The sequence below is a fragment of the Clarias gariepinus genome, chromosome 9 (genome assembly GCF_024256425.1).
Source record: "Clarias gariepinus isolate MV-2021 ecotype Netherlands chromosome 9, CGAR_prim_01v2, whole genome shotgun sequence".
NCBI lineage: Eukaryota > Metazoa > Chordata > Actinopteri > Siluriformes > Clariidae > Clarias > Clarias gariepinus.
Genome location: NC_071108.1, coordinates 3673932 through 3746020, shown reverse-complemented (window position 1 = coordinate 3746020; position 72089 = coordinate 3673932). Strand labels below are relative to the sequence as shown.

Here is a 72089-nt window from a genome sequence, read left to right as displayed (position 1 = left end):
ATCCCATCCATCACCACTGGAGCACGTATATATATACATACACTCGCCTAAAGGATTATTAGGAACACCTGTTCAATTTCTTATTAATGCAATTATCTAATCAACCAATGCATTTAGGGGTGTGGTCCTGGTCAAGACAATCTCCTGAACTCCAAACTGAATGTCAGAATGGGAAAGAAAGGTGATTTAAGCAATTTTGAGCGTGGCATGGTTGTTGGTGCCAGATGGGCCGCTCTGAGTATTTCACAATCTGCTCAGTTACTGGGATTTTCACGCACAACCATTTCTAGGGTTTACAAAGAATGGTGTGAAAAGGGAAAAACATCCAGTATGCGGCAGTCCTGTGGGCGAAAATGCCTTGTTGATGCTAGAGGTCAGAGGAGAATGGGACGACTGATTCAAGCTGATAGAAGAGCAACTTTGACTGAAATAACCACTCGTTACAACCGAGGTACAGTATGCAGCAAAGTAGTGAAGCCACAACACGCACAACCTTGAGGCGGATGGGCTAAAACAGCAGAAGACCCCATCGGGTACCACTCATCGCCACTACAAATAGGAAAAAGAGGCTACAATTTGTATAAGCTCACCAAAATTAGACAGTTGAAGACTGAAAAAATGTTGCCTGGTCTGATAAGTCTCGATTTCTGTTGAGACATTCAAATGGTAGAGTCAGAATTTGGCGTAAACAGAATGAGAACATGGATCCATCATGCCTTGATACCACTGTGCAGGCTGGTGTTGGTGGTGTAATGGTGTGGGGGATGTTTTCTTGGCACACTTTATGCCCCTTAGTGCCAATTGGGCATGGTTTAAATGCCACAGGCTACCTGAGCATTGTTTCTGATCATGTCCATCCCGTTATGACCACCATGTACCCATCCTCTGATGGCTACTTCCAGCAGGATAATGCACCATGTCACAAAGCTCGAATCATTTCAAATTGGTTTCTTGAACATGACAATGAGGTCACTGTACTAAAATGGCCCCCACAGTCACCAGATCTCAACCCTATAGAGCATCTTTGGGATGTGGTGGAACGGGAGCTTCGTGCCCTGGATGTGCATCCCACAAATCCCCATCAACTGCAAGATGCTATACTTTTTAGGGCTTTTATGCTAGTGTGAAAGGGCACATTTTATCTGGCAAACTTACAAAAAGCTTAATCTGATTAAGAAAACAACACACAAACACATATACAGTACACACAAATACTTTCATCCTCTCGCTTTTCACACTGGGCTTTAGAAATCAAGTGACAAAAAATGAAGATGGCAGACAGGTTCAAGTTTCATTAAGCACATTCCTGAAAGAATAATGTGGACTTGAGGTCTGGCTACAATACATATTTGAAAAAATGTGCGGCATTTTATGAGGAACATGAGGAACACTGGTTATTTGCCTTATACTACGGCATTTATCATGAATACTGGGAGGGAAAGATTAGGGGGTGTAACTAATTGATGCCATGCCTCTCGGGAAATGTTGTTTTCAAGTTTTTCATCTTATTTTCTAGATGATTCTGTCTAAGACAAGGGTCATCTAAAAGGGAACTTTCGATTGTGCAGTATCACAGATTACAGTTCTGAAAGTCAAAACTCGCTTTATTTTTCTATATAATCCCCTGCTACTCTCCAATGAGGACGCAGCCAATTATGAGCTGCTTAAGACCGAAACTTGCTCTTAGTACTCAAGCTGCGTTGGAGTTTCACAAGTGGGCCCACATGTTGCACTTAGACACCTACCTTGTCTCTGCAAGCCACGCATCCTGAAAGGGGAGGAATTTTTCCTGTCCTGCCCACCCTGCCACCCTGCAGAAGGGACATACCCAGCAGGCTCTCTGTCAGGAAAACAAGACACAGGACCTTGGGGAGGGTGCCCTGGACCTCTGGTGGCGCTCCAGAGTAGCGCCTTTTGAGGGGGGGTTCTGTCAGGGTTAACCCCAAGAGGGCGCCTTGCGCCCTGAGACTCTTTTTGTTTTGGACTTAATTTTCCAGAATGCACCTCGGTCAGGTGAAGCTCATTAGTTTTTTTTTTAATAAATAGCTATAGTTTCATAGTTCATCTGTTGTTGTTAATGATGTTTTGTTCTGAGGGCTTTCCTTAGTTTTTTGCCATAGTTCCTGTTTTTTGCTGTTTTGGTTTTGAGCTTGAATTTGTTTATGTTTGTGTTTCCTTTATTAAAACATCTAAATCTTAACCTCTGCGCTTATGCCTCACCTGCAACCCCACCACTTTCATGACAGGGACAACTGACACAGGTTTTCACTGATAACTGATGCATAAGAACTCAAATACATAGTGCTTTAACAATTTCCACCCAGGTGCACTAACCGCCATCATAATGAAGTACTTTAAGAAACTGGTCTTGATTTACCTTAAAGTGGCCAACGATGGCCTCCCACTAATTTTCCTATCATTTGAACAAGTCGACAGACTATGCATTTACATTTTACATTTAGGCATTTGGGTAATTTGGCAACTTTTAAAAAGAGCGACTTGCAATAAGTGCTTTGACTCAACAAAGACTCAGCTGTACGGACATCTAGAGAAAGCTCATTCCACCACCTAGGTGTCAGAACAGAAAAGAGTCTGGATAAATGGTCTCCTTCCTATCCGTCATAGAATATATACTTACACTGTGTTAATAGGTTACTAACTAAGCGCTATGAGTACACTTTTGGCTATCTGATGTATTGTGCAACAACAGTGCATGGCGTGATTAGAGCTGAGAGGTAAAGTGGGTGCTGGGCCATTTTTAGCTTTGTAAGCATGGATCAGGGTGCCATTTCTACCGCACATTATTTAGCCTTCTCCCATTTAAAAAAACAACACATAGGAAGAATGTTATTTGACATTTGACATGTTATCTGGAAATGAAAAAACAGTGGACACTCTCCCTTCTACATCAATGAAACTGAAGTAAAATGTGTCCCTGACATCAAGTTCATAAGTGTCCACATCTCTGAGGATCTCTCCTGGCACCATAACACTTTGCTTCTAATTATAAAAGTGCAACTGCATCCTAACATCCTGAGGAGACAGGAGAAAGTTTATCTATCTCCTCAGATACTAGAAATTGTCACACCATTCTGAGCATCCTGACCAACTCTATTACCATCTGGTATGGCAGCTCCAATCTGTCAGAAAGGAAACCCATGAAAATCATTCAGCACAACACTGGCACCCAACTATAAGCCATTGAACACCTTCAACATAGTAGATGTCTGCACAGGGTACATGGATTTACCTGAGACTCCTCCCAACCATGTAACAAGCTTTTTGATCTCCTGCCATCCAAGAGAATTTACAGGAACATCGCACCAGTACCAGCAGATTTAGGTCCAGCTTGTTTCCCACAACCATCACTCTGGAAGATTCTTGCCCTGCTCATTGGCTATCTGATGTATTAAGCAACAACACAAGAGAATTAAGAACTGTAGAAAGAAAATGAAAGAAATCACTTGATGTAGATCTTGTCTCTTACTGTGCTCTTCTCTCTAAATTTTCATGTGAAGTGACATCTGCCCCATGCAGACTCTGGTTCCACAGAAACTTCTGGTGGCCCACAGGGCTCAGTACTTGGTCCCCTCCTGTTCTTCCTCTATACTCAGTCTCTTGGTAACGTCATATCATCACATGGCTTTTCATACCATTGTTATGCAGATGACAAACAACTCATTCTCTCCTTTCAGACACTCAGGTTTCCACCTGGATCTCAGCATGTATGGACATCTCATGCTGGAACCCAGCTCATCATCTGGAGCTCAATCTCAGTAAAAACCAAACTGCTGTTCATCCCTGGTAATTTATCCTCCTGCACATTAATCTGATCAGTCCTTCAGTCACTGCCCACAATCTTTAGGTTACTCTGGACAACTGTCACTCTAGATGCCCATACAGCTGAGTCTCTGGAAATCTTTAAAAAAAAAAAAGACATCTGTTTCTTTAATACTCGGGTTTGTCTCTTGGAGATGCCAAAATGTAAATGTACTCTATACTAAATGACTAAACCGCTTAAACCACTTATATTTTATTACCTGTAATACATCTCACAACTGTATGACTCTGCTTTTTTTGTTATTATCCACATATAAATGTGCATCTTTCAATGATATCTTTATGTTTTATACATTGGAGGATCCAAAACTAGTCTAAAAAAAATTGTGTATGTATGTACAGTATATCTGACAGAATTTTTTTTGTCAGAATTTTTCTGCCTGATTTTTAACCTGCACCATAATGTTGAGTAAAAGCAAACACCTGCACTAACAGATATTAATTAGAAAAGCTAAACTGAATATTTGATTGGAATTAGTTTATATTTTCAGCACTAAAATAACAGCGCTTAATCTTAATTTTTAATGTAATCTTTGTCCGATATACTTTTACGATTTCTCATCTGTGATTCACGCTTTAATTTCCAAACAAGGACTGTATTTGGCGGAGGACGAAAGAAGTCTAACTTGGAGTAAACAGAGCTAAGATATTCAACCTTACAAATTTTTATTTCTTTGTATTAATAAGTTAGACAGGGCGTTCTGCCTTACAGAAAGGAAAGGCAAACATGTATCTGGGCTTTAACCTGAAATAAGAATATTGCTGATTACATATTTACCGCTGAGTAAGTACATATCTGCACATTTCTTTAATTTCAGCTATTCCTGCTTATATTACCTTTTCTACTTCATAGCGCTTCATAGCATTATCTGTTCAGTAATTACTGCATACACTCCCTGCTTAAATAATATTTACTGCATATATACACAGTAAGTACGACTTATGAATGAGTTTCGGTCCAAGAGCATGTTTGTAAGTCAGATTTGTTCTTAAGTCCGACAAATTGAGTCTTATGCACCTGTGACATGAATATACAATGTAAAGTTTACCAATTCACTTGACTAAATCTGAGTGTGGCATTTGCCCCCTTTCCCCACACTACCATCATGTGGCCAGAAACCGTAACGCCTATAAGTCTATAAACATGCCTAAATTCATCCCAGGTTAGAAGGACAACACACATGGTGTTTACTATGTGCAGAGACCGAATGGCATTTTGTCTTAGAGCTGTTTTCCACTGTAAACTTGGTTATGTTAAGGATTTTCTATCATCGTGCTCCCGGACTAATTCATAAAACCGGTTAGGCCAACTCATTTCTCCCGCACCCCCACACGCACAACATCCCGGACATTTTATGAAAATTTATATATTAAAACTACAAATGATCGTTGATCCATGGTCCTTTCGTATATCTGGAAATTCGTAACTCAAATATATTATTTATAAACATTATATATTAATAATATTTTCAGCAAACATTGATGCATGGTACTTCTTATGCCATAAATTGAACAAAAATAAAACATAAAAATTTTATTATGGCACTGTGCAAAAGTTAGGGCACCCTAAGAGTTCCAGAATCTCAGATTCTTTTTACAAGGTTTCAGACCTTAATCAGCTCGTCAAATGCAAATTTCAAAACTTTACAAATACTTTGACTCTTCAAACCTTGTGCACTCACTTGCGGACACTCAATAACCATGGATTTCTCTAAGCAGCTGTGTAAGCCTCCGAAAATTAAAGTTATTGATGGCCACGATGCAGGAAAAGGCTACAAGAAGATAGTAAAGCGTTCTAAGCTTGCAGTTTCCACAGTAAGCAATGTAAGTAAGAGATGGCAGTTCAAGGGAACTGTGGAGGTCAAGACGAGATCTGGGAGACCAAGAAAACTCTCGGAGGAACTGCTCATATGCTGGTCAGAAAGACAATTCAAAACTTCCATTTGACTGCAAAAAATCTGCAGGAAGATTAACAGTAGAAAACTCAGGAAGGCTTGGTGGTCCACGAGACCTTTATGAAAGAGTCAGCAGAAGAAAACTTTACCTGCATCCCCATCATAAAATCCAACGTCAGAAGTATGAAACAGAACATCTCCAGAAGTCTGATGCGTTTTGAAAACAAGTGCTGTGGATTGTTACTAAGTACTGATTATGTAGGGTGCACAAACATTTGCACAGCGCCACAATAATGTTTTTATTTTTTATCTTTGTCCAATTTATGACATAAAAAGTAGCTATCCATCAATGTTTGCTGAAAATATTGTGCATTTTTTCCATTTCCATAAGAGACTGTGTTAACATCTTTTCAATTAAGGGGTGTCTAGTACAGATACACCCCAAACAATCTCCATATAAAGTAGGTCTTACAGAGTGCCTTTTCTTTATTAAACAGAGTGGAATACTGCCGCCTGGTGCTCAAGTTCTGCAACCGTCCATATTTCAAACAGATGTGCTGTAAGACCTGCCAAGGACAGTGACCTCCTTGCTCTCTCTCTCTCTCTCGCTCTGTCTATTTCTTGCTATCTTTCTTTATCTCTTTATACATCTGTTCTCTCTATTTATTTGTCCTTTTCTTCTGAATCTCAGTTGCATGGTGAAGACTGCTGCTGTCTGCCACGCTTCCAAACCAGCTGCTCTGATGCAGTTTCTGTGAATGTCAGATGGTCAGAGAGAGAGACATTTTTCTTTTATTAGTTGTTCTGAACATGGTGCTAGTCCATATTTCATCCATATTTCAAACAGGTTCTACTCAATTACAGCCAAAACAGAGTATAGAACGGCACAGATTACTGTCTTTCTTTTAAATTATTATTATAAGCTCATGCCTTTCGTGATTCATAAAAGCCTAACCTGGTTAATGCACATAATGAAAATGCATGAATGAGCAAAATATATACAATATCTAAAACAATATGGTTATTGTTTTAATTGTTTTGTCTAAATTAACTTTTAGTGGAACAACAATATTCAAAATTCAGTTCATCACGTTCAGGTTGCTTTTACACTAAGGTTCAGACCAACCCCAAGGTATTGTACGTTTGCGTAATGTAAAAACTTTGTTCTGTGCCTGGGTACAGATCAGCGTATTGTGCTAGAATCAATGTCAAAAGATGCCTGCAAAGATAGTATGTTGTACTCAGGCATGGTTCAAATTAAATATGAAGGACAATTCTACCTAAACATTGCAATTGGATCACGTTTAGATTGCAATATCACCATAGCCACCTGCCTCTTCTGATATTTCAGTGCATGCCAATCTCACCATGGCACAATATTTATATACTGTAATTAAACCTTATATACTATAAATGATAAAGCTTGAATCCGTTATGAAGGCCTTTTTCCTGTTCAGAAATACCAAGCATTTGGAGATTATCAAAGAAATACTGCATCAAACATTAACAGAATACAAGTGCAATTTATTCTTACTTTTCTACTTTATTTCTTACTTTTACAGAACTGATAACTAACTGGTTGTTGTCCAAATGTAGAACCAGTTCTCAGTCCCAGAATCTCTAAATTCCGGGGTCAGGGGTAGCTCAGTGGTTAAGGCATTGGGCCACCATTCGGAAGATCCCAGGTTCAAACCCCACAACCACCAAGTTGCCACTGTTGGGCCCTTGAGCAAGGCCCTTAACCCTCAACTGCTCAGATGTGTAATGAGATAAAAATGTAAGTCGCTCTGGATAAGAGCATCTGCCTAAATATAAATAAAATACATTCAGGTTTCTTTTTTGTTATTTCCTCTTTTCTGTTTCTCCTAAGATGGAACACTGACCAAAATTGTCACAATCCTAGCAGACGAGGTGGATCCAAGCGCAGAGCGCGTATGGAAAAACGCTTGCTATCCTGTGATGAACAACATGCTGATAGTTTTGTGAATAAAAGGAGGCGTGGCGCGAGCATTGAGAAGAGAGTGCGGGAGTGAAGAGCCGGCGTGCACCGAATGCAAGTCTGGTCAGTGTGGAATAATCGAGATTGTGAGCGTGCGTGGTTCAAAGCGGAGAATTCAGATACAGTCCGTGATCCTGAATCGTGGTCATGAAACGTGAGCGAGGGTCAAGAAAAGCCAGAATGCCAAAAAAGCAGTAATCCAAAACGTAAAACATGAGCAAGGTCCGTGAAACAGAGCGTAGGTCGAGATCCAAAGTCAAGGCAGAGAGAATGCTGGAAAATTGGGCATGAGGGCACACAATAATCTGGCGAGAGGTGGTGGTTTTCGAAAGTTATATGAGCAGAGTAATGAATGAAATGAAGAACAGGTGTGCTGAGTTGGTGAATGAGGCGGCAAAATAAAAGCAGTGGTTTGGAGTATGGAAGGGAGTCGCGGGGGTATCATGGCTTGGCTTGAGGCGTGGGCGTGACCTGGCATACCGTGACAGTAAACCTGCTGGTGAAAACCTGAAGAAAGGCTGTGTGTGGCGCCGATGAGGCTGCAAAAGGCCTTCCAGAATTACGAATTACACAATGAATTATAAGTTCAGCTGTTTCTTTGGCCGATGGGAGTTTGGGTAACGGAATGAAGTGAGCTGATTTGGAGGAGCGGCCGACAAGGACTTGATGTGCTCTGTGTTCCTTTAGTGAATGGGAGAAAATCAAGATGTCATCCAGGTAGGCGAAAACAAAGATGTTTAAGAAGTCTCGAAGGACATCGTTGATTAGAGTTTAAAAAACTGCTGGTGCATTGAAACTACCAGATACTCGTAATGGCCAGTGAGGATGTTGAAGGCCATCTTCCACTCGTCACTTTCCCTGATTCGGACTAAATGGTAACCTCAGGTCCAGTTTCATAAAGAGGCGGTCATCTTGCAGTACTGTAGCTCGAAGGCTGTAGACATCAAGGGGAGCGGGTATCAATTCTTGATTGTGATTTCATTGAGTCCTCTGTAATCTATGCAGGGGCGAAGGGACTTGTCTTTTTTCTCTACGAAAAAAATCCAGCGCCGGCTGGGAAAGAAAAGAGGGACGAATGATGCCCGCGGCTAGGGATTCAGAGATGTACAGTTCCATTGCCTCTCTTTCGGAGTGTAATAGGCCATAGAGGCATCCCTTTGGGAGCGAGGTGCCAGGGAGGAGGTCAAATTGTAGGGGCGGTGGAGAGGGAGCGAGACGGCGCGTGATTTACTAAAGACCTGTTTCAGATCATGATATTCAGCAGGGACCTTGGACAAGCTGGGGATATCTTCTGGAGACGTGGTTAATTTACATTTAGGAGAGGCAGAACGAAGACAGGAAGACAAGCAGGCAGGGCTTAAGTCAAGGACATTTCTCCTTGTCCTGTCAATGTGAGTGTTATGTTGCTTTAACCATGGGAGGCCAAGGACGATTTGGTGCATCTTGATCTTGGCTCTTGATAATTAAGAGGGAGATATTTTCGGCGTGGTTCTCTAAGAATTGAAGTGTGAGTGGGGCTGAGCGGTGCATGATCGCGGAAGTCTGCTGGCATCTAGTGCCTGGACGTGAAAGGGTCGACTAAGTGGAACGGAAGGAATCTTGAGCTTAGTGATCGTGGAAGCAGCTATCAGGTTTTATTCTGCCTCGGAGTCTACATGGGCGTTCAGTACGTGGGACTGGTAATTGTAGGTTAGGGTTACGAAAAACAATAGTCACGGATCTGGGAATGAGCTAAGTGTGGAGGCCCTGTGTACTCCCAGAATTACTGGAGGCCCTGGACTTTTAATGGGCAGGTTCATACTAGATAGCCTGCTTGACCACAGTGGAAGCAGGAGCTCTCATTGCGACGTCGCTGATGTTCCTTTAACGAGATACAGTACGAGTATAACCAATCTGCATGGGTTCATGTGGGGTTTCGAGGATAGGCATGGTGACATTTGAGACTGGTGGTTAAATAAGAGCTGGGGTTCAACCACTGATGGTCCGCCTGATAGTGGGCACGTTTGCAAACGTCGATAGATGTTGCAAGGTCCATAAGCCCTTTGATCGTGGAGGGAGGCTTTCGAGCTGCCAATTTAACCCTTAGGCCTTGTTCACACGGGCGTTAAGTTTTTGGATAAACGAACGCGCTCTGAACGTCCTAGACGTTTATGTTGCATTTTGTAGTGGCGCTTGATTGACTTCCACACCGGCGTTCGTTTGTCTCTGTCTAACGTCAGCCTGCAGCCCCAACTGTAGTTTGTGTGTTAACCTGTGGGGGCAGTGTGTCGGGAATTGGATATGAAAGCCCGCCGCTACCGGGTTCACTCTCTGACTGCACAATGTCGGATTAAAGGAAGTTTTTTTTGTGGTTTATGAAGAAATGAAAATCTCCGCGTACCACCAGCCACCACAGAGCAGGATCCTTGGCCTAACTTGAATAATTGGCCTGCCGCCTGGCATCCTGAAAACAAGCGGTCAAATCCCCTTATAATTTTAGACATGAATGCCCTGTAAGTGGCGCAGCAGGGGACCTGGGCGTTCCATAGCGATGTTCCCCACTCTCTTGCTTTTCCAGTAGGATTGGGTTATAAGGTGCGATACCTTAAACCCTTCCGTGGGGAAGGACAAAGCTTGCAACTCCAGTACAAGAGAGCATTGAGACAGGAATAAACGGCAGGTGAGTGGATCACCGTCATATGTGGGCGGTGCAGGGATGCGTGGCTCGTAGTGTGGGGTGGGTGCTGGTGGTGGAACCTGAGAAGCAGGAGATGGAATAAGGTGCAGTTGTTTAATCTGATAAGTCAGAGATGTCAGCGTTGACGTGACCGTGCTAAGCGTAGTCATGATGTGTTAAATATCCTGCTGATGAGAGCCTAAAAGCGCACCATGGTTTTGCAGCGCCGCCTCCAGCCGCGCGATATGTGCTGGATCTATAAGTTGCCAGATTAGACTGTCATGATCCGAGCAGGCGAGGTGGATTCAAGTGCAGAGCCCATATTGAAAACAACGCCAGTTATCTTGTGATGAACACTGTGCTGATAGTTTTGTGAATAAAAGGAGGGATGGCACATGCCTTGAGCAGAGAGTGCGGGAGTGAAGAGCCGGCGTGAGCTGAATGCAAGTCTGGTCAGTGTGGAATAATCGAGATCGTAAGCGAGCATGGGTTAAAGCCGAGAATTCAAATACAGTCCATGATCCTGAATCGTGGTCATGAAACGTGAGAGAGGGTCAATAGCCAAAAATCCGAAAAGGCAGTAATCCAAAACGTGCAAGGTCCGTGAAACAGAGCATGGGTCAAGATCCAAAAGTCAAGGCAGAGAAGAATGCTGGAAAATTGGGCATGAGGGCACACAATAATCTCGCGTAGTTTTCGCAAAAGTTATGTAGAGTTAAGTAATGAATGAAATGAAGGACAGGTGTGCTAAGTCGGTGAATGAGGCTGCAAAATGAAAGCAGTGGGCTGAAGTGTGGAACGGAATCGCGGGTAATCAGGGCTTGGCTTAAGGCGTGGGCGTGACCTGGCATACCATGACAAAAATATCAGTGTTAAAGCTGTAATGTAAAGAAAGTGCTTAAACTGTGACAGGCTCAGTTTTAAAAACATAAATGAATGAATGAATAAATACATAAAAAAGATAATAATTACAACATTCTGTGAACGATATTCACTGTTTGCATTATCTTGGTTTATCCCTTAGGTTGTGTTCTTGTGTTTTTATTGGAAAAATTAATTTATTTGTTTTTATTAGGAGCTTTAGTGGTCTGTGCTAAGATCAGATGACCTCACACAAGTGGCAAATGTACAGTTCAGCCAATAATTAAGCAGTATTGGCACCGTATTCCTTTCTCAAATGCATTTGATCAATGAAGAAACGATGCCTGCTTAACTGTTTTGCGCTGATGATGTGAGACCTCGTGTTGCTAAGTAGTGAATAAAACAGATCAGTTCTGTATGAAAAATACATACACCTGCCTATGTGGTTTCATTACATTAACACAATTCAAACTCCACAGTGTATTATACACCAATAGTCACTGGTGCCGGAACAGGGAAGGTTGGTGGAGTGAAGTGGTTTAAAGATATACTGTATGTTAATGATTCTAGTATTATTTTCTGATATTTATATTCTTCTGTCGGAGTGTAATGATAAAGGAGAGATGAAAATGATATTTTCATGGGTATAACATGATGTATTGTTCAATGCAACATTGTAGCCTTATCTCCAGAATCTTAGCGATCAAGAATGATGTTGAATGAATTATATCTCACTTTAAAGAGAACAAGAATAAAGACGATATTTAAAAGAATAAAAGAGTAAAAATAAAAGTTAAGGAAATATGACCAATCAATGGTATTATACAGAATCAACCATTTAGTATAATAAGCTTTATATATTCTGTACTGTATATGTATAACCTGTCTGTGACTGTATTATGATTGCCCTGATGATTACAGGAGCATTATTCGTACTATGATCTCAACACATCTATTTATATTGCTAGACAAATATAGCAAAAGGCTGTGAGTCATCGTCAACTTATACTTTGACATTTAGCTGTATTTTCACACATCCAGCATTTCACATAAAAGGTAGTGTTTAGAGCTACATAAGAGCTTCATAAGCCCATTGTGACACAGTGTACTGTACCCCATTTATACCGTACAATAAGCCTTATTGTAACTTCAGTTGTTAGGTGTCATTTTTTTCCACATTAAATTTCGGAGTGACATAAGAGATGCGTTGATTTAGAGATTGTGCTATGTCACTTCCCAGGCTATCTTACAGTACAGTACGTTAGAGTGTTATGACACCATTATTGCTCATGTGATAGCACTTCTGGTATGTTGGAGCTACAAACAGTAACACTGACGATGTCAAACGGGAAAACCAAGATAGACTGAATGTTAATTAATGTGTCATAAGATTGTCATATGTGTTCCTAAAAATTGTATAAAAATGTGTTCCGTTTTAATGAAACTCCGGGGAGAACTTCCATTCTGTTGTTATCTGTAGAATGTGTAGTTATAGTGGCATGACATGGTTATTTATAACTCTAAAAACTATAAAAACAAAAAAAAATTGTATAAATAAGAAAAATGATCTGCACTTAATAAAGGACCTGGAAAAATGTGCAGAATCTGTAACTTTCTATCATGTCATTATTGAGAGCCTTTATAAAACTATAAAATAGATTCGTTAAAGAAAATACATATCAATTTATTTAGGGTGTCATGAAATAGTCAGAACTCTTCATTAACCCTGAGATTATACCATATTTATCTCTTATTTTGATGTCATGTCATGGTCATACAGTAAGTGTTCAGAAAATATTAGATAATCAAGTAGTAAGTAATCAAATAATGAACCCAGTTTCCCTAAATGCCTGATAACATATATGCAAACTGTTGTTATGGTGACATGACAAGGACTTCCTTGGACTCTTAGGAGAAGAAAATAACAATATTCAAACCTTTGATATAACCATGTAATGCAATTTATGCCATGCTAACATGCTAGGTTTATTAAGCCCACATGGTCAGTTATGACACATTTTATACGGTTATGTGGCTCTGACACAGCAGAAGTGCACGAGTTGACATACAGTGACAACCATCCTTGTAACTTGATTTAGGTTGATTCTTTAATGTGTTTATGGATGTTTATTAAGGTTTATGTTTATCGTCATTAGGGCTTTCCGTTGTTAGTATGTCAACCTTAAAAATAAAAAAAAAGTTATGTTTATGTCAGGACGTATGTTAGTTTTATCTCAGTTGCGATAAAAAGTTTATGTAGTTGTTAGCAACAACAACAAATACTAATATGATTATTTCTGAATGATCTCAATGAACTTGCAAATAAACATATATTCACCAATTTAGCATTGACTGCATTTAAGGAGAAAACTTAGAGCATTTGTTTTAGCTTTAATACACTAAGCACTGGAACAAGTTAGTTAAAGTTAGCATTAGAAGAGCTAAGCAACCTTAAGTGTTATGGAGTGCTTTATAAATATTTTTATTATTATTTGTATTTTTTAGGTTATAATATTATAGATACATGAAGTATGGTAGCTTATTTCACATTAGCCTGTTTGATATTGTTTGACATGAAGTTTATGGGAAGATACAGTTTCAGTACCGCGGTACTGGTGGTGTTAACACTTAAACCATTTAAAAATCCCAAAGCTGGGAAAGACCTGGACCAAGTTCTCTAAGCAATGTTTCCAGCACCTTGTTGAATCTGTGCCTTGAAGGCAAGACAGGGTCCAACGCAGTACTAGCAAAAGTGTTTCTAATGAAGTGGCCGGTATTGTGGACAAGGAGAAGCTTACTGCTGAACTTCAGTAAGCTTCTCCTTGTCCACAATACCGGCCACTTCATTAGAAACACTTTTGCTGTGGGTGGAGCTCATTTCAGGGTCAGAAATCAAAAGCGAATGGCGATATAACAAAATGATTGACGGTTTTTTTAAAAGGATATTATTATGAATCAAATCTAAAAAAAGAATTCCTTTTTTTTTTTTTAACTAAAGAATGCATCTTTAATTCAAAGAACTGAAATGGCCACTAAATCACTTAGCTCATAAATGGCTGAAAGTGAGAACGGATGTTAGCTCAAAGTCAGCTTTGCCAGAAAAGGAAGTTCAGTCTGAGACACATTATAAAGGGAAGTGATATGCTAATGGTTGCTAACCCCACAAAAAAATACTCATCATGTTAAGAAAGGAAATTTGAGGGGGGAAAAAACACAATAACAATTCAACATTTTCAACAGACATTCTGTTCCCGCTGGCTGGTAATTAATACACAGTTTGTGAGATAATCAAAGATCTTATTACTAATTATGTACATTTGTTTGGTTTGAACTGTACATTACTCCGATTTTATTGCGTCTACAGACTGCATAAGCTTCATGATTCATAAATGAATCATTCATTTTACACGACTCTTTAAACGAATCACCCAGTAATGTTAAATACTGTGTAGTCGAATAGTACTTCACAGCCTCTTGTATCCAGTATATTTGTTAGATGCTAACATAAGTTATAATCTACCTGCCTGCATTTTCCTTTGATGGCTGAACAAGTTTAATTCACAACAATCTCAAAGAAAGCAAAAAAGTTTAATGGGTTCATTAGAATACGGCTTTGCACATCCAAATATGGCATTTAAATCTCGAATTCATGCCTGTACGAGCTGCTACGTTTCACTCCCACTTTACGATCATGAGTGTGGTGTGAGACCGAGGGCGTTGGGTGGAGTCACGGTGGTTTTAAACTGCCACTGAGTGTTTCGCTAGCGCTCGTCCCTGACTCCTACGGTTTCACACATACACACCAATCCGATCTGAGTTCTTTATGTTTTTTTTCTTTTTGTTGCCTTCTTCCTTCTCTATTTTAGACTTCTGAAATTTTCAAGGTTGTGAAAGCTGTGTGTTTCTCTGTTGGAGGCGTAACTGACGCCTGTGTGTGTGTGTGTGTATGAGAGAAAGAGAGAAGATTATTGGTTATGTTAGATATGGAGGATGAAATATAGGAGTTATCAGTGGCATCAGACCCAGACCAAGTGATAGAGCAAGGCATGTCATCATGAAGATGGAATTGCGCTGTCATTTCACACCTCCAGGGTTGGGGGTATGAATCTCACCCCTAGTCTGTGTAGGTGGAGATTGCATACAGTGCTATGTACTCTTGATTTGTCACACTTAAATGATTGCGATAACCAAACAAATATTTAATGTATGGTAACTTCCACAGCACTGTGCCATTCTCCCTGTGCTTAAGTTGGCACCCTAATCCAGAGTGTACCCTGCCTTGTGCACCAAAGCTCCAAGCCCCGCACAGGATAAGCGGTATGGAAAATGGATGGAGAGATCTATAAACACACTTCTTTTTTTTTCCATTTTATCTATGTATTGTGTATTTTTCTTGGACGGTGTGTTGCATGTTAGGGGGCGAAACAATATAACTTTTTTTTACTTTAGGCAAAAATTTTCAGGTTATGCAATAAACTCTGCCCCCTTGTCGATACATAGCTGCTCGGCTCTGCCTCTTTTCTTTATAAGGCATCTTACCGTTTTGGTCAGAGGTGACAAGGGGGTGGCATGATTTGAAGAAATTCAAAATCCAAAATTTAAAACACAGCTTTAAGACTTACAGCAACATTAAGCACGCCTGACTGTGGGTTTTTGATATTTAAAACAGCGAGGGTGTGTTCAGCACTGCAGCTTGTATGTCACTGTTATTCTCACGCATCTGTAAACATCAAGATGATTTCTCGCACATTTGTGTGCGTGCTTTGGGGGGGGAAGAGGGAAGCGCAGCTATTCGGCAGCCAGAGTGCTGCTCTGATGTATGACCTGTGGGAGGATGAGGAAGTGTTGGTGTGTTGATCGCTCGGCGGAGTTTGAAGTGCTCCAACGAAGCAGCCAGAGTTTGGTTTAAAGGGTAAAGAGTCTGATAGTGATGGAGAGGTGCTGACAGGGCACGCTGGTGGATTTGTTCACGGGCCTGACGCGCACACACACACATACACACACACACAAGGATCTGGATACGGATACATAGAGATAAAGGTGTGTGCAGGTGCAGAGGAAGAAGAGGACTTGCACAATGGTAAATATAGCTTTGGGTTATTTTGTTAGCCGCTCAATGTGAAGGTTTAAGCTGAGATATAAAGTAATAATTGATGCTCTGATTAATGAGATGAACATTTCAATGTATGCCGCTTCCCATTCTGATATCAGCTGCGATCTGACACGACACTGCTCCTAAAGCAATAGTGATGTCAGGTTGATGTCACTGGTTAGACACGGTGCTCCTTCCATTCATTCATTCATTCATTCATTCATCATCAAGGTACGTACAAAATGCGGCAATGTTTAAAATGTAACTTTCAAATAGCATCAGGATGCAATCATTAAGGGAGAGATGACGAAAACTGTGGTTGTCAACTCCTTAAATGGAAGAGATACAGTATTAGTTTTCTGTTTCTTGTTTCAAACAGGAAGTGATAAACACAGGGACTCTCCACAGCAGAGAGACCACAGTCTAACGATTCATATGTCATGCTCTAATTACTGTTATTTCTACAGTCCCTTACCTGCCTGTATGCAACAGCTAGCTTGGTTTTCATCACACGCCACTCTTGCCGCAAAATATTGAATGTGCTGCAAATTCTTCATAAATGTAAAGGTTGTGGGGGAAAGGAGCACACGCACACACGCGCACACACACACACGCACACACATCATCCTTTTGCCTGCTATCGTTATAGGTGTGTTTGGGCTTGGCCCAGCCACAGAAGTTTAGAGATAGAGATGAGGCGTTGTCTAAAGAGGATGTGTGCATCGAGAGGGATTTACGCAACAGCACCCTGTTCGCAGAGGGAAGTTGAAATGTGTGTTACAGGGGGCCTCAGCACTTCCTCACACACGTTGTGTCTGTTTATGGAGTTTTTTGCATGGGGTTAGCAGACAACGACCATCAAAAACGACCTTCAGCTTACACATTTTTTTAAATCTTTTATTAGGGGACGTCTAACTATGAAATCTCTGTTTATCCTTATATTTTAATTCCAGTATTATAAAAATTGACACACCTTTACTTAGTTTTTATTACACACTTACTGTAACAGCTATGTACTAGCCAATAAATTATCATTTTAGCTGTTTATGGCAACACAACACAGAGTGATGTTTCATAGCTAGTGACATACACAACAAGGCTAGTTAGTCAATCTTTTTTATTATTATTATTTTATACATTTTATCACTTAACAACTTTTCTTAGTATTTTACTAAGACATCTAATCATATAAAAAATATATTTCTGCTGTCACAATCCTGTCTTTTATAATCTCTTTACCTGGCAATTTGCTAGCACAACAAAGAGAGCTGTTCCCTAGCTAGCTGTGTATAGTATGTGCAGGCTAGTTATTATTTTATAAATCAATTTTTGCAGTTCAGAGCTTTATCTTAGCACTTTATCAAGACATCTGACGCAAATCTTAATGGTTGATCATTTTGATTTGACGATTTCACTGAGCAATACACAGAGAGATGTTTGCTAGCTAGCTGTGCTACTGTGTAATCATGCTAGCTAATAAATCATTTAAAGTTTCCTAGCTTATTGCCAGTGCATCTGAGGAAAAAATGTCAATGTTCTGACAGTTTTTCCCTCACATGTTTACAGTCCCTTTGACTTTACATTGTGTATAAACCCGTTTGAACACTGGTTTAAATATAATATAGCTAATTGCTAGTTTGCTAATATGGGAGATGTAGGGAGTTCCAGTGTTGGGGGACGTTACTTTTTAAAGTAACTAATTACATTTAAAAATTACTGTCATTAAAAAGTGATCAGTTACATTACAGCGTTACTTTCTGATAAAAGTAACTAGTTTGAGTACTTTTCCATTGCAGAAAATGAAAACTCTTTTGTGATTCCTAATGCATGTTGTTTAAGTCAAGACCTTTATAATTATTCCACCATAATCACTCAGCCAAGTTTGGCCCATAATCTGTTAACTATTAATACCCCTATCTCACCTACGCGGTTTCGCGCGGTGGCCATAAGTCCGGTTCATCATGATTCACCACCAGATTTGGCGCTGTGATTAGGTCTCCATCTTTTCGCGTGTCGGTCCTCGTATAGTCAAACCGCATAGGTGAGATAGGGGTATAACAGAGGGGGGCGGGTTATCGGGGGCGGGGCTTGTAGGAGAACTTTCACACACACACTAAAGGAATTGGGACTGACTACTGTCTAGCTCACGGATTACACAAATTGACTAAATAAGGAATTACATTTTTAAAAAAGTAACTAAATAGCTGAGTACTTAAATGGCGGACCTAACGTGTTGGATTACTCGTTACATCAAAAAAGTAATCCAAGTACTTACACCCAACACTGGAAATAAAGGCTTCAGTTTGACAAAGATTGGAATTTGAAGCAAAGGTCATTCGACCCGATGAGTCCAGATTAAGACCTATTCCAGAGCGATGGGCGCGTCAGGGTAAGATGAGAAGTGCATGAAGCGATGTACATCATGCATAGTGTCGACAAGCCTCTGGAGGCAGTGTTATGATCTGGAGTTGCTTCAGTTACTCAGGAGCATGAAAAAAAGTTCACACATGAATCGAACACTACTGTAATCACAGCTAAATGTGGTCCAACAAAATATTGTGTGTGTATGACCTTTTATGGCAAGACAGTGAATAATAAGTTGAAGTAAACATTTCAAACCATGTCTTTGCGGTCCTAATTGCCCTGGTCCTGTTGTCACCATGGTTTTACACTTCCTGTTTGGGTGACAGCAGGACTGTGAGACTAATATAAACATGGTACTAGTGAACTTCAGTGAAAAGTACTTTACTTTAAAGTGGAAAAAGAATGAGTGGGGGTTGATGAGATGAGAAGATTTGCCAACCTAATTACAAACTTTTCTGATCACGTTGTTTTATTGTTTTTTCCATGCTGGTCATGTTTGAGTCATTCAATTTAAATTGAATTAAAGTGTTAGATGCAGGGGGTTTATAGAGATATGCATGTGAGATATGTTCCATGAAACAGTTTCACTACCGACCAGCTAGGGTGACATTATGGACAAAGGAAGTCATGGTAAAGCAGGTCAAATTCATATTGTGTAATAAGTAATGAATAAAAGACGTTAAGTTTGGTAGACAACTAAAAGGTACGACTTTAACCCTGACTGTTGCAAAGCCCTGACACTGAAAACTCCTTCTACATTTAATAAACACAAAAACGTTAGGACCATAGAAACAATATCATATAAGAACAAGTTTATTAATATAAAATGAACACATTTAATTGTGTGAATTAAAACTCTGAGATGCTGCATGTTTTTTTTGTTTTTTGTTTTTTTAATTTCCCCTGTTCACACATATGAGGTCATATTTTCTCTATCTTCCTGTTTAGACGCCAGTTTGGCGATGCGGTATTCAAAATAGGTTCTTACCAAGTTTCTCACATACACAGGCTATTTTCTGTGTGCACACAAAATGTACATACATAGAAGATGAACCGTTTTTTTTTATAAACCTTCATGCAGTAAGTTTAATATCAGCAAATGTTCAGTTCCAGTGTTAAGGACTGTTCCGACTCATGTACTGTATGTGAATGAGCTGTGTTTCAGCTGTGTTGTGGGAACACCTTACCTCTGTTATATCACGTTACAGGGATATAACCCGCAAAGAGCCTGATGTGGTTCAGAAAGAATAGATTTCCATGCTATGAAACCAAACGAAAATGCCTTGAGGCTTTGCCTCAGTAAGCTGCGGTACAGAGATGACTTATAAGAACTACTCACTGAATTTAAACACACTTGGATGATTGTTACACAATGGGTTTATTATGTGTTTTAAATTTAAAATAGAGAAACAATATAGAATAAGGATTCAAAAATAAATGTGATTGTACTGCAAAAATATATTGATTACATATATTATTAATATTATTATATTATTTATCAATTGATGTGCAATATATGTTAAAAATTTTGTTGTTTATATTTATTTACAAATGAGTATAAAATATTATTTTAAATAACTATTTTAACTCATTAAATAATGATATAAAGCAATATGAATATAATCTAATGTATGTGATTGTATAATATAATATAATATAATATAATATAATATAATATAATATAATATAATATAATATAATATCCTTACGAATTTTTGTCTTGTTTTATTTCATACTTCTGTCTGAAGCATATCCTGGACCTTGAAAAAATCTATTTAAATCATTTAAAAGTTTTTAGGTTTATCTGGAGTAAAAATTATATTTAGATCCTGTAATTATCTAGTGGGCACCAGAAACCTTTAACAAAAAAACAGACTGTAGTTCTCTTGTACTTTTACCTTACTTTTTAACTTACTTTTACATTACTTCTACCTTTTATCTCTTGTCCTCTTATTCTTTTACCTTACCTTATTTCACTCCATCCATTTTGTGCTCAATTTTAATAAGGTGCGCTAAGGTTCTGAGGATGAAACTAATCTCCTGAGAATGATGCTGCCACCACCATGTTTCACTTATGTTTAACATGTTTTACATCTTTTCACTTATGGTCTGCATTAGGTTTGAGCCACAGCACATTAAAACCAGTCTCCAACAAATATCTCCACCTTGGTCTCATCAAAAAGCAACTAGTTTAGTCTCATGCCTTCATATGATCCATATTGATGGGTTCTTTCTAGCAATGATTCCAATGCAGTTCATTATCAGAAATCTTTAAGCAGTTTTCTGATGCACCTTAAAGATAGGGCACCTTCAATTCTTTCTGTTTTTATTTTTCTTTATAATACTTGTTGACTAATCATTAATTTTGATGGAAGGAATATGTTTATGTAATGCAATGGTTGTGGAGAAAGTAATCAAAAATGAGCAAAACTGTTTTATTAATTGAAGGAATAGGTTGATCAAATTGTACAGGTTGGTAGAGTAACTCTTCCTCTATACAAAGGTACTAATCAATATAGTCATCATCAAAAGTCACACATTTGTGCCATCATTAAACCCTACTCTCGAATCGTCTTTGAACATTTCCTTTGAGGCAGTTGATTGAATACGTTAACTAACACTATGTTTTGAGAAAAAAAAACACCACAAAGTTTGATATTTTTCTGGGTTGTTTTAGTCTTTCTTTAATTTATTAGTCCATCAATTTAATAATAATTACAATAAATCTCTGCCATTGTTGGATATATTATAATACATTATACGAACCTAATGTCATTTTACGTATCAAGACTGTGAACAGTCTGTTCTGTTTCCTGTTCTCATTACCACAGTAGAGCTAAGTGTATTTATAGAGAGGCCTCAATGTCTTCTTTCTGTTTTATTTCTGCAGTCGATATTACAGGTCTCAAACTAATGCATGCCACTATGCACTATAATAATTCTTGTGCATTATTGTATTCAGGGTGATTCCCAGATGTAAAGTATTTAGTTTCGAGGGTTTATCAACAATAGAGTTGAAAGCAAGAAGTATTCAAAAGTATTAGAAAAGATCTTATTTCTTTGAGTCATACGATGCCTGTTACTGCTTAAATTCTTCATTACAATTGTTTTATTAGTATAATTTCTATTTCTAAATGATTTAGCAAAATGCCCTAATAAGTCCCATAAGTTATAACAGAGATCAGAAATCCTGATTGGAAAAAGAGGATGTAGCAGACATAACCAGGAATAACAAACACAACATGCATATTTCATGTTTCTGTGGATCTCCTAAGCATTGTGGCCATATCTCCCTTCTCAGGTTTCTTTCATAAATATACCCGGCATATTGAAGTGCATCATGCTCACAAATGCAGCAGAACTAATCGAGGAAAATGTTGCACAAGAAATTGTTACAGACAATAATTTGCCATAATGAAAGTTCAAAAAAGTTTATCCCTTTTTGCTCTCAAACCAGCGAAAGTGAACTCTATTTGCTTATACAGCATATAAAAAACTGCTACAACAATCATAAAGAGACAACATACGGGGACAGATGCTCATTAAATTTGAGAATGTTTTTGCTCAAGGTTGAAATTGCACCTAGTATGAATAGTGCAATGCGCAATAAAACGTGATTTTATACATGACCAAATAGTGCAAAAAGATGTATCACTAAGCTTCAGAGTTTAGATTCTGATGGTGCCACAGCCACACATGGCACTGAGACAATAGAGCAAAACTGGGTGTGCTTTCGGTAGGAGGGTCTTACACTCTCTGTGCTGCCAGTCAAAGTACACTGTGTTCTGATCATTTAAACCACATTCAGTGGTCACATTGCATCTGTTCTTTAATGTAGGATTGATTAAAATCATGCTGAACTTGCTGAAATTCTCTGCTGCTAGGCAAAGCAATAAAGACTAAGATAAAACAGAAGCAGGGCAGCTGCTCTGTTACCTGATATCTAATTTAGTTTCAATGTTAGTTTTTTTTCTCACACCACAAAATTAGAATGTCTACAGGTTCATGAGATAGTATTTGCAGGACATTTCCACCTGAAATAACTGCAGCGGAGACAGAGAGAGGTGGTGTGTGTGACAGACTTTCTCCAGCGGAAACATGACATTAAATCTCAAGTTGTCACTGGAGACGGGTTCATAACATGAGGTGTAAAGGTCTCAGGTCTCAGATGTGATCACCAAGGATGCATGTTAGTGCCTTGACTCCTGGCTTTGACCATGAAAACGGTTCATGGTGTGATACTTGGGTGTTGGGTTTAAGTATAAGCTGTGAAAGATAAAATAAGGAAAAAAGGAATTTTTTTCATCAGGGTCATCATTTTTTATAAAAATTTGTAAAGTTACGTTTAGGGGCATGAAATGAACCTCTTATTTTTTTCAAAAAATTTTTATATTGCAAAGATATTACAAGAACATTTTCACCAATAAATGATATATTTACAGTATAGACCTACAGTCCGCAATTATTGATTGCTTATGTTATCGATTTGACATACAGATTTGTCAGTAAAGAGACTGAATTGATTTTTGAAATATAAATGTGATTGGCAGGTGAACATTTGCATAATAAAAGTGTTGTCTATTTTTAATTATACTCAGGTATTGTGTGGATCGTATAAAACGCTACTGAAGTGCTTTCCACCTCAACCATTTTGTTTCCGTGACACTTGGAGGCATAATGTCGTCTCAGTTCAGTATTTTGTCTAACATGTGGTTGGAAGTCCAGCGGCTTCTAAAAAGAGGAATTAGAAACAAAAGCTCTTAGTCCATTTCCATGTTGCACGTTTCTTCAGACGCCTGTCTCAGCGTTCTCAATCACAAAGGGTTTTGTAACGTCCTCCTCCACTGTAGCAACACAGGAGCTCCTTCTCCTTCTTTATATCAACTGGACCAACTGGCTTTGTGTTAATACGTAGTAAAAGCATCATCTGTAATATCTATTTGTACCCTTAACCAAATACAGCTATGCCATTTATTTTGTTTTTATTTTGTTAAGATTTTTCATTTATTTAAAATGACATATAATGCAATATTTTCTTTTTTTTGACATGTTTAGACATTCAGATGGGTCTCCATTGTACCTGTACAAACAATTTCTTTCCCTACATTTAGTTCTTTTTACATTTTTGTGTGAGCTAGGATCTCAGCTCTTCCCCCTTATAATGTGACCTCATATAAGAAGATACCCTCCCCGACCTTGCCGCTTAGCTCTCTTGTTTTCTGGATGGGCGTGGCTCAGCAGTAGCTTATTTTCATAGACAATGACACTGAGTGTTAGGAAGAGATGTAAAATAAACGGAGTCTAAGGTATGAAAATCAGGATTATCTGAAGGGTATTTCAGCTCAAGCATTAACACACATTTTGAGGGAGATCCGAGAGCTGTATAAGGTGAAAAAGAAACGGGGGCTTTAATGTTAATAGAATAGCATTGTAAGAGCTTTTATTCGGGTTTTATATCAGTTTTGTAAATTCAATCAGAGTGTTTAAGGCTCAGTTTCATTTTATGTTAGCAGAACGGTATTTTTCTAAGAACGTTTGAAAATCATTTATCGCAATAATCTATAAGTTCTAATTAATTCCTAATTGGTCCTGATTCTTCTTGAAACAGCAGGTCTTAACACTGGATCTACAAATGCAGGGGGTCACTTGACGTAGTTTGTAAAATTAGCTGGAAAATCCTTTCATGCATGCCTTTAAGATTATTATAAGCAGAAAAAATTGTGAAAAGTTTACAGGATGTGTTTGGAATTATCATCATAAACAGGAGATTTGGAATTTGGAATTGCCCCAAACATGCATAAGGTGATATTAAGGTCAAATGTTTGAAATAGTTATTCCATCAACATATCCTCCCTGAAATTCTCATTAGAATTATAGCTCCTGGACCAGTTGTTTGTAGGATTTAAATATGGAATTATCATAGGATCTGAGTGATTTTGCAATATCTTGATCAAAAAATAATTTTACTTCTTTGAAGAAATAAATGCTTAAAAAAACAGTAAAACTTAACTAGAAATAGGGTTAATAATCTCCTGTTCTTTTTAGTTTAAGTTTAAAGTTTATTTTTCGATAAAGTTGATTAGATTCGGGATAGTTTTTACTTATTTAGATATCACTTTTTGCAGTGAAGTTCACATTATACAGTATGAAATATATATATATATATATATATATATATATATATATATATTCAGGTTCTGGAACCATGGCCTGGCTGATCCTCAGACCTAAACCCAATTGCAAAATGTTGGACAATAGACTGCAGATGTCTATTTGACTCTATGCTCATCCAGATCCAGCAGGTTTCATAGAAAAAAGGACCTCACACTAAATAATGATCATTTTATAGCAATCTAATTGCAGAAAATAACAAAATATTTGTACTATCTTGCCATTATTTAAGAAATTAAAGCATGTCACTAAAACATTGAATTTCACTTTTGTCTCAATGCTTCAGCCCAACATATATAACGTAGCAAAGGGGGTGAATAGTTATGCAAAAGCGCTGTATCTCCTCGCTGTAAGTAAACTTTGTCATTAAGTATAAAGCTTAGACATCAGTGTCATTGTGATTTTCTCCTTCAGGCCAGCAAATATCACTGGCAGAGTCAGAATGTCAAACAGAGCGGTGTGGACGACATGGTGCTCCTCTCCAAGATCACTGAGGACGCCATTGTGGAGAACCTGAAGAAGAGATACCTGGACGACTACATCTTTGTATCCTTTCACTTGAAGGCCAGCTGTAGTGGCTTTACACTCACAGTTTGCACTCACTTTACTGATTAACTGATTGGTATTACTTTTTAATCAAGCTATCATTTCTTACTAATTTCACAATGCAAATTTTCAGTTCCTCTACAAAGATGACTGAGGGAAGCGATTGAAATAGATGTCAGGCATGAACCATAGAGAACTTATTTAAATCTTGCGTTTAGAAATGCAATGAGCAATATCTGTTTAAAAATTTAGCCAGAAGGTTACAAACAGATACTACAGGGGGTCTAAATTAAGATGGATGGATGGATGGATGGATGGATGGATGGATTTATCTATTTCCACTTTATCCTGTGTCCAGGGTCGTGGGGGCCTGAAGCCTAACCCAGGAGACATAAAGCACAAGGCAGGGTACACCCTAGTCAGGGTGCCAATCAATCTCTGGGCACACACATACACACACTCACACACTTATTTACACACTATGGGCAATTTAGGGACGCCAGTCTGCCTAATCTGCATGTCTTTAGACTGTGGGAGAAAACCGGTGTAACTAGAGGAAACCCACCAAGCACAGGGAGAACATGCAAACTCCATGCACACAGACCCGAGGTGGAAATTAAACCCGGAACCTGGAGGTGCAAGGCAACGGTGCTAAACCACTAAACCACCGTGCCACCATTGTGTTTAATAATCCATTTATTATTACCATTAAATTATGTGAACAATTCCCCATACAACTCCCTGTGCAAGTTCCTACTATGAAAACCGTTGGTAGGTAGGTAGGTTGGTACAACTTTATCATAGTACTGTACTGTGCAGTAATTAAATAATAGATATGGCAGTGAAGTAGAAAAGGGGATATAAAGGGATATAAGCAGGAATATATACAAGTGTATATTGCTTTAATATTTGGGTTACTTAACAACAACAACAACAACAAAAAAAAAAAAACTTCTCAACAGAAGTAACCCAGTGTAAGGATCTATCCAATAATGGAAACTTCAAAGCATTTTTGTAAGTCGCTCTGGATAAGAGTGTCGAAAATGTAAATATCAGGTGATTAGAATGATCGAGATTATATAAGCTCTATATAAGCTAAAACTCTAAAAGTAATCACCACCCTTTGACCAATCAGAATCCAGACTGTAACAGTGCTGTGGTAACAACAACAAAAAACGCACTTGCTACACATTAAATGAATGCTAATCAGTGGTTGCTGGTTCTTCTTCGTCCTCTTAGCATGTCTAAAAAACTAACCCTCCGGCTCAATTTTTCACTTCCTCTAATAGGAGCTGAACATTAACTAGAGGAAGTGATCAAAGTGAATCAATCATATCAGAAGAAGAGACTTTTAATCTTCATACTAATACATTCAGTTATAGTGACACCCACACACATGTAAATATAAAATTTAAACATTGTTACAACTTATCTCATGACTTTATATGATTTTTCATATTAACAGGTTCTAACTGATGAATGGCTGATTATGAAATTGCAGAGGCTTTTGCTTTGGGTTAAAGTGTGTTAACTCACTCCTTACATAACACACAGCATGTGGATCAGCAGTACCGAGCCGTTCCTCTTTTCACATGGCAACACACTTCTTTGTTCTTTCTCACACACACAAAAACCGACACATAGAGACACACACACACAAACACACACACATTATTGAGTTTATTGATTAAATAATGACTTAATAAATTATTTAATTTATTTAATTAAAATAATTATATATATATATATATATATATATATATATATATATATATATATATATATATATATAAATTATGGAGGGTCTACAATTTTCAGCATAGGTGCATTTCCACTGTGAGAGACAGAATCTAAAAAGAAAAGTCAGGAAATCACATTGTATGATTTTTTTACAATTTATTTGTGAATTTCTGTTTAAAATAAGTATTTGATCACTTGCTTATCAGCCAGATTTCTGACCCTCAAAGACCTGTTATTTTGCTTTTAAATAGTCCATATGCTTCTTACGGAGCCACTCCTTGGTTTTCCTGGCTGTGTGCTTTGGGTCATTGTCATGTTGGAAGACCCAGCCCCATCTTTGATGCTCTGACTGATGGAAGGAGGTTTTTGCCCAATAAGTCACAATACATGTCCCCGTTCATCCTCTCCTTAATACAGTGCAGTCGTCCTGTCCCCTGTGCAGAAAAACACCCCCAGAGCATGATGCTTCCAGCCCCATGCTTCACTGTAGGTATGGTGTTATTGGGATGATACTCATCATTCTTCTTCCTCCAAACACGGCGAATGGAGTTAAGACCAAAAAGTTCTACTTTGGTCTCATCTGACCACAGGACTTTCTCCCATGGCTCCTCTGGATCATCCAGATGGTCCCTGGCAAACTTCAGACGGGCCTGGACATGGGCTGACTTAAGCAGAGGAACCTTCTGTGCAATGCAAGATTTTAAACCATGACGTCTTAGTGTATTACTGATAGTAGCCTTGGAAACGATGGTACCAGCTCTCTTCACGGCATTAAACAGCTCCTCACGTGTAGTTCTGGGCTGATTCTTCACCATTCTTAGCATTATTGATACCCCATGTATCTACTTAGACTTTGGCTGATTGTGGGGTGCACAGGTGTCTCAAACAGGTGATACTAATTTAGAATCATAAGCAGAATGTAGCTGGACTATTTACAAGCAAAATAACAGGTCTTTGAAGGTCAGAAATCTGGCAGATAAGCAAGTGATCAAATCCTTATTTGACACAGTAATTCACAAATAAATTGTTCAAAAATCAAACAATGTGATTTCCGTGTTTTTCTTTTTAGATTCTGTCTCTCACAGTGGAAATGCACCTATGCTAAAATTGTAGATCCCTCCATGATTTCTAAGTAAGAGAACTTGCAAAATCACAGGGTGATCAATACTTATTGACCTCACTGTATATATATTTAAAATATTTATTACTGAGTTGAGTATTAAAGGGAACTGTACTGTACCTTTAAAATCAAAGGGATAATGTCCTTAACTCTAACCCCTAGACCTACATCGGATCTGTCTTGATTTCAGTGAATCCTTTTAAACAGATGCCGTATTTCACGGATCGAGAGATTGAGCTTTACCAAGGAGCTGTAAGTTGATTCCAATGATCATGTGACTTCTTTATACGTTTATCTGTTTTTGTTACACAGATTGGTGGAAAAATCCTTCATTTCTTAGCCCACTGCAGAAGGGAATCCTTGTTGTATTGCCAGGTCCAATGTTCATTTAGCTGATATTTGATTAGCCTAAATATGGTAGCTAATGTAATTTAATATAGTATGGCTAGTTAGTTAGCTAGCAAGCTAACTACTGATGTTATTAGTAGTTTTGTGCCTCTGAGTTGTTGTTGTTGGTGTATTGAGGGGCAACTTGGCATAGATTTTGCGCCGAATGCCCTTTCTGATGCAATCGTGCCATTTTATCCAGGCTTGGGAATGGCAATAAGGCTAATGCATGTAACCCTTGAATTGATTGACTTGCATGACGCACTGCGTTTTTATAACTAGAAAACTGAATGGTGCTTAAATTACTTATTTTGATTATGATTTTAAAAGAGTCTTGATTCCCTCCGAGTGGTGCAGTGGTAAAGCGCTCGCCCTATCATTCGGAGATCGTGAGTTTGATTCCCGGGTGATGCTGTAACCTCTTGCAGCCGGAGGTCTAGAGAGAGCTGATTGGCTCTCTCAAAGGGGAGGGATGAGAGGTACTTCATGCTCCCACATTAATCGTGGCTCTACAGCCAACCAGGGGCGTCTGTGAGCTGACGCAAGAGGAAGGAGCGGAAAGCGCTTTATAGCTTCTGACCATCAGCCAAATGATCTGATTTTCACTTCATCTTTATGATCCTCCATACTGTACTTTCTGTCTCACTTACTCTTATTTCCTTTCTACCCATATCTTCCTTTCTCTCTCTCTGTTTTTTTTAGTTTCTTCCTGTCTCTATCTTTCTATCTTCCTGTCCCTCCCTTCTTTGCTGTTTCTCTGGTTTCACATTCTGTGTCTGTTTTTTTCTCCCTCTCTGTCTCTCTGTCTCTCTCACCTGCTCTATCTTTCTCTCTCCCTTGGTGTCTCTCTCTTTTTTGTCTCTCTTTCTGTCTATTGCTCTCTCTCTCTCTTCCATTCTCTCCCGACTTATTTCCCTCTCTTTTCGTTTCCCTCTCTCTTTTACTTTCTCTTTCACTCTCTTTCTATTTCTCTTTCACTTTTGGAATTTTCTTTTCGCTCTGTCCTCCATTTTTCCTACCTGCAAACCCTCTTTTCAATTCAGTCACTCTTACCTTGTTTTTCTCTTATTTGTCCCCTCCTTTCCTTTCTCTCTCTCTCTCTTTTTTCATTGTCTCTTCCTGAATTTCTCTCTCTTTCAAACACCTATTCAAAACGTTACATGTACAACTTTGTTACTGTATATCTGGCACTGTTTGCACTTTTACACTTTTTTGCACTTCTGTCATTCTGCCGCTCTCTGTCTTGCACCTTACAAATGTCTTCATACTCAACTACTGAACGTTGACATACATTAGAATGTATATTTGCACCCTACAAATCAAGAACCTTTGGACACATAATTGTATATTAACAGAATTCACTGTTTACATTTGCTCAGATGTATATTCATTCAGATACTTATGAGCCACAGTATTTCTTACAAGTACTTTGCTCTTACCTTCATACAAAATTAGTTTCTATATTGCACTGACTGCTGATATTTTTCTTTCCGTATTGCATTGACAATGTAAACATGGATTTGAGAGAAGAAAAAGAATATTTTGATTCCTCTATATTTCTGCACATATGGTGGCATCGACAAATAAAACCTTTCTCTGTCAATCTTTTTGTCTCTCTCTCTCTCTTCCTGTTGTTCTTTGTCTCTCAGTCAAATGTCTCTTTCACACCTCTTCTTTCTCTTTCTTTCTAACCCCCTTCTCTCTCTCTCTCTCTCTCTCTCTCACCAGGCCCAGTATGAAAACCCACCTCACATCTACGCATTAACAGACAACATGTACAGGAACATGATGATCGACAGTGAGAATCAGTGTGTAATCATCAGGTGATGAGAATAAAGCCACACCCCCTAATCACATCATTTCGCAACACCTTAGAGACAAAAGTGTTTTGAATATTGTGTGCCGGTTGATTGTTTCATTTGGATGGCAAAATTTTTGATGGCCAAAGACTTTGTTGATTTAACACAGAGCTATTTGAACTAAAAACTGTGCCGGATGGAAATTTGACTAGTCAGGATGAGGCTTGCAAATTTCAGAAATCTACTTCACCTATTGTTCTTAATAGATGACAATCAGTAATCAATTGATCATTAATAATTAATGCTAATAGGATGCATATTTCTTTTGTAGTTTAAATTTCTTTTAATCGGTTCTAGAAGCACATTATGATGTTCATTCATTATTGATTCCATAAATTCATTATGTGTTGCAAATCAATAACACCTGAATCATTTGAAATTTAAATGAAAATAAAGCTGCCGCTTGTGCGGTACATATCATAATCTACCTGAGCTCCGGAGAAACATTATGCAAAACAAACATTATTTGCAATTATTATCACTTAATTATTAATCGGTTTAATTTTTAAGAGCAATTAATTATTCAGCGATCATTAGCATCCCTAGTAAGGACAAGTTTGAGGTCTAAAGTTTATTTGTTTAGATTGTGATAGCGGTACGTAGCTAAGGAAATCTTAGAAGGCTGTCTCCGAAAATAGCAATCCCCAAAATATTTTATACTTGCTTCAAGTAGTGTCAATAGGTTTGAAATATTAACTTACTCTGTAAATAGAGGGAAAACAAAGTTCAACTACAAATTAAAAAATTGTTGGGCGGGGCCTAATGACATCAAATAAGTGCATCGAGCCAATCCGGAGATTTCAAGATGGCCACTGGGTAATGATACAGAAAACCAGACTTGGTGAGAAACATTACCCCTTCTAGCTGCACAACTACACAATGTTGAAAGTTGTTCCAATCCTGAATTATTTTAGCCAAGGATTTAACTCACGCTGTAATTGAGTCAGGTTTATAAACGAACTTTCAGTATTACAGTCCTGAGCGCTTCTTGGTTTCTAACACGTCCTCTGAGCAGTCTGTCCACATTACTGGGTTTTTCTCAGAAATGGTGAGGAACTAACACTGAGCATCATTTCCTCCCTGATTAGAAGAAGTGCTAACTCGATGCTAGCCTGCTCATCTCAAGCCTCAGCCTTCACTATGTTGAGCTCATTTTTCGATCTTTACCAGAATCTGAGGATGCCCTTTTCAGTAAATTACACTTTTTTATACACATCCAACATGACATCATGTGACTTTTAAATACAGTGATAACTATGTGCTACGTGTGTGAGTGTGTGTGGGTGGGTGTTTGTGGGTATGAGACAGAAAAAATCAAAAAGATAATGTGTTAGAAAGGTGTGTGCAAAGCATGATAAGATCTGCTGTGGTTTTGCACAACAAATACATAACTACAGTGTAATTAGATTTTTTTATATAAAAATATTTTTATCCTGTATTTGGAGGCTTTTGATCAATTTTGAATAAACCTAGAGGTTTTATGAAATAGAGATAAAATAAATATGCAAATTAAATAAATGAGAAGGTAGAGCTGAGTGCAAAAGTTTGTACCCTGATGTGACAAACCCTTGTTGTTGTTGTTCCGATATTTTATAGTTACATTTTATAGATAAATGCTTTTAGAAATGTATTTTATAATAAAAAAAAATTAATTCATTAATAAAAGCGAATATAAGAGAAATATAATGCAATGCATCGAATATGTACAGTTATTTATTCATATGCCCATGAATGTTTTAATTAATGTCTGCATGTATGTGTGTGTGTGTGTGTGTGTGTGTGCAGTGGAGAGAGTGGCGCAGGAAAAACAGTGGCTGCTAAGTACATCATGGGCTACATCTCCAAAGTGTCCGGTGGTGGAGCTAAAGTTCAGGTACTCGAAATTCTGGAAGATTTTCGGATGTTCACGGATTCTCTCTTGAGAATCCTGAGTTAAGCTCTTTACTCTTAGCCCACAGTGCTATTGAGTTCCAGATTCTGGTTGTCCAGGAGGTGTTAATTCAATTTTAAAGTTGTAATTGATGTAAGAGTTGTTGGAGCCGCACCTCGCTAAAGCTTGCTTGCCGACCAGGACATTTATAGCTGGAAAAGCCTGGGAAATTTCACAATCTAGAAAAAACAAAACCCTAACAGCAGCTCCAAGAGAACGCCAATGGCCAAAAGTCTGCGGCTTCAGTGTTTTAGATCTTTTTGTCAGATGTCACTATGGTATGTTAAGGTATAATTACAAGCATTTCATATGCGTCAAGGGCTTTTATTGACAATTACTGTACATTAAGTGGATACCAAGAGTCAATATTGTCAGCGTTGACCCTTCTTTTTCAAGACCTCTGCAATTCGCCACATCCCGAGTGATGGCGCAGCCCATTCTTGAATAATCGATGCTTGGAGATTTTTGGGTTTTTGTTTGTTCACCCGCCTCTTAAAGATTGGCCAAAGTTCTCGATGGGATTCAGGTCTAAAGAGTTTTTCTGGCCATGCACCCAAAATTTTGACGTTTGATTCCTCGAGCCACTCAGTTATCACTTTTGCGAGAAGATCCATCATGCTGGAAACGGCAAGGTTCGTCCCCAAACTGTTCTTGGATGGTTGGGAGAGGTTTAACCCTACGGTGCCAGGGGTAGCTCAGTGGTTAAGGCATTGGACTACGGTTCGGAAGATCTCAGGTTCAAACCCCACAACCACCAGGTTGCCACTGTTGGGCCCTTGAGCAAGGCCCTTAACCCTCAACTGCTCAGATGTGTAATGAGATAAAAAAATAAATAAAAAATGTAAGTCGCTCTTGATAAGAGCATCTGCCAAATGCCTAAATGTAAATGGTGCAAATTACAGGGTTTATATGGATAATTGTTGCCATAGTAATAGCTTGTTCACAGAGACTTGTACTTCTAATGTTCATTTAGTCTCCATTGTTAGTGCTTTATAACGGGCAGGGTTAAGCTTGCAGGAGGTTTGTACAGTAACACGACATTATTTTGTCTCGTTAACTTAACAGAATAGTGGCTGCAGCGCTTCATCACACTGATCCGTTATTAATTGTTTTCCTATAATGGTTCAACCCAGAAGTGTTTTATACCTTACAGATGCAGGTCACATTTATATGATGAATTTTAAAAGAATCACTGATCCCTTGTTGTGTATCTCTCCCTTCCTCAGCATGTAAAAGACATTATCCTACAGTCCAACCCTCTACTCGAGGCCTTCGGGAACGCTAAAACCGTCCGAAACAACAACTCCAGCCGCTTTGTGAGTTTCATAACGTATCTCTTCGAGCAGAAATCCTTTGTACTGTGTGTTTCTGTGGTGAGCTGCATGAGTCTTGTCTTGGCTGACAGGGAAAATACTTCGAGATCCAGTTCAGCCGAGGAGGAGAACCGGACGGAGGCAAAATCTCCAACTTCCTGCTGGAGAAATCCCGAGTCGTGAGCCAGAACGAGAACGAAAGGAACTTCCATATTTTCTACCAGGTCAGAATGTGTGTGTGAAAGAGAGAGAGAGAGAGAGAGGGAGAGAGAGAGAGAATGCAGATGAAGAAACAGAAGGGGGAAAAATAAAGCAGTTGTTTTGTCGTGCTGCAAAACACATTTCCACACAAGTCTAGACAGAGATGAGAAAGAAACAGAGTGTGTGAGAAAGAACATAACTGAAAGAGAAAGTCTCACAAGAAATAAACTCGTTTTATCCCACAGATCTATCAGTAGACTATTCTCGAATGTTTTGTTTTTTATATTAATTTGCAGAGGTAAGATGAAAAAGGCCTTCATAAATAAATCTTTGCCTGGTGAGGGTGGACATTAAACACATTCAAAGTTATAAATACACGGTGGTGTACAAAACAGTTGATGTCACTAATTATTTTAAGGCGTTTTTGACGCTGCGCTCGGCCGGATTTAGCGGGTTTTGAAGAATAAATATTGATTGTATAGCATTTTCACCGCATACAATAACAAATTATAGCCAGTGTGAACATTTTTATTGCCGTTGTGGCATATGGTGCTTAAAGTTATTATTATTATTATTATTATTATTATTATTATTTGCTTTAATGCTACATATTAATATTAAGCTTATTCCTGTTATATGTAAATTTCTTTATTTCTTATTATTTATTAGCACAATTCAAAGTAAAAAGTCTCCCATTGTTTATAAATAATAAAAATATATACTTTATATTTTATCTGCACATAATTAATTATTGTTAAGAAAAATATATCCAGAGATTTAAAAAATATTTAAGATGCCATTTCAGTGCAACACATTTTTGAATGTACAGTCAGGTGCAAATGTCTTGATATATAAGTTATATCGCCACTCCCCATTTTTTTTCACATAAAATTCAATTCTATTCAATTCAATGATGTAGAGGAGGTCAGATGTTCTCCCCGTGCTTGTTGGGGTTCCTCTGTAGGTGTATGAGTGTGTGTTCTTCCTGTAACCCTGTAGAGGATCAGCAGTATAGAGAATGATTGAGTGAGTGAGTGAATGATGTTGATTTAAATGAAGAAGTCGGAACAAATGTTTTATTGTGACAGGTTGCAAAGTGCCTAAAGATATAATTAAAAAATCCTTTGTTTATGTAACAACCTCAGCAGCGACCTCATTTCCCCTCTCGTCTGTTCCGCACTCATTTTCATTTTTTCCCTTTTTTTATTTACATTTTGTGCTCATGGCCTGATGAAAAGTAAATCTGTTATTCTGATCTAATTTTATAAAAAGCACTGAGTGATATGCATCAAACTGTATATCGGTTATAAAAGTTACAACAGTTATATAAGTTACTTAAACACTTGTATAAGTTACAACAGACCCATAAGGACAGAAAAATGTCCAGAAGATGATCAGTGGTTCATCATACTAATGAAGCGACATCTGAGAAACCAAACACATGAACATATCATGTTTATATACAGTAAATTAGATTTGTAAGTCATTTTGTCATGTGGTTGTGACTGTCACACCTGTTTGTTTTGGTTCCAGTTGATCGAAGGCTCTTCAGCACAGCAAAAGGAAGCTTTAGGGATCATGACTCCTGACTATTACACCTACTTAAACCAGTCAGGAACCTACAAAGTGGACGGCACCAACGACAGCAGTGATTTCCAGGAGACGATGGTGCGTCGTTCATCTCGTACGATTATGAAAGACTCTGACATTGGAGAAACCTTCCATGAAGACTAATTAAACATTTTCTTTCGGAAGATTGTACCATATTAGTGCATTTTATTTGCTAAATAAAATTCTTTTAAAAATTATGATTTATGTTTGTTATGCAAATCGATTAACACTACTATAGAAATGACCATGCGTTCAACAGTATATTATCGTGTGTGATTGACGATATGAAGAGTGTGTGTATATATTTTGCAGGAAGCCATGCAGGTGATCGGGATCCCCGGAGAAAACCAGATGCAGGTCCTGAATATAGTAGCTGGAATCTTACACCTGGGCAACATCAGCTTCATCGAGGTGGGGAACTACGGGCAGGTGGAGAGCACAGACTGTAAGCATGCTCACGTTTCTTTGTTCTGACATCATGTTAGCGGGTTTTTATTTCCTCGAACATCCAGCCTGAATGAGGTTTTGATTGTAGCAGTTACTTTATCAGTGCTGTTGAACGCCCTCTGTGTTGCCCAGTGCTGGCCTTCCCCGCCTACCTGCTGGGCATCGATCAGAACCGGCTGCAGGAGAAACTCACCAGCAGGAAGATGGACTCCAAGTGGGGCGGCAAATCCGAATCCATCGACGTGACCCTGAATCAGGAGCAGGCGTGCTTCACACGTGACGCTCTCGCCAAGGCCCTGTTCGCTCGCGTTTTCGACTACCTGGTGGAGGTCAGGGTTTCCTACACACTCTATGCATGTACACTCACAAGTAGACTTACAGCTTTTCCAAAACAACCCAAACAAATATACTGTATGACATAAAACACTTTCACATCAGTTTAACATCACATTCCGCAGTGCTGTATTTCCTCCATTTCCTACATCACAGCTATGATCAAAATCATGTTACCAAGAAACATCAAAGGTCTAATATTTCATTATTTCTTTAAAGTCTTCTTCTAAGACTTCTCACATGTCAAAAACATCATAGCTAGGACTGTTATAACATGCTGACACTCCTTGCCTGACATAAATGCCATACAAACATCTGCTTATGGAAAACTTCACTGCGTGGGCAATTACACATGTCTTAATCAGTGTATGTATAAGGTTATGAGCTGTAAGAGCGAACACATTAATGTGCTCATTGTGGCAAAATCGATGAGGGTCCTTCAGGTCAAACAGGGACTTGTAATGATATTTTTGATGAAGGAAGGTGTTATACTGAGTTACATTTACAGAAGACTTTAAGCACAGTTCTGTGATGAGACTCCTAGCTGCAATAAAGCATTTGAATTTTAAAGAAGGCCGAACGTCTGTGAATGACGTTCTCGGTCGGCAGCGGTGGCTCGGACCCCACTGCAGTCGTTCCCGTGAACATTCAGCCGGTGGAACGCCTCATCCATGAATATCGATGGATAATTTCAATATGGAAGGGAACTGTACACACAGTCATTTGTACATTACAGGCACTCTGGAGGTTATTGCCACATCCCATATACAGTCCTGAACTAACTACAAGTCAGGGCTGTTAACGGAGTTCCTGGGAGGCCAGCAATTTTAGATGTAAGGCAAGCAGTCTGATCATACCGAGTAAATTTCTACCTTGATGGTGTCCAAGCGCTAGTGAAACGTCCGGGATAGGTGCATCAGTGTAGCAGGGGATTATATAGGGAAATACAGGGAGTTGTAAATAAAGGAGGAAATGTGTTCTGTTATTCTGCATTATCAAAAGTCCCGGTTTGACTTGAATATGGCTATATATAACAATAGGTTTTGAAATATAAAATGACTGAATGTGTTCTCCACCCTAATGTACAGGCCATAAACAAAGCCATGCAGAAGCCCATCGAAGAGTTTAGCGTGGGAGTTCTGGATATTTACGGATTCGAGATCTTTCAGGTTGAAATGACTTTTTATCATTTTAAGTCTCTATACTGAAACTACAGCGCCAGATTCCAAACTAACTGAACTGATTGCTTCCGCAGAGGAATGGGTTCGAGCAGTTCTGTATAAACTTTGTGAATGAGAAACTTCAGCAAATCTTCATCGAGCTGACCCTGAAGGCGGAGCAGGTACTGTGTGCACCATGACCTCTCGCTTTACACATCATTTTATATCTGTTGCTTTATATTCTGACTTTATTTTGTTGTTGTTTTTTTCCCCTAACAGGAAGAATATGTCCAGGAGGGGATCAAGTGGAGTCCTATTGAGTATTTTAACAACAAAATAGTGTGTGATCTTATTGAAAATAAACTGGTAAGCCCACAGGATATACAGCTGGCACTTATATCTAGATATAGATATAGATATAGATATAGATATAAGCAAGTCTGCATGGTAAACGATGCGTGCATTTAACGAGGTGTGATGCGGATGATTTATAAAGAAGAAGTGTGAAAAATGCCACACTATTTAACATACAGTACGGGTTTGTCTTTGTGTGCGTGTCTGCATGTTAATCGTTAATGAAAACTGCGACTGCAACTGAAATGCATGAAGTGGATAAGAAATAAAACACATCCGGACATGCTGTTATAGAAATCAGTTAGTTATCAATTTGCTCATTCTTTACCATTTAGACTGTTTTTGTCCAAATATACGTTAACCAGTTCTATATCATCCTAAAGTACCATTCAGAATAAAACTACGAGGGGTGTTCAAGTCAAACTGGGACTTTTGATTGTGCTCACTTAGTGATAACTCACTTTATTTCTCGATATAATCTCCTGCTACACTAAAGCACTCATCCCAGTGGATCCATCCGATTTTTTCACTTACTGAATGTTCATGGAAACAACTGCAGTCGGGATCATCATTCACAAACGTACAGCCTTGTTTAAAGTGTTTGCACCATTTAGATGTTTTCCTGCAGCTACTGTAAGAGTCTCATCACCGTGCTGTGGTTGAAGTCTTCTGTAAATGGTTTTTACGCAATTCATTCACCAGAAATTTCATCACAAGTCCCAGTTTGACTTCAATACCCCTCGTATGTATGCAGAATATTGTATCTATTAATGATGGTCGATTACAAACCTCAAATCAATGCACATTATTTCAGTACCTCATGCTAAAACAATCATGCACTTCTCGAGAGTGTGGTTTATTGATATCCTACTCTGCTTTAGTACATTTTTGCATGCTCAGTAATGACAATCCGATCAAAAACATTTCCTATCCAAAAGCAAAAGTTATCAATACTCTAATTTTCGAAAATCAAAGCACCTGAACTGTCCGTAGCGGAGATACTTTGCTTGCAGATGTGTCTACGATTCTTTAACTGTTTGCATGGACTTCTCTTTTTCCTCTCGTGTCACTTCCTTCCCAGAACCCGCCGGGTATTATGAGCATCCTGGATGACGTATGTGCCACCCTGTCTGCCAAGGGAGAGGGGGCCGATAGCACGCTACTGCAGAAGCTGCAGGCTGCCGTGGGCACGCACGAGCACTTTAACAACTGGAGCTCTGGCTTTGTTATTCACCACTATGCAGGCAAGGTGTGCAAATCAACCTTCAGGAATTAAGATAACGACTGTGAATGGTAACAAAGACAAGAATTCCAAAGCATTTTCAACTTTACTTTTTAAAAATGTTAATAATAGAAATCTAAGGCCAGTTTTGGCGGCACCGTGGCTTAATGGATAAAGAGGAAGTTTTGTCTTAAAACGACTCCAGCGTGTTTAAATTTATATGCAAAGGTTTCATTACATTCTGTACAGTGATCAATTTACAGTTTGATACATGCACAGTTTACTATAAAAACACTTACACATACCAAACCGCTTATAACTTCACTTCTCAACATTTTGATTTTACTTATGGTGCAGGTTTAAGTTCAGGCACATTTTCTACAGCTGCAAAAGCGTCATTAAATTCTGTTTAGCTATTTTTGCTTTGACAAAATCTGGCTGGACAGACTTACAGCAATATAAATAGAATTTTTTTTTTTACTGGTTTTGGGTCCTCCAATGTAAAAGAAAGTCATCTATATGGATATAAATCAAGGCTAAAAATTGATATCCTTTATAATGTATCGTGCACACATACTGTAAATTAGACATTATGTAAGATAAAAGATATTTCTGTCCAAAAGAAGACTTTTACATTGTCTGTACATTCGATTCAGGTATCATACGACGTCAACGGCTTCTGCGAGAGGAACAGAGATGTGCTCTTTACAGACCTCATTGCACTGATGCAGAGCAGCGAACAGTATGTGTATATACTGTACAATTTATCCGACTTGACTTTGTCACTGATCTGACATGGTTTCAAACTGTAAGACTCATACAAACCTCTTCCTTTTTTACAGCAACTTCATCCGCAGCCTGTTTCCTGAAAACCTCAACACTGACAAAAAAGGCAGACCGTCCACAGCGAGTACGAAAATTAAAGTAAGATCAAGAGTCATATCATCATTTTTTTATTTGTTTTTAAATAAACAGTAAAACAGTATTTTTTTTCCCAATAATATGTTGCATAAATAATAATTGAACAGTGATGCGATGCTACATTGACTTAGTGTTTAGCACTGTCGCCTTGTACCTCCAGGTTCTGGGTTCAATTCCCTCCTCGGAGTCTATGTGCATGGTGTTTGCATTGCATTGTGTCTCCCTATGCATAGTGGGTTTCCTCTGAGTGTTCCGGTTTCCTCCCACATGCAGATTAGGCTAATTGGTGTTCTCATAGTGCGTGAGTGACCATGTGTGTGTGTGTGTGCCCTGCAATGAGTTGGCACCCCATCCAAGATGTCCCCCGCCTGGGATCTCCTGGGATAGGCACCAGGCCCCCCGCTAGCCTCTATACAGGATAAAACAGTATACACAATGAGTGAACGGTGATGCAAGATTAATGAGATTATTAAGATCCTGTTAACATTTCCATCAGTTCCTTCTTTGCATGGCATGTCACATTACAAAGTCTGTTGGATTAACCCAAATTTTTGAAAAGCATGTTAAATCAGCAGTTGTACTTGTGCTTTTCAGGTTTTACGTTCTTTACAAGCCACATTGGTTTCCTCTGTGTTCTTGACTCTTCTTCAGTGGTTTAGATGAATATCTTAAAGCAGGTTGTCATTGTATATAAATCTCTGGTCTACAGAGGCAGGCTAACGAGCTGGTGGATACGCTGATGAAATGCACTCCGCACTATATCCGCTGCATCAAACCCAACGAAACCAAGAGGCCCAAAGACTGGGAGGAGAGCCGGTGAGTCTCAGAGAGAGTCCTGCGTTACTCACAGCCATAGCCATCCTGTTTTTATTGGATTTTGTCTTGGCTAATACGGTAAGGTTTTACACTAGGGTTGGTTAATGCCATCTAGGAAAAAAAACAATGTGATGTGGGGTTGGTGGAAAAGCCAGTGGAGTTCCTACTGCAGGTTCCTGATGCTGATAAATTTTTTTCATGACCATCATCTACAGGAAGTGTGTTATTCCTCTTAAGCCCAAGTCCCAAAATGTTAGACGTGTTATCTGACATCTCATGACGTGATAAATGACTGCATGTGATGCATGATCTCTTCTTCTCACCTCCATGATTATTGTCTTCAGGGCGAAGCATCAGGTGGAGTATTTGGGTTTGCGTGAAAACATCAGGGTGCGCCGAGCTGGCTTCGCCTACCGCCGAATTTTCAAGAAGTTTCTACAGAGGTGATGTTTTAACATTATTAACAAGCGTACCAACAGTAAAGCTCTGTTTCTCTTGTTCAGCATCTTCATTTCTTAGTCATTTTAAGTCTTTTTAATTTAAGAAAAATCAACAAAAAATGCAAAATATTAAACACAATAAATACAAATAAAAGGATATATTGAGGATATATGAGTTAAAAATTATCCGCATTCTGGCTGTAAAATTCATTTTAATTGGCTTTTAGAAAAAAACGCAAATCCATAATATTTCTAAATAATATAATCCTTGCTTTCTTAATATACTTTGTCAATCTGTCAACAAGCTTTCGTACTCCCTCATAAAAATCTTTTTTTAACTCAGCAAGCCACGGATGCATGGCTATCTTCACTCTTTCATCAGAAGTGAATGTTCGTAGGGCTGCTTTCAGGGGACCAAAGAGGTGAAAGTCTGATGGAGCGAGATTAGGACTATAGGGAGGACGCTTTAACACTTCAAAACAAAATTTTTCCTGATGATGTTCCAATACTTTTGGCCCTTGAGAATCCCAGAAAACTGTCAGCGTTGATGAATTTTCCAGCTGATGGTTGACTTTTTAACTTTTTCTCAATCTGTGATTGGGGGTGTTTCTGTTCCGTACTCTGTCGTTTACTCTCAGACTCGTAGTGATGAATCCGTGTCTCGCCACCTGTAATGACTCCCTTTAAGAAACGTTCACCATTCTTAGAGTATCGTTCCAAATTTTGTTTGCAGATATTCAAACGCATCTGTTTGTGCTCTTCCGCGAGTTGTTTTAACACCAGGTACACCCTCAGACCACAAAAAAAAAAAAAAAGATCACTGCATGCTGCTCTTCTTCCCTGCAAATCAAATGTGATGCTTTCTTTTTTTCACTTGCACGCAGTTACACTGAGTTCCTAGTATATGAATAGCGTTCATGTTGAACCAGGACTAAGAGTTCCCTTCATTTTTCTGAGCAGCAGATAAAAGAACGAGATGTTGAAATGTATTATTTTTACAACTTTTTTAGGAGTTGAAACTAATGAGAAAGTGAATCTTGGATGCCGTTGAAGGTTTAAGATATGATTAAGTCTATTATATATTAATATGCGACTTGCTCAGTGTGGAGTTTTTGTGAAGGAAAGTTCCATGTTAGTGCGCAAAGTATTATGTCTGATACATGTGAGTGCAGTATGTTCAGGTGTGTTAACATCAGGTGTGTTTCCCAGGTACGCCATCCTGACCCCAGAGACGTACCCTCAATGGCGTGGGGGCGAACAGCAGGGCGTCCTGCATCTGCTGCGCTCCGTGAACATGGACAACGACCAATACCAGTTGGGCCGCACTAAGATCTTTGTCAAAAACCCAGAGTCGGTATGCATGTGGCATTAAACGTTTCAATCAATACCTTTTTTTTTTTTTTTTTACATAAAATATTTGCCTGCCTACTTTGAAAACTAACTAACTCAAAGCATCATTCAACTAAATTCTAAAGGTCTAAAGTTTTTTGTTTAAAAAAGTGCATCTAATGTTTTAAATAGCACCACTGTTATAGCTGAATATCTTCAGCTAAATATCTGACACAAATACACATGATTGAATAAACTGCAAACCGCAACAGATTCCAAATTTAAGCTACTGAAATATAGGCAAATTTTTCCTCGATTCAGAGTACAGCGGTACCTGTGAAATGAAATTGAAACTTTCATATTGTAAAACGCATTTCCCCAAAGAAAATAATGTAAATGCAGATAATCCGTTCCAGCCGCCCAAAAATATTACCAATTCTCTGTATTCCCAATTACCAATTGGGCCAGGGGTAGCTCAGTGGTTAAGGTTCGGAAGATCCCAGGTTCAAACCCCACAACCGCCAAGTTGCCACTGTTGGGCCCTTGAGCAAGGCCCTTAACCCTCAACTGCTCAGATGTATAATGAGATAAAAATGCAAGTCGCTCTGGATAAGAGCGTCTGCCAAATGCCTAAATGTAAATTTTCAACACTATACAGTGGAACCCCCAGAGTACGAACAAATCGGTTTGTCTCTGTTTACAAAGTGATGACTCAGAGACCGCCATCAGCTGAACGAAGGCATGAGTTCAGTTTTGCTCAGTTCGTTCATGATAAAATAATTTTGTGCAAGGTAGAGTGACGTCCAAGCCTTTGCCATGAAGTATCCAGTGTTATTATTAAGGCCGGCTCTCCTTCGAAACACTAACTTCCTCCCAAATCGAGTTACGACTAGAACTTAGGAACGAATTAAGTTCGTGAACCAAGGTTCCACTGTATTCATGTTTTTGCATATAAAAACAAGTTAAAAAAAAAGTAAAATAGGAAATATACAAACATTAAACCTGGCTTAACCCTAATTTATGTTTCCTCTTTGCATCGACTGCTTTTAAAACCAAACTGAAAGTGGCTCCCTTTTTTGCTACTCCCTTTTTGGACCCTGGGTGCTACTGTATGTCTTTACTAAATCTTGCAAAAAATGAAAAAAATAATAATAAAAATAAATAAATTTAACTCGCTTCACTCGGCTTTCCACTGACGAAACAATTAATAAATAAGAAATGACTGTAGTCTGAGCATTCGGTTATGTAACACAGACAGAGTTTATTTTAACTCGCTCTTTCTTGTCTGTCAGCTGTTTCTGCTGGAGGAGATGCGAGAGAGGAAGTTCGACACGTTCGCCAGAACCATTCAGAAAGCATGGAGGAAGTACATCGCCAGGAGGAAGTACGAGCAGATGAGAGAAGAAGGTACGAGTGCTTGGTAGTGCATCAAACCTGAAACAGATACAGGATGTTGAAATGTCATTGTGAGAACATTTCACCCAGATATTTTATTATAAAAAGTGCATTTTGCACAGAAATGCTCCGATGTGTGACAAGCAATGAAACCATTCATACTTCCTCAAGAACAGTCTGCAGATGAGTTTGCATTTTGCAGAAATGCAACGTGTAAACCTAAGGGGTCAGCAGGCTCCGGAGTTCAGGGCATTTCCTGTTTATCACGGCTGGTTTGACTCGTCAGAGAATAATGAACTCGAGTCGAATATGTGTGAAGTAAGGGCAAACATTACCTAGAAAGACCCCTTATATGTTAATGTGACACATTTAACCAAGTGAAGGTGTTTTATATGAATGAAAGAGAACTTCAATGAATCATAAAAATAAGCAATGAAAAAAAAAAGGAACTTATTAAAATGATTCATTCAACGAAACAAATCTTCACACTCAAATTTAAAGATTAAAAGTTTTAGAATCTCAGATTTTGCTTGGAAAATCCTTTCATGTTCTTGGAAGGCTTGAAAAAGTTAAATTACTAACCAATCAGAAAAAAACATATCTTCTTATACTTAAAAAAAAAAAAAAAAAAAAAAAAATAACATAAAAAAACTTATCATAAATACAATTTTCTGTCTATTTGTTAAATATTGTCTCAATATGATTCAAATGTTCAAAGAACCTATTGAAAAGGGTTTTTTTTCTTTGTACTTAATCATATAGACATGATAAACATATCTAATATTTGTACTGAACTTTTGCACAGTACTAAACACACACACACACACACACATATATATATATATATATATATATATATATATATATATATATATATATATATAATATTATATTATCATAAATATACTAGGCAAAAGTATATATATATATATATATATATATATATGTATGATGTGTGTATATATGTGTGTGTGTGTGTGTGTGTGTGTGTAGTACTGTGCAAAAGTTCAGTACAAATATTAGATATGTTTATCATGTCTATATGATTAGGTACAAAAAAAAATCACTATTTTCAAACATAACATTAATATTAATAACTAAATAACACTACAGTAGAATATTTGCGTTGTTGTAAAGAAAACAACATGTTCCATGTCAGATCAGTTTTCAGGTGGATAAAAAAAACAACTAAATGTAGACTCATTGGTTGTGCATGAAAATAGAAAGGAGTGAGCGTGACAAAGTTACCAGAAGAACTATATTCTCCAGCACACTCAGTAAAACCTAACATCAGTTTTACATACAGTACTGTGAACACGTCTTGGGCGCATTACAAAGAAAATACCATAAGCAAAGATGTCTTTAAAAAACATTTCTACTTAAAGGAAACTTCTATAAAAAACAAAATCTAAAGAGTAATAAAATAAACGCAATATTTGGTGTAAAAACTCTTTGCTTTAAAATAATCAATAGTGTTAAATAAAGATTTGTGCTGTTTTATAGGTAAAACAGCTGTTAGAGAATATGAGGTTTTTTTTAGATAACTTTGTCACACTCGCTCCTTTCAATTTTTATGAAACACCCAGCAGCCTACATTATTATTTTATTTTTTTTCTTCTGAAAACCAGTCTGTTATATAATAAATATATCACTTTCTTGATATACGTATTAAATTTAAATATTTTTAACATTCACTTGCAATGTAAGAATCATCCAAGCAGATGAGTGATTTTTTTTGTCTTTTTTATAAAAGCCTTAAAAACAACTTTAGGTACATTATCACACTGATCATATTACTTCCTAAACTTGGCTTTTGGAAATTAATTTTATCTAAATGTTATACTTTTAAAAAATCTCTTTCATTCTCTTTATCTTTGTGCTTTCTGTTCCTAGCTTCTGATATTCTTTATAACTCGAAGGAGAGACGCAGGAATAGCATTAACAGGAACTTCGTCGGTGATTACCTGGGCATGGAGGAGAGGCCTGAACTGCGTCAGTTCTTGTCCAAGAGAGAGCGAGTCGACTTTGCTGACTCGGTGAACAAATACGACCGCAGGTTTAAGGTAAGGTCTCAGGAATCAGCAACGACTGAAATGAATCCATGCAACCAACCTGAATCAATTATTATGAAAGTTATTATAATTATAAAAGTTATTATTATTATTAGTAGTAGTAGTATTATAAAAGTTCTCATTATTATTATTATTATTATTATTATTATTATGAAAGAGATTTTTTTTTTTTTTTTATTATTAAATTTCAAACAGCTAGTGTGTAAAATAAATACTCATATGTAATATGTGAACAGTAAGACTTTTTCAGACTTTTTTAAGTAATGTTTTTCTGCATTAACATCATTTATGATCCACTGATTTAACCTACTACAGAGGCTATTAAACCAAGCTTCATTTTATTAAACGTGTTGTTGTAACACAGTGATACAGTGAAGGTTTCTGCATGCAGATGTTTGTTTAAAAGTTTAAAACTGGGGGATTGCCATATTTATTCTAAAAGAGGGATTTATTTTTAAATAGACGGGTTACTAAAGGAACAGCTGTTTATAATGTAGCTGCTATAACATACATCATAAAAGGAACAAACTTGTGTTACATATGTTTAACAGTATAAAATGTAAAAAGAAACATGACATCAGTAATCTAATATACATTTGATTTTGGCTGGTACAGAATATCTGAACACAGTTATAGGGGTAAAAACTTTTTTTCCTCTATATAATCATAATAAGTTTTCTCAGTACGCCGGAGCCGTGATCATACTACACTGGCCTCCCAGGAACTCCTCTAAGTTTTTATTCTGATAACTGTTGTTTTACACCGCATGATCAAAAGTCCCGGTTTGACTTGAATGTACTTAAAATGCATTAAACCTACTATAAATGTAATAATAAATTGCAGTTGTTGGCAAAGTGCTGTTGTATAAGTGGAATAAAACACTTTAAAATAATCTGACTCTTCAGATGGTAAAGGACCTTGATTATTGTTGATTAATTTCCTATAAAGGCATGATTCTTAGTATTTCATCGCTTACATAAACGCATAAACTCAGGATGTATTGTCATTGACACAAACAGGATTATTCACTTCTGGCGTACTTGGGGTAATTGTTAAAAAAAGAAAAAAGAAAAAAAAGATATCTTGTATCATTATCACATCTCTTTTTTTGTTGCCACTTCTTCTTCTCCTTGTGCGTCTGTCATATCAGCACTGTTCCAACTCCAGCTGCTATATTTGTTCATATTCCCTGCAAAGCTGTGTAAAAATGATTGGAAACCCCCCCTTCTTTTGTTTTTGCCTCTTATTCATCCCTCGGTCAAATGTTCAACAATAATGACATCACTTGTTCTGCCAGCTCTACAGCTTCCTCTGCTGGATGACACGAGCAACTACATTTTCTTGCAATTCTTGCACAAATGCATCACTTGTCATGTTTATACATACACATATACATATACTTATACATTTGCACATCTCATTCCTTCTGTCCTTTGTTTTTCAGTCAATTAAAAGGGATCTGATCCTGACCCCTAAGGGCATCTACCTGATCGGACGCGAGAAAGTCAAGAAGGGTCCAGAGAAAGGCCAGATCAAAGAAGTGCTGAAGAGAAAGCTAGAAATCGGCTCCATACGCTCGGTTTCACTGAGGTTAGCAGCTTCCTGTGTTTAAATACCTAACGCTGAGTCATTTCTGCAAAGAATTTGCTAGTTGCCCACCAAACCAAAGCGAAGCCACTGCATGTCAGTGGGCTCCTGCTCAGCGCATGGGCTTGAGGTTTGTCGTCAGTATGTGAAAGTATCACTAGTCTAAAAAGAACGGTGGTTAAAATATCCACAGCAGTGACCTCCATCGCACAGCTGGGGAACTGAACCTTTTTTAGATTAAAGTTTCCGTGAAAAGAAGGTGATGGTGATGTTCCTGTAGTGAGACTAAGATTGAAAGTGCGACCTTTAATATCACATGCATACAAATGTTAAGCTGAATTTAATTTGCTTTTGACATATACATTACCTCTGAATCAAAAAACCCTTTAAATAGACAACCTATACCTAATAAACTGTCTATAGAGTTGTGTTTTCTGTCCCTTTGTATAATTAGTATTTTAAGTAGAGCTTAGTTTCTCCTCCAAAGCCATGCATTTTCTTAAGTGCTCATGATTTCCTGTGTAAAAAAAAAATTAATAAAAAAAAACTGCCCACATCTAGGGGCTCTGTGCAATCTCGCGATATGAATTTATATCACTGGGTTAGGAAGAAATCAGCCCCGGTTTCCGCCTCGCCTCGTTACACTCTGCCAAAACACGCTGCTGCCGCTTAAACGTGTCTCACCTACTGTGGATGAAAAAATGAATTTTTCAGATAGGATCATATAACACCATTTTTCATAATACTAACACTTCATAATAAAAAAGAAAAAACATTTTCATAATACTTAATTTTCTGATTCATGCTTAGTTTTTTTAAATATGCATATGCATTTATGTTTTTATTAGATAAAAAGAAACACATTTGCTACATTTGCCCTTTTATGTCTGTAGTGTCCGTAACCTTTTTGAGTTTAAATCTTTCAATGATTCAGATGAAATTTGTCCTATTTAGATTTTACATGAAAAAACATAAACCTGAAAAAGTGTATTATTCTAAAATGCAAAATGTTTAAGATATTGCAACATAAATTTGACATGGTTAAACACTACAGATTTTTTTTTTTTTTTGGAAAAAATCTTAATTTTGCATGGAACTTAAGCAACAATTTTAACAGGTCATATGCTTCTAGAAGCGTACACCAATATCATTATCAATACTCAAGAAATATGAATAATTAGCATTTTAATGATTATTGTTTGAAGTAAGACAGTATAATGCTGAAAAACTGCCATTTTTTGGGGCTCATATAAAATCATCTCTCCAAAACTGCTGAAATTAGAAACTTGCATCAGTTTTAACAGTGTCTCCTTTGGCATGCACATTTTCTGTATTATATCTATTTATTTACATGTCTGTTAGGAAACGACCCTTAGAGAACGTTTTTTAGAATGTAAATGTATTTTAACGATAAAAAAATTATTTATAAAAAATAATATTATATAGATGTTGCTAATATTAATAATTTAATAAATTAAAATTAGGTACTGTTACCTGTAGAAGTGGAGTTGTTTGTTTGTTTGTTTGTTTGTTTGTTTGTTTGTTTGTTTGTTTGTTTGTTAAACTGTGATTCTGGATAACAGCATATTATGAATCTGTTTTTGTGAAGTGCAAATCATTATGCTTCCTATGTCAAATCCTACACACTTCAACAATAATCTCAGTTGAATGACGTTGCAGTACTGTGGAAAGGTCTTGAGCCATATTCTTTATATTTTGCTTCCAAATCTCCAGACCTTCTCGTATTTTTAGTCTAGTCTTGCGGAATAGTTCTCCAGGCTTCTTGTCTCGCAGACTTTTTGTCTCGCATTTTCAGTCCAGTCGCTATAAAAAAAAAAACTTTTAAGCAACTAACTTGAGGCATGACCCAGTAAGACACAGGTGAGATGATGAGAGATGATCAGGCTGGTGATTAGTATACTGATGATGCTGAATGCTGAGTGGTTGGAACAGACGAGAGGGGAAATGAGGTCGCTGCTGAGGCTGGTACACAGTACTGTACATGCAGACTTACTGGAAAGTGACTGCTTTAATCCTCATCCTCATCCATATCTCGGATTTATTTCACATTATTTATTTATATATCGTTCTAGCACGAGGCAGGACGACTTCTTCATCCTGCACGAGGCTCAGTACGACAGCCTGCTGGAGTCTTTATTTAAAACGGAGTTTCTGAGCTTGCTGTGTAAGCGCTATGAGGAGCAGACCAAGAACAAACTCACACTGTCCTTTAATGACAGGTATACACACACACACACACACACACACACACATACAGAGCTATTTAAGATTTCTCTTCCATTCTTATACAGTGCTAACTAGGTTAAAAGTGCAGTATGTCATTTTTAAAAAATAATTTTTGGACACATAATTAAAAAAAAATTAAAGATACCCTAATAACACTGCATTTAAAAAAATGACTTTATGCTAGACTAGTGTATACTGTGATATACCGATATACTGTCCTCATCGCCTAAGTCAGTTAGCTGTCCAACCCGTCGTAGTGTTGTGTATGCAGTAATCTTAACCTTAATCCCAGTGTGTATTCTTTACAGGCTGGAGTTTCGCGTGAAGAAGGAGGGATGGGGAGGAGGAGGGAGCCGCATGCTCATGTTCTCCAGGGGACAGGGAGACGACTCACAGATCAAACCCGCAGGAAAAACTCTCAATATCAGTATAGGAGACGGACTACCCAAGACCGCAAGTGAGTGACACGCTCAGGGTTCGAATACTTTTGGACATTCCTCTGTACCATATGAAAAGGGACGATGATTGTAATTTTAAATAAATTGTACGTATCTCGTTACAGAACCGACGAGAAAAAGCATGCAACCCTCTCAAGGAGGCGGAAGACAAGCCCACAACAGAGGTCCAGGGTTTATTATTATTATTATTATTATTATTTCTGTTTATACCATAGATTAATTTAAGTCACAAGTTGTTCTCTATAATAACAGCTTTTACATTACACATGAACTGATTCACCTGATTTAAGTGTGTGTAGTTGATGCGCTCGTGAAAGAGACTTTACTTTAACATTAATGGAAGTTTCTTTTGTGTTACATGTCATTCTTTCATGAATATAAACTTTTAATGGGTATAAGATGCTAAAAGATTTTTAAAAAACAGGGTTGTCATATTAACGCCTTAACGCATTTGATTAATCTAGAACTTTTTTGGGGGGGGGGGGGGTATTTATACCACTTAGCCGGGAGGGCGAAGACTATCCATGTTTCCTCCGAACAGCGTGACGTCAGCCGACCGCATCTTTTCGAACTGCTCGCTCACGCACCGTTAGGGCCGGAGTAACACACTCGGAGGAAAGCGCTAGCCGCTCCTTCCGCGTGCGCGAAACAGCCAATCAGACGCCCCTGATTGGCTGTAAATCTAGAACTTTTGACGCGTTACTATTTTTAATTTTTTATAAGTTTGACCCTAATGGCTTCCCATACTCCCATACAGCATGGTTACACGGCTGTGTGTAATAACGGCACATTTAACTCGGATAATAAGATGACTGAGGAAACATCACCATGTGTGATGACATGCAAGTTTCATTATAAAAATCTTTGATGGAAGTTGTGTGCGCGAGCTACCATGAAAATCATAAATATGTTAGACGTGGGAGTGGTGGCTCAGGCAGATAAGGCTCTACGGTGGGTAGGTTGCAACACCCCATACTACCCAGCCGCTGTACTGTATGCAGTGCCAGTCCCATACGAGAGATTTAGATTTTTTTATTATTATTTTTGTTTAATGTTAATGTTTGAGAAAGGAAAGGTGTACAGGACAGTGGTGAGACCAGCGATGCTCTACGGCTTAGAGACGGTGCCACTGAAGAAAAGACAGGAGGCAGAGTTGGAGGTAGCAGAGCTGAAGATGTTGAGGTTCTCTTTGGGAGTGACAAGGATGGATAGGATCAAGAATGAGTTCATCACTGGAACAACCCACGTTAGATGTTTTGGAGATAAAGTCAGAGAGGCCAGATTGAGGTGGTTTGGACGTGTTCAGAGGAGAGATGGTGAATATATCGGTAGAAGGATGCTGAGGTTGGAACTGCCAGGCAGGAGGTCTAGAGGAAGACCAAAGAGGAGATTTATGGATGCAGTGAGAGAGGACATGAAGTTAGTTGGTGTGAGAGAAGAGGATGCAGAGGATAGGGTTAGATGGAGGCAGATGATTCGCTGTGGCGACCCCTGAACGGGAACAGCCAAAGACAAAGTTAATTTTGTTTGAGATATAAAAAAATTGCATGATCTGTTTCCTCTGCAGTTCTTTATTCCCACATCGCACCTTTATAATACAAGTAAATCTGAGTCGAAAAAAAGGGTGATTAATCGTGATTAGAGTAATATTTTTTTATAGATTTACAACACTAAATACATGTTGTTGTTTTTTTTGTTGTAGTATTATAATTGTTTACAAACTAATAGCAGCCTACAGTAAATTTACAGGAATATAAACGAACAATCTGGTTATCTTTGTAATCACAGGTTACCAGAATGGGGCGGCGCAGTTCTCCCGTGGAAACCCCCGGCCGCAGGAACAGACCTACTCTCAACCGGATAAGTGGAACCGGCCGCCCAACGCCGCCCTCCCAAAGCTGGGCTCTCAAAAAAACAAGCGAGGATCAGCAGTCCCACACACACAGCCTTCTAACCTGGACTTCCTCAATGTACCTGATCAGGGCGTCTCGGGGTGAGAAGCTTCCTGTGGCTTTAGAGACACTACACCACTTTTTCCTTTCTCTGATGTCGATACTGATAGCAAATGAACTCATGATGAACTGCGCGACCTTAAAAATAGAGGCTTAAGAAAAACTTAAGCAATCTTAAGAAATGCAGCTTTTTAGAGATAAGTCAATTTTTTTCACACAAACCTTGAAAAGATAAATAACCACAACGGACTAAAACAAAATACAACCTAATAAAAATACATTCAAGTTTCTATCGGTTTCATCGAAATATTCTGCAGTATTAAATATGCTAATTAGTATGACATCATAACCTTATACAGTGCATTGCAAAGGTATTGCAAAGTTTTTTCACAAATAAATATCTGAAATCTAATTGTCACTTTGTGTTGGTCTGTCACATAAAATCCCAATAAAATACATTTACGTTTGTGGTCAATACTTTTGCAAGGCACTTTGTACTACCTACTTTTTTTCTCAATAATGCATTTTCATAAAAATAAAATAAAAAAACATTGTTAACGTTCATGCATAACCGCTCTGTTTTGTTTTTTCCTCCTTTAAAGAATGCAGCGTAAGAGGAGCATTAGCCAGCGTCCTCCTCCGGCCCCCAGCAGCCGCCCCAAAGCTGCGGCGCGACCGCAGGGTCCTCGATGCCGTGCGCTGTATCAGTACAACGGTCAGGACGTGGATGAGCTCAGCTTTGATGTCGGTGAAGTTATAGACCTCGTTAATGAAGGTGAGACCTGAATATGATTTTAAAAATAATTTAAATAAATGATATCAAACTTATAATCTGTGTGTACTGCCCTATGGTGGTGAAACTACCTAGTCTAATTTAATGTCTGTTATTTTATTTGTTTCCAGACATTATTTATATAGAGTAGCAAATTAATAGAATTCATTACTTACACCCTGTGAACCATTATGAACCTTTAGGGTTTTCTATATTCATCTCTAATATGCAGTAATTTAGTGTAACCCTGTAATAGACAGTTGAGAAGCAACAAGACTTGTTTTAGATGTACAGTGAAACCTCAGATTGCAAGTAACCTGGTTTGCGAGTGTTCCGCAAGACGAGCAAAGATTTTTTTTTTTTTTTTTTGACTTGGAAAACGAACAAGTCTTGGTTTACAAGTACCAAGTATCATGTATCACGCATGCGCTTCTTGTTTTGATGCTGAGCGTCAACGTTTTTTTCTGAGCCAACGTTTTTTCTCTCTCTTGCGCTGCGGAATGTGGGTAATCACCTCCCCTGCTGGGTCTTAGTGCGCACCTCTTACTGGTATAATCAACATCCGTGCACGCATGTACTGTTTACTATAACACTGTGACCACGTGTGTGTGTGTGTGTGTAAAACATATTTTATTTTGTGTCTGTATGCATGTGTGTACAGCAAAAACAAGTCTCTTTAGAGAGGTTAAAGACCCATTTTCTCTCTCTGCTCAAGGCTTAGCCTGCTGTGTGTGTCTGTGTGCACGGTCATTGGAGACCGTGCCCCACACACACACACACACACACACACACAGACCCCTCCTACTTTTGCCTTCAAAGACACACACACACACTCTTTCTCTCTGCTCTACACAAGAACACTGTTCTGTCGCGATTCTTTTCAGAGGGAAAATTCAGGTTAATTCGTTTTATTTTTACTTTACAGCAGTGATTCCGTTAGTGTGTCGCTCAATCAAGTGTCATAAGAGAGATTTCTTGTTTATTTTTTCGATGAAACAGGGTTTCCGTTGTATGCACGTGTGTGTGAAAAGAGTGGAGGAAGGGTAATTGCGTAAGACGAGAAGCGGGAGAGGGGAGCTTACTTTAGCTTCACACACACACATAAAGTTAATTTGTTTTATTTTCCCTTTATATTTGGTGTAAATTATTTTTATGTATTTATTTTTTGGGGCTGTGGAACCAATCATTTGAGTTTCCATTATTTTTTATGGGAAAATTAAATTTGGTTTTTGAGTGTTTTGGAAATGAATTATGCTCGTAATCCAAGGTTCCACTGTACCTTTGTTTAACTGACATGCTTCAGCACAGTTTCCATCCCAACTACATAAAATTAAAACAAACACACAAAATACCATAAACTAGCTTAAAAAAAGTTAAGATTCGCACAGAGAGACATTTTGGTCTTTTCCTCCTCGTCTCAGCATGCAAAATTCTTTGGTTCCCCAGACAATTCTGATGTATTACTCTACAGTCCCCCTTTTTCTCTTTTAATCTTTCTAATTCATCTTAGAACAGAATTGGTTCTCTACATCATAGACACACTGTCTGCAATTAAACAGTATTTTTTTGAAATTTTATATGAGGGGTGTTCAAGCCAAAGCAGGACGTTTTGTCCAGCAGATTGTGCAGAATAAAGGAAAACAGTTAAAACTCCCTTTATTTCTCTATATAACCCCCTGCTACACTTATGCACTTATCCCAGTGTTTCACTAGTGCTTGGACACCATCTCAGTACACCATGGTCATGATCAGACTGTGTCTGAAACCCAAGCCCCCCAGAAATTCCTATAGTGGCCCAAACATGAGGAAATGGCTTGGGGGACTGACGGACTGTACGGAGGATGTGGCAATAACTCCCAGCCGAGTTCCTGTAATGTGCAAGTGGTGATGGTGAAAGTTAAGAAAGCCTCTTCCTCAAGTTGGCAACACATTATTTGTCAATTTTCATGGATAAGGCTTTCCAGGTACTAAATTTTTCCAGGAATGACGGCAGTGGGCTCTCAGCTGGGATCTGACCTGCAGCCTTCTTTAAAACGTTTGCAAAATTCTAATGTTTTACTGCGTCGAAGAGTCTCATCACTGTACTATTACTTATACACCTCTTATAGAGGAAGCACTATATAAAAACTGCAATAAAAACTTTCCAAAGCTACAGTAAGTAGAGGAGCACCTGATTGTATAAGATCTAGAGAAAGTGAGCAAATAACAGGAACATAAAGTCGCCAAAACAGAGTTTAATCTGTCACATAATGAAAATTTTTGTTTTAAATGATTAATCGCTTAAAAGAGATCTTTAGTATTTAAAGGGAATTCAAAATGTATGTTGTTGTAAATGCAGTCTTAGACATCAACCACCATTGTTATTTAATTTAATTCTTCCTTCTTTGATCTAAAATATGATATGTGTTTAATTTGAACTTTTTCTATTTCATTTAGATGCGTCTGGCTGGTGGACTGGAAGGTTACGCGGGAAAGAGGGTTTATTCCCCGGGAATTACGTGGAGAAAATCTGAGGCGGTCAAAACCTTTGGCACCTAACAACCTGCCTTTGACCTCTGACCCCTCTTTGTTCATTCAGCCTCTGAACCTGTCAAGACTTGGGAATGACGAGGTGAATGCCTCGGGGATACAATCATTAAGCATGATGAATACAGAGGATTCACTGGTGCTGAATTGGAACATACATAGACAATCTGGGTCAGCTCTGGCAGGAACTGGATTAGACGTAATCTGTGGACAAAAATTATGTTTTAAACATTTTTTTTAAAAGACAAAGGTTTCCACAAGTGCAAAGGTATAATGAAATTATGAATTCTTGAAAAAGTTCTTGTAGTTTTGTGTTTATCTAAGTAAAGGGGGAGAGTCTGCACTGCTGCTGCACAAACACACGAGCTGGGGGAATGTCTTGAGCATACACACACCAACACACACACACACACACAAACATAAAAGCAGGAATCCAGTCCCTATGGGGCATTTGCTATTTTTATAACAGTGTTTAAGTTTGATGCATGTTTTTTTTTCCCTGCATTAATGCTTCTCCAAGTTTTGAAAAAGAACTAAATCTCCAGTACTAATATTTAAGTATTACCTTTAAAAAAATATCGCTCACTGTAAATGTCTGTGATCATGTTCAACAATATTCACCCTGTGTGTTTAACAGAATGTTTATCTCAGAGTTTTTTTTACAGCAACAAAAAAAATTGTAAATGATTTTTTTTCCAAAAATATGTGAATAAATTGATTTATTTTCCCCAAATCTACTCGATTTAATTCTTTAATCTAATTCATAGCTAGCTAGTTCTTTTCCAGTTTTGTATAATGGACATTATTGTGCATCATTCCTGAACAAGAACAAAACATGTTACTTATATTTCTCGTGGTTTAGAATTTCAAATGCTTTTTCTTTCATTTTATTTACACTGGTAAAACGTTCCTGCAGTTTTCATTTAGATTTGCATAAACTATAATTATCTGGTATGTCTACCAGTTGTCATTAATGGCAGATTTCAGAGCAACAGGTTTGTGGGACAGGTCCTGCAGGAACCCTGTGCGTGGAACCACATTCTTTAAGAGGCACGTAACACCTGAGAGTGATGAGTGTGTGAAAGAGGGATCGAGTAAAACCTGATCTGCAAATCCTATAGAGCAAAAAAAAGAAAGAGAACACACAGGTTTCTGTAGTGTTTCGCAAGGGTGAAATACTGTACATGTGACAAGTACTTTGTGAACTGGATTTACAACTGCTCATGAAACTGGAGATGTGCAAATTACTGGTTTGGAGAGAGGTCATAGGACTAAAGGAACACTTTGGTCTGAAAAATGCAATATAGATATTTAGACTTGATTGTTCTGATCATTCGAATCACTTCAGGAGATCTGAGACACATTTCAGCTCAAGTTTTAAAATATTCATCTCGCCAAACACGTGCACCAGTACAGTACAGTTTAGATTGCTTATATAAACCGGCTTCATAAATGTGACAAACTTCATTTTATTGCTGCATAATGTTGTTGAGCAACTGAATAAAAGTGCTGTTGATTTTACTGTTGATTTTTTTTATCATGCAACTTTACCAAGAGTTTAAGTGATCTTCATTCATGTTTTTTTCTTCCTCAAAGTTCTACAAAGACCGTTCAGCACTATTCTTCCTGCTAATGTGTCAAAGGGGGGTTCTTAACCCAGTTCCAGTAATAAAAAATCTCCTTAGTTGTTTTCTTTGCTCAATACAGCCCATTAAATTTACCTTTTTTGAACAGGCAGTCTACAACACACTCTTATACATACATATTCTGTATGTCATATTCTAACGATTTATTCATGATCTTTTCCATTTTCCATTCACTTATCAAAAGTCATTTATTTAATCATTTGGGCATTGGTGGCTTAGTGGTAGGTTTTTCGCTTGCCATGCAGAAGGCCCGGGTTTAATTCTCAGCCACTAGTGTGTGAATGCATGTGTGAATGTTGACCGGAGGTCCTACCACGGCCATAAAAATGGGAATAAATACAATGGTCACCATTGGCCTTCATGGTCCCTAGTTGGATTATAGTTTCTAGACCTATGGATGTCTGTACAGTATGTCTGTCTGTCCAGCCGGTTTTGTGTGATGTTGTGACAAAATATTTTATTAAAAACCTTGCGTGATGCTGTGACAAAATCTCCCATTAAAAATTATATCCAACTTTTCCAGTCTATAGATATTTGCCTGAAGTTAAACCTGTGCCTTAAATGAAATCAAAATGTTGAGTAAAAGTGGAGTTATAAGCAGCTTTGCACCAGATTATAGTTTTCACAAAACTTCATCTTTATTCGATCTACTTTTTTAATTTCTCATCTGTGATTCACTCTCCAATTACTGAACAGGGAGTGTATTTGTCTGACTATTCTGATACAACTTAGAAGTACAACTTTGTGGAAATAAGCCATGAGAAGAACGGCTCAACCTTACAAAATGTGAGTTGCTTGTATTAATAAGTTAGACAGAGAGTTCTACTGTACAGAGAGACACACAGACATGTACGTGGGCTTCAACCTCAAATAATGCAATTAGTTTGAAAGTCCAACTATTTTTTTTCTTTGATAGTTATACACTGTACTGTTCCCTGTGTCCCTTTTCTTCTATTTGTACAATTTATTTTTTTGCTGCTGTAAAAAAGAAATTTCCACATTGTGGGATGAATAAAGGTTAATTTTATCTTTAATATAAGCTGATTACATATAAGCGTTCACCTTTTTTTCTGTTTCTACTTATGCTAGTAGACTTAGGCACTTACGCTAGGTTATTTGCAAATTGTTTATTTATTTGCACACCCACACCTTCTATTTTCTTTTTCATTTTTATTTCCTATTAATAGTCTTATATTTTAAGGTCACAGGCATTTCACTGCATATCGTACTCTGTATGACTGTATGTGACAAATTAAATTTGAATTTGAGTACCTTTTATAACATAATCATATGTATTACTTGAATGTTCCACAATATAGCCAGAATACAGAAAGAGAAAAGGAGAGAATATTGTAAAAAAAAAAAAAAAAATTAAAAAGTGTCCAAGATAGAGGAGTTACTTCAGTGCTGTGCTGTAGTGTCAGACGTTCCCTCACCAAAATGGCGCCGCCTATGACCCGTGACACTCGCACGCATGCGCGCTGCGCTAATGGCAGGTCGGTTAATGAGCCGTGCGCATGACGTTTCTCACCTGTGCGTTCATCTACTGCAGCGTTTATCCGGAACCCCCGGGCAGATGTGGTTGGTTTTTTTTTTTTTTTTTTTTTTAAATCTATCAATCAACAAACTTCTTTTTTTTAGACCAACACTGCGATTTACAGTCATGTAATCTTCGGTGTCCTGACAGGTTTAACCTGCACCTGCCGCAGAGGCAGGAATGCGCGCGCTCAAGTCGGTTTCCCCCGCGCGCACAACCGAGACCCGCTTAACAGGATCGGGGTCTTTTTTTTTTTCTTCTTTTTTTTTTTTTTACCCATGTGTTTTTTTCTACCCTTACATACAGCTCCCTGAAACACACACACACACACACACATCTGAGAGTGATGGACGCGTCGTTCCTGGGAGGTAAGAGTCTTCTCCATCCTGCACTTTAATGTCACTGATCTATTAATATGAATATTAGATATCATTATTATTAACCCTATAAATCATGAAAAAAAAAAATAATAATGTGTGAAACTTTGACATGCACAATGACAACGTGAATCTATGTGAAATCTGTGATTTTATGCCATTTAATAAAAACAAACTTCATAAAAATCATGCAAACGTGCAAATCCAGGTTATATTCATGCATTTCATATCCTGTGTATTGTGCTGTAGATTATTTGCATTTACATGCACAATAATACTAATAATAATTATAAGTAATAATCAGATTAAGATTGCTGGACGAATAAAAATGCACCATGTTGTTGTTGTTGTTTGTCTTTCGATTGCTCCTGTCAAAGGGTCGCCGCAGCGGTCCATCCGATCCAAACAGGACTTGGCACAGGTTTTACGCCGGGTGCCCTACCTGGCGCGGTTGGGGGGGAGGGGGTGTAAACTTTTGATAATCTGGTCAGTTGGAGCGTATTGTGATGTAGATTAGTTGCATTTACATGCACAATAATACTAATAATATGAATAAGATAGCAGGCAGAATAAAAATGCACCATGTTGTTGTTGTTGTTGTTGTTGTTTGTCTTTCGGTTGCTCCTGTCAAAGGGTCGCCGCAGCGGTCCATCCGATCCAAACACAACTTGGCACAGGTTTTACGTCGGATGCCCTACCTGCTGTGGTTGGAGGGGGGGGGGTGTAAACTTTTGATAATGTGGTCAGCTGGCGCGTGTTCACCATCCATGCAAAATTAAAAAATTGTTTCCATGATATGATGCCGGTTTGTCTTGGTCATTTTTATTTTGTTGAATGAATTGAATTTTCTTAAAAAAAAAATTGTGAAAAAGAAAAAAAAAATACTTGTCAGTAAAGCTATACTCCAGTTATGCATGTAATTGCACATCGGATCAGATCAGCGTCCGTGTAAACCCTTACATCAGCATCTTTTAATCTGAATGATTCCTATCAGGAAAAAAACACAATATTGTTGATGCTACTTTGATCTCGGCTCCTGTCTTGTCTTCTGTGAACAGGTTCTGGAGCCAGACAGATCTAAGAACTAAGATCTGATCAATACTGTAAAAGCTTTTTAAATACACGTGTGTGTGTGTGTGTGTGTATACACTGACCGCATGCATGTGCTGATGAGGTGCTCACCATCATTGTGTAATAATTCTGCTTCAAATGTATGTCACATGTAAATGCCATAATTGCAGTAATAAGATAAATTAAAACAGGATTCCCTTCCTCTCTCTCTCTCTCTTCCTCTCTCGCTCTCTCTTTCTTTTTCTTTCTCTCTCGCTCTCTCACTCAGGCATCCTGTCCAGCGAGAAAATGGCAGGTGTGTTTTCTTACGAGAGTTCTGAAGTAGACTGGTGTGAGGATAACTACAAGCACTCTGAGAATGTTGTCGAGTACTTTAACACGGTGAGAGACACACACACACACACACACACACACACGCATGCAAACACGCAGAGGAATGCACATTGCAACAATGCTTTATCATAAATTCCTTCAAGTTTTATTAAAATGAGGAGTTTGTTTTTTGTTATTGGCATCAATAATCCATGTTCAAACACGTACATGCATTAAGATTTCATTGCTGTTTTATAAGATCTAATTACCACCCCACACACGTTCACACTTATACACACACGCGCTTACAAACACACACGCACACGCGCTCATGCATTTTTGTCATCAGTGTGGAACTACCACCAAGTTGCTGTTTGACAGGTTACATGGTTGTATTTCCATGTGGTGTCATGGACACATTCCAAACCACACCCTACTCCCTACACCCTCTCGCTTAGTTTTCATAAGTGATATCTTTCTGTAAAAAGTCATGAGAGGAAGGAGTGGAGGAGAAAAGGAAAAGGGAGTGAGAGAGAGAAGATGGAGGGAGCGAGTGGGAAAACGAAGAGAGAGCAAGTAGGAGAAGGAGGAGGGAGCGAGTGGGAGGAGGAGGGAGGAGCGAGAGGGAGTGAGAGAAAGCAGAAGGAGGGAGCGAGTGAGTGGAAGAGGAGGGAGCAAGTGGGAGGAAGGAGTGAATGGGAGGAGGGAGTGAGAGAGGGGAGGTGGAGAGAGCGAGAGAGAACAAGGAGGGAGCGAGTGGGAGGAGGAGGAGGGAGCGAGTGGGAGGAGGTGGAGGAAGCGAGTGGGAGGAAGAAGTGAGTGGGAGGAGGGAGCGAGTGGGAGGAGGTGGAGGGAGCGAGTGGGAGGAGGAGGAGGGAGCGAGTGGGAGGAGGTGGAGGGAGCGAGTGGGAGGAAGAAGTGAGTGGGAGGAGGGAGCGAGTGGGAGGAGGTGGAGGAAGCGAGTGGAAGGAGGTGGAAGGAGTGAGTGGGAGGAGGTGGAGGGAGCGAGTGGAAGGAGGTGGAGGAACGAGTGGGAGGAGGTGGAGGAAGCGAGTGGGAGGAGGTGGAGGAAGCGAGTGGAAGGAGGTGGAGGAAGCGAGTGGGAGGAGGTGGAGGAAGCGAGTGGGAGGAGGTGGAGGAAGCGAGTGGGAGGAGGTGGAGGAAGCGAGTGGGAGGAGGTGGAGGGAGCGAGTGGGAGGAAGGAGCGAGTGGGAGGAGGTGGAAGGAGCGAGTGGGAGGAGGTGGAGGGAGCGAGCGAGTGAGAGGAGGAGGAGGGAGCGAGTGAGAGGAGGAGGAGGGAGCGAGTGAGAGGAGGAGGAGGGACCGAGTGAGAGGAGGAGGAGGGAGCGAGTGGGAGGAGGAGGAGGGAGCGAGTGGGAGGAGGAGAAGGAAGCGAGAGAAAGTAAGTGTAAGGGGCGCATGGAAGAAGATGGAGGGAGCCAGTGGGAAAAGGATGAAAAAAGAAGGAGGAGGTGGGAGCGAGTGTGAGTAGGACAAGGAGGAGGGAGCAGGAGGGAGAACCAGGAGGGAGCGAGTGGGAGAAGGTGGGGGGTGAGTGTGGGACTGTCGAGAGAGCGAGAGGGAGAAGGAGGAGGAAGCAGGATGAAGCAAGAAGGAGAATGAGGGAGTTAGGGAGTTAGAAGGGGATGGTGGAGGGAGCAAGAGGATGAAGAAGGATCAAGCGAGATGGCGAAGATGAAGGAGGATGGAGCCACCTGTTTCTATCCATCTGTCTATCTATCTATTTATCTAACCCTTGTTTCTTTCTGTTTGTTTCTATCCTCTCTCTCTCTCTCTCTCTCTCTCTGTTCCTTTTGCAGATGAGCAGCTTCGTCTTCTTTGTAGTAGCTCCTATAATGCTCTACCTGCTGCACCCGTATGCTAAAGAAAGGAACCTGGCCGTGCACCTGGTGTGGCTCATGATGATCTTTGTGGGTGAGTGTCCTCTTGTCCTCACCTGTCTCACAATCACCACCTGTCTACCTGTCCCCATGACCACATGACCACATGCCACTTTATTAGTCATTCACACCCGGACCAACCTGCCACCTGGAGCGCTTTACACTGAGACCTGAGCCGGGCTCTCGTTTGTTAAACCCAACCCTGTTACCTAGGAAACGATCCAGGAGTACTACAGTAACGCTCATAACTCATTCTGTTTTAGTAAAGGACGGATATATTAGCGAGCGGTCTGAGGTTTGGGAAACGTCCAGGATGTTTTCCTGCCGCATCGCCGCCGTTCCTGGGATCCAACCAGAATAAAGCGGAGATATAAGTACGAGCTGTTATCCAATCACTTCTAAAGATAAAAGGTTTTGATAAGAAATGAGAATTTATTTAATCGCAATCCAAAATGCTCTGTTTAAAAAGAAAATTATGGTAGAGGAACTGTGTGTGGGTGTGTGTGTGTCATATCATGCTGTGTGTGTTGAATGCTATGTAATTCTTTGCATAATTGCAGCGTAAAACAGCTTCTGTTTATCTTAAGCACTTCAATGGCATCCTCATTCCACACGTTCCACTTACAGACGCTCGGTGTGACGCTCTCCTTCTCTCTCTCTCTCTCTCTCTCTCTCTCCCTCTCTCTCTCTCTCTCAGGTCTGTTCTCCATGTACTTCCACATGACCCTGAGCTTCATGGGGCAGATGCTGGACGAGCTTTCCATCCTCTGGGTTTTGGCCATCGGTTACTCTCTCTGGTTTCCGCGCAAACATTTTCCTTACTTTGTTAAAGACAGGTAAATATTCAGCACCACTCCTTTTTCATATTAAAATATATATTCCAATAAATAAATTAAATCATTAAGGAATCATATCATCTAAAGCCATTGGCAAGATCATACAAACGGATGCAAATATGTTGGAGGTGAGGCTGGGTTAGAACACCAAACATGTTCCAGCACATGGCGAAAGGGGAGGAGCAAAGCACAGTGGGTGGGGTTAGGATAAAAAAATAAATTATGAATTAATAAATAAATCATACAAACGCATGTTTTTGCACATGATTTATTGTGTGTGTGTGTGTGTGTTTAAGTGTGTGTATTTCGAGAGGTGTAACCATCGATTAGTGACATCATTTCAATCCTGGTTTAGTGAATCAGATCATTTGACTCATTTTTCGGAGTCAACTCTTTTGGTTCATCAACAGGGTAAAGTTTGTGAAGATAAATTTACACATGAATAAATGAATGAGTAATAGTTCTGCCTACATCTACAATAAACAACGTCATTCAGTTAAATGTATCAGATCAAAGAATCGACTCTTTTGAAAATGACACTTCAGTGTTGTGTATTGAATCATTTACGTCAATCATTATATTCTAACTTGCGCCCCGTTTAAATCAGACACGACCCGGGTTTGTGAAATCCAGCACGAAATCCTGCAACTAGCCATGAGCGCTGGATTGTGTAAGCTTTAGTCTATATTTATATACATATATATATACACCTATACATCAGTCAGTAAGGCTTGTTATTGTCATAACAATAAAAGAGTTAACTAATAAAAGATTAGTGGAATGAGTAGCAAGAAAGAAGGATTAGTCAAACCGTAAGTGTGAAGTGAAAGGGAACACACCTAGACCTACTGTACACACACACACACACACTCCAAGAGTGAGTCGGTGTCAAAGCGTGTCAAAGCTTTGATGCACAAGCGCAGTCAATCAAGCAAAAAATATTTTGTCTGAAGAAGCAAATTCGCAGTATGTAAATTGTAAATGTAAATTTTTTTTCCCAGTTCAGTGAGAAAGTCTGAGACTGACCTGAGATGATAGTTAAATATTACATTTTTCATTTTAAATTCCTGATCCATCAAAAAACCAACAGTGTAATGATTAATATATTTTTAAGGATTTTATTCCCTTTACTGTATGTCACAGTTCTTTAATTATAATAATAATAATAATAATAATACTGATAATGATGGTGATGGTTTAGGACACTGCTGGAATATTTCGCGTTCATAAATAGAGATTATTCTCTAGAGATTTATTTTTTTATTTTGTCTAATGGTGAAAGGTGAAAGTAGGCCGTACGGTCTACAGCACTGGAAAGCGGAGAGAGCAGCTGCCTGCCAAAACCCGTCTGTGAGCTCACGCGCGCGGAAGGAGCGGACAGCGCTGTCCTCCGAGTGTGTTACGCCGCGGTGCGTGAGCAAGCAGTTTGAAAAGATGCGGTCGACTGCCGTCACTTGGTTCGGAGGAAACACGTGAGAGTCTTCGGCTCTTCCAAAGTGACGGGGAGGAATTGGATACGACCAAATTGGGGAGAAAATCAACAACAAAAAAAAGAAAGAAAGAAAACACATCCGATAACGTTGTCATCTTAAACAATACACTGTCTCCTTTCAATCGCTTCTAAGTCCTATAGGGGTATAGTCCATATTTTAAGGGGTATAGTCCATCTTCTAGACTATATAACTATAGTCCAGTACTGTAGGAGAAAGGAAAAAAAACACCAATCAGAAAAACATGTACAGGTATGAAGGCGCTTTCTAGTCACGTGTCTCGTACCGTCACGCGTGTGAATTTGTAACGTCCCCTTCTCTAGAATTCAATGACCTTTCCATTGTCACTTGAAGTTCATTAATCATCCAACATTAGATACTGCTTAATGAACAAACACGATCATATGAATGTGAATGACATCATGATCCAGGATTGTAGACGAAGCAAAACCCGCCCACTTTAATTGATGTACTGTACAGACATGTAGGAACAGTTACTGCACCCTATTAAAATAGCTTTCCTTAATATAAAAATAGAACGGGTTTTTTTTTCAAGTGCTTGAATCCTAGATTCGTTTTAGTGGTGTGTGTGTGTGTGTGTGTGTGTGTGTGTGTGTGTGTGTGTGTGTGTGTGACAGTAACTCTGTGTAAGAGACGACTTCCAGAACATTCTCAAAAGACAGTGTGTTAATAATTAAATTAAAGAGGAGGATGGGAGAAGAGTGAAATATTAATGAGATGATGAGAGGCCACTTGCGGGGACGTCGTTAAGGTCGCGTCGTTAAGGTCGCGTCGTTATGCCGTTTGGCGTCACTTCCTGTGTAGTCAAACAAAGGCGCAGCAGTAAGCAGATACCAGGAAGGACAGCGAACATTCCAGCGTCTGAATCTATATGAATCTATATGTTTTAATGCTGTTTTCTATAGTGTGTCAAAGTGCAAAAGTTTACACACCTGTAGATTATAAAAAGGGAAAAGATTTTTGATTGTCTGTTTGTTTGTTTGTTTGTTTATTTGTTTGTTTTTAAACCACACCACTGAGTTACTGCTCGCTCTTAGCTGTGCGATAAACTCTTCCAGTTTACTTAACAGCATAATTAAGTGTTTTATTATTATTATTATTATTATTATTATTATTATTATTATTATTATGATTTATTCTTTGTCTTAATGCAGTCTTAATTTTTCCTTCTCTGATGCAGGACCTCGTTCTCCCGCATGGTCATGCTGAGCACGGTCGTCACCACGCTCTTGTCGTTCATCAAGCCCACCGCCAACGCCTACGCCCTCAACTTCTTCGCCCTGCACATCCTCTACTCGGTGATTGTCCAGCTTAAGAGGTACGAGCCAACTTAAACATCGAAAGATTATATATATTTAAAACGTCTATAAAACGGCATACGTTATATAACGGTGACACGTTCCTACATGTGTTTCTAGATCCCCGACAGTTACATACTGCCGCTTTAAAACATGAGCGTGAAGTTTTCTGTACATGTGTAAGATCATTTATTTCGAGTGTGGTGTGATCAACATGAACAGTACAATAAAATAAACGTATTTCGGTTGGAAGGTTCCTCATTTTGGAGATTTTCTTATTGTTTTTTTTTATTAGAAATTTCACAACCAGAATAGGCGAGTATGTAAGCGTATTAAAAAACGAGCTTGGTATTAAGGCTAAGGATTAGGGCCACCATGAAAAATATGAGTTCTGAATTTTTTTAGAATTCTGACTCTTTTTCAAAATTTTGACCTTTTTTCAGAATTCTGACTTTAAACTTTGACTTAAAATTTTTGTTTCTCAGAGTTCTGACTTGTTCTCTAAGAATTCAAGTTTTTTTCCCAAGATATCTGACTTTAAACTCATAATTCTGACACTTTTTCACAATTGAGTATTCCCCTCAAAATTCATTCATCATCGTCAGTAACAGACAAACTGAAGAGAGAGAATAAAAAATAAGTCATTAAAAAAATAATAAAGAAGACACGCACCACACACATTTACTAGACATGGTGATTAACATACCGTATGTAATATAATGTACGTAAAGTGTAATGATAAGTGGTATCATAAATAAATAGATGATGATATGGCACTAAGGGCAAAGTATAAATATAAAATACATTAAATATACAGTATAGTAATATTTTTCATGAGGTATAGTTAAATGTTGGAAGATAAAAGTAAAAAATTCCTAGACTGAAGATGCAGTGGATAGTTTGATATCGTATCCAGTGACACAAATGTTGGACATGATGTACAAATCAGGTATCGGGACACACATGAATTATTTTCTTCTTTTGTCCTACCGTTACTTTTTCTCCAGCTGTACAGACCAGCGAGTGTTGCGTTTGGCGCGCGCCTCCATCGGGCTGTGGGTGCTCGCCATCTCCTGCTGGATCAGCGACCGCTTCGGCTGCAGCTTTTGGCAAAAACTCAACTTCTGCTACCTGCACGGCATCTGGTACGAGCTGCTAGCGCCATGTAGATTTACACTCCACTCTCAAGTGCTGTACTGCAGTCCTAGACGAAAACAACCTTTCTATCCTAAAGAGATCTGGTTATAAAACTCGTGCATGCAACGTTAACCTTACGTGGCTCTTTAATACTTTAATAACTTGAGTGAAGCTCATTATATGGACGCATTCATTCAGAAATTTTTAAATTCAACATGTTTTAAAATAAAGAGCTGGTACAGCACATTAGGAATAACCTCTGGGGTCCAGGGTTCGAACCCCACCTCTCTGTGTGCATGGAGTTTGCATGTTCTCCCTCTGCTTGGCGGGTTTCCTCCAGGTGTTTCAGTTTTCTCCCACAGTCCAAAGACGTGCAGAATAAGCTATTCAGCATTTCCAAATTGCCCGCAGTGTGCGAGTGAGTGTGTGCGTGCTTGTGCCCTGGGATGGATTGGAACCCCGTCCTGGGTCAGAAAAACATAAGCTGGTAAATAAATACACCAAGCAATTAAAATGAAATAAAATAACTCAAATATTTTTATGAGAAGCATTTTGATAGACGTGACTTGAAATGACTTAACCTATTTGAGAAATAGAAAAATATGCATGCTTATTTATTCTGTATATTTTTTCATTATTTCAAAAAGTGATTGATGTAAAAAAAGAATGTAATGTTTAGTGTAAACAGTAGGGGGAGCAAATGCACCAATGCACCCTTTACACCTGCTCTGGGTTTGGAAAAAACAAACCATTCAATACAATTTATCAAAATAATATTTTTTATTTGTTTAACTCATTATTTATGTTGCTATACAAGAAAAATCTTACAAAAATGGCTCAGAAACACCAGACTAGCAGATTATAATGTACTTTATAACAATCCAAGTTAACGTTCAAGTAGCACTGTCGCCTTGTTCTCCCCGTGCTTTGTAGGTTTCCTCCGGGTACTCCAGTTTCCTCCCACAGTCCAAAGACATGTAGGTTAGGTTGATTGCCGTTTCCAAATTTCTCGTAGTGTGTGAGTGTGTGTATGTGTGTGTGCCCTGAGATGGATCTCCAGGTCCCCGCGACCCTGAATACAGGATAAAGCGGTATAGACGATGAGTGAGTGAGTAACATTCAAGTTTAAAAAGTACTCTGTAAGGGGAATGCGTTCATAAATATATAAATCATTTTAAATATTATATTATAAATATTATAAATATATGAATAATCATTATGATGGTGACTGGTTTCCTCTAATAGAAGTAACAGAAGTGATTTATTTCTCTTAGAGAAGCATAGAGATTCACTAACTTTAATTTACTGAAGAATTAAGTCTTTTTGTTTCTTCTTATATCTTTATATATTTTATATTTTTCAATGTTAGTCAAGAAAACACAAAGTGTAAAAACTCTGTTGTCCTGAAGGTGGAGCTGCACCTCTGATACTGGAGACTCCTTACATAAATGTCACGTCTGCTCAAGATAAATATCAACGATGATGCCTTTGATTTGTTGATGTAGTGACTAACAGCTAACGATCCTGTGTCTGTTCTGTGTTTTGCCGACTGAAGGCACATCCTGATCGTGGTCGCCACGGCGTACGCCAGCACCCTGATCGCCTACCTGGACGCCAGCCTGGAGATCCCGTACTCACTCCCCAACCTGCAGTACTGGCCTCGGGATAACTGGGCCCTCGGGCTGCCCTATATCGCCCTTAAGGCCTCACCCAAAATGCAGAAAGGATGCTAGCTGAGAGAGAAGAATATGGAGGAACGGACATGGTGTCTGTGGGAATGAAGGAGGTTGTGTTGCTGCCTTGCTGAAACACTGTAAATCCTGAACGACTTGATCATGATCATGATATTCTCTCTGTATGACAATAGTCAGGGTGTGTTGGTTCGTTCGTTTCTGTGTGTGTGTGATTACAATACGCTGTGTATCTTAATACAAGTCATTCTGAAGCGTCTTCTTTGAGAAGATGAGATGAAGTTTACGCAAACGCAGCCAGAGTTTCCGTCTGACTCCCACCATGGGCTTGTCTGAATTTAATATTTGTATTAATTTTACGCTGGTGATATCCAGTACGTAAGGTGCTTTAATGTCTGGTTTAAAAGACAATGCTTAAATTCACTGCTATACTGTGTACACTTACATGCAATAGCTGTTCGAGTCAAAGTGGGACAGCGCTGAATAACAGAACACAGTCCTGAGGGTAAAAAACTCCCTTTATTCCTCTATATAATCCATCAGAAACAGCGGTCTCCCAGGAACTCCTGGTCTTTCCCCGATGTATGCACTTCGGCAAACAAACCTTTGCACCATTTAATGACTTGAACACCCCTTGTACTTAACTTTTGACTGTGATGCCTTACATTTACTCAGGAAGCTACACTATGCAGTACTATACATGTTAGATATGTTTATATGTAGAAAATAAAAGTTTCACTCTAAAACAGTTTTAGAAAGGAAAGAAAAAGTATTTTTTGGAAAAAAATCTTTCATCTCTTGTGATGTCACTGGAGCTGTAGGGGGTTAAAGCTTTACAGTTATTACACGTTTAAAGCGTGATGGTGGTTTGATCAGGGATTACAAAGTGTAAAGTGTCACGTCTTCCTTTCTAACAGAGCTGTCGTTAATGTGATGTTCCCTGCTGAAGGAAGTGATCAGCTGACCTCATTACATACTGTGGCTGCTCCAGTGCAAAATAGGGCACTGGAACATGTTTTGTGCACAATCCTTAACATTACATGTTCAGTAGCTATAAATGGATGAAAAGTGTAATATGTTGATTTTCAATAAAAGTATTAGTATTATTCTCAGATCTCAGAATCCATGCTTTATTTTCACTTTATTGGCTGAATTATTAATTAACACTTATTTATTGTGCAGGGTTTATTATGAATAAGTTTATTATATAAATATATATATATATAACATACAGAGTCAGTCGAACAATATACACACGCTTCAGGAAAAGAAAAATAGTAAATTATTAATTATAAACTTATATACTCAGCAAAAAAAAAAAACGCCCCTTTTTCAGGACTGTGTATTTCAACAATAATGTTGTAAAAATCCAAATAACTTTACAGATCTTCATTGTAAAGGGTTTAAACAATGTTTTCCATGCATGTTCAATTAACCATAATTAATTAATTAACATGCACCTGTGGAATGGTTGTTAAGACCTTAACAGCTTACAGAAAGTAGGCATTTAAGGTCTCAGTTCTAAAAACGCAGGACACTAAAGAGACTTGTCTACCGACTGTAAAAAACACCCAAAGAAAGATGCCCAGGGTCCCTGCTCATCTGCATGAACGTGCATTAGGCATGCTGCAGGGAGGCATGAGGACTGCTGATGTGGCTAGGGCGATAAATCGCCATGTCCGCACTGCGAGACGCCTAAGACGGCGCTACAGGGAGACAGGAAGGACGGCTGATCATCCTCGCAGTGGAAGACCACGTGTAACAACACCTGCACAGGATCGGTACATCCGAATATCACACCTGCGTGACAGGTACAGGATGGCCACAACAACTGCCCGAGTCACACCAGGAACACACAATCCCTCCATCAGTGCTCAGACTGTCCGCAATAGGCAGTCCATGAGGAGGAGATGCACTGCAGTACTTCAATCAGACACACCAGATACTGACTGGTACTTTTGATTTTGAGCCTCCCTTCATTCAGGGACACATTGGGAAACATTTTTAGTTTATGTCTTATGGTGTTGACTCTTTTAGTGTTTATAGAAATATTTACTCATTAAGTTTACTGAAAGTAAAAACAGTTGAAAGTCAGAGGACGTTTCTTTTTTTGCTAAGTATATATTGTAACCAGGAAAAGGGTTGGTTTCAAATTTAACATTTTTTATTGTTAGAAATTTCTATCTATATCCATCTATCTATCTATCTATCTATCTATCTATCTATCTATCTATCTATCTATCTATCTATCTATCTATCTATCGCCAGTATACTGAAGGATTATGATTTAAAAATTAATGAAGTATAACCTTAAATACTCTTTAAACCCAATCTAATATTAATTCACTAATATTGAAGCTTTTTTGTGCTTTCAGTATATGCAAATGTGCCTAATTTATAGTGCAAGGGAAGAAAAGAAAAGTGAGCAGCATGTCAGAAGCCTGACGTCCTGCTGGGAATAAAAGAGTTATTAAATACGGGAGCCCCAGTGGGGGATTAAAGCAACGTGATGGAGACAAGGACAGAGAAGCAGAGCCAAAGACTCCCTCTCTCTCTCTTTCCCTCTCTCTCTTTCTCTCTCTCTCACACACACTGACACAGTTCATCCAGAGGGACTCCAACAGTGACATAAACCCTCTCACTCCTGCTGCTTTAGTCATAACAGCCTGTCGGCGCAGAAGTGTGTAGAGCGGGCTGCTGGCCTAAGCAGATTTCTCTGAGTCTTTTCGCATTGTGTGAATTCCTAGCTTTGATTCCAGGCCAAAGCTCCAGGTCTGAGTTCACGTCCCATCTGCTGAAGGCTCTCCGTCTTCGCTCAGTGGTCATTCATCCATTAAGGGACAATGCAAGAACAGTAAAAGAGCTATAAAACATTGTCAAGATTTAGGACTACATAATTCTTCTGAAAGATCGAGACTTTGGGGGTTTACATTTCTTGTTTCCTATGTTAAAGGTAGACGCTTTGAGTAAAGGATATACAACAGGAATATAAAAGACTTGAACTTGGGCATCACTGCAAGCTTTTTTACAATAAAAAAATATTATATAGACAAATTTAAAAACAAAGCAGGAATGGGAAATTATTGCCACCCTTAAAAAAGTTCATTTATACATTTATTAATTTATTCAGCTTCTAAATAAATGATACTGGGTATT

At 38.6% G+C, this 72089-nt stretch overlaps 2 protein-coding genes across 2 annotated transcripts; both read left to right on the top strand.

Moving 5' to 3' along the window:
• The first annotated feature begins 16033 nt into the window (after positions 1-16033).
• On the top strand, positions 16034-56366 carry myo1f (myosin IF). Its single transcript, XM_053504014.1, has 28 exons — positions 16034-16331; positions 25293-25424; positions 28447-28536; positions 30400-30494; positions 32316-32403; positions 33687-33776; positions 33866-33997; positions 35508-35642; positions 35898-36030; positions 36165-36361; positions 37454-37534; positions 37621-37707; positions 37805-37891; positions 38961-39128; positions 39758-39843; positions 39944-40025; positions 40732-40838; positions 41183-41281; positions 42488-42632; positions 43900-44014; positions 45896-46065; positions 47519-47664; positions 49755-49901; positions 50217-50365; positions 50471-50530; positions 52155-52359; positions 52921-53093; positions 55527-56366. The coding sequence occupies exons 1-28, from the start codon at positions 16329-16331 to the stop codon at positions 55601-55603; spliced, it is 3279 nt and encodes a 1092-aa protein (XP_053359989.1). The 5' UTR covers positions 16034-16328; the 3' UTR covers positions 55604-56366.
• Positions 56367-58963: 2597 nt separating this feature from the next.
• Positions 58964-70041, top strand: acer1 (alkaline ceramidase 1). The gene is made up of 7 exons (XM_053504027.1): positions 58964-59167; positions 60516-60628; positions 62380-62494; positions 63158-63296; positions 65988-66125; positions 67113-67250; positions 68798-70041. The coding sequence occupies exons 1-7, from the start codon at positions 59146-59148 to the stop codon at positions 68973-68975; spliced, it is 843 nt and encodes a 280-aa protein (XP_053360002.1). The 5' UTR covers positions 58964-59145; the 3' UTR covers positions 68976-70041.
• Positions 70042-72089: the final 2048 nt, after the last annotated feature.

Excerpts from the sequence above, each read along its gene's own strand:
- myo1f (XM_053504014.1), top strand. Across the intron at positions 30,495-32,315 it reads AATCAGTGTGTAATCATCAG|TGGAGAGAGTGGCGCAGGAA; the intron begins GTGATGAGAATA and ends GTGTGTGTGCAG. Across the intron at positions 32,404-33,686 it reads GTGGTGGAGCTAAAGTTCAG|CATGTAAAAGACATTATCCT; the intron begins GTACTCGAAATT and ends TCCCTTCCTCAG.
- acer1 (XM_053504027.1), top strand. The coding sequence starts at position 59,146 with ATGGACGCGTCGTTCCTGGGAG. Across the intron at positions 62,495-63,157 it reads GCTCATGATGATCTTTGTGG|GTCTGTTCTCCATGTACTTC; the intron begins GTGAGTGTCCTC and ends TCTCTCTCTCAG. Across the intron at positions 63,297-65,987 it reads CCTTACTTTGTTAAAGACAG|GACCTCGTTCTCCCGCATGG; the intron begins GTAAATATTCAG and ends TCTCTGATGCAG.